Genomic DNA, 72,089 nt, shown 5'->3' with positions numbered 1-72,089 from the left:
GTTGGCCAATATAAACCAAATTTAGAAAATTCATCCCTGTATAAGCATCTCTGTGGGGAAAAGAAACAATAACCAAAAGTAGTCCAATATATATAAATGTGTGTTTTCCTAAGTAGTCACATATCAATCTTGTTCCCTGATAACTTCCATCCTTACTTTTCAGGTGTGAAAAATAATGACATGTGGCCACAATGAAGTTTAAGTATTTAAATGTAATCATAAACTTGACAAAATACTAGCTTCTTATGAGCAATGGAATTTGGGAGTAAATCTAATCTTCTCCATGCAGAACATTATCTCTGTATCTTATTAATGAAAATAGACAATTTTCAAATATTTTCAAGCCATAAATGCAACCCAGTGTGAAAAGTCTAAAGCTCAGACCTTGAGTTCTTAACTGATGTAAAGTGTAATCATGAAATCAATATTTTGTGAACAAAACTTCTAGTGAGTTTTGTGCGCCTGGGGACAACATTTTTATGGCTCAATGATGCTACTTAATAAGTGAAAATCATTGAGGCGTAACCTAAGAAGGAAGTTAGTGAAACAAAACTGTGTTCAGCTGTGTTTACAAGATATTGAGCAATGCAAATTATTTTGTCTAACCACTGTGCTTTTTTGTTAAAGCTTGCCAATTCCTATATAACGGCCCATTAGGGTACTCTAAGTTGTAGTTGTGTGCGCTTTTTATTCCCTTGAGTTTATTGATACCCAATTCCACATTGTAAGTCACTGTACATCAGCATTGCATAAGGTTAAGCACAGTTTTTAGAATCAAAAGAGATTTGGGGTCGAGAAAATTGTGGCACATCCTTTTCTTTCTTTCTTTTTTTCAAGGAGTAGAAAGAGGCTGAAAGAACTAGCTCCGTGTGCGGTCATATAAGCATCCACAGAGCACTGGGGCAGGAGTATTCACATTTAATCTTTCCCATACCTTTCACATGAGGTTTCTATAATTCACCATAACCATGACCTCCCCACCTGCCACAAAGCTCCACGGCAATAAGTCATTTTGGTGATGGCCAATATTCTTGCATGGTGACTTCCCTGATTCTAGAAAACACAGCAGAACAATCAACAGGAAGACATTTTCTTTTTCCGTGTAAGAGTGAAAGTCGTGAGGTTAAAAAAATGAAAGAATAAATACAGATATGAATATACGGGAAATTCTGGTCAGACAAAATGCCACTTACTCAGGGGAAAGATCAAATAATTGAAGAATTGGTTGCCTCTCTCTAAGTAGATAAATGGCTATGTTGACCTGATACAAGTGAAATGTACTGCTGATTCTCTCATCTTTTCATTTTGGGGTTTCTTTCTTTTCTCTTGTTATCCCACTATTCCTATTCTATGAATTGAGGGATCTGGGCTTCCCTAGTGGGTAAGAAGGACACACGTGATATAACTCACCAAAAGCAAGATCTGTTTCAAGTCCTTCAGCAAATTGTGTGTCTGTCATTGTCTCATTGAATCTAGGCTCAGTTCACTTCTTTTCAAATGCAGCTAGTTAATCTAAGTGTGATAGACACAGTGAGTGCCACCCAGATCCCCCCCTCAAGAAAGGAGGCGTATACACCCTGCAGGAGTATTGTCAGCAGAGAGCTTCCAACAGTCAGCTCTATTATGATCAGTTTCAGCTGCAGAGAACAGCTTCATCAGAGGTTGCAACTCCCTGGGAAGTTCATACTGGAAGAATGAGAAGGCTGGGATATAAATGCACAGTCATTTCAGCTCAAAATATAACAACTCTAATGGATAATACTTGCTCCAGACCCCTCCTGCAGGTTTACCAAGTCTTTGTAGGGCCTACATCAGACAAACTTCTTCTGTCCAATCCTGCTTCTTCACATTTTTTCCCCACAAGTCTTGATATCTAATAAATACTATGTACCCCAAACTTCATCTTAGTGTATGCTAAGCCCTCCAACATTTAATGTCAACAAATTCCTATTAAAGTATTGCTAGCAAGTAACAGCTTAATACAGAATGCTCTGGGTGCATTGTAGGCAAAGAAGAAACCCTTTAAAACACAAAGCCTTTACCTGCAAACAGTCAGTTTGTAATGCTAGAATTCTCATAACTTAATAGTGCAGAAGTTTTTGCACCTGTTTGGAGGGCAGGAAAGTCTTCCTAGGTTCATTTTAAGGGACCTCTTTAGTAGGTGACTCAATCTTTATCAACCATTTTACCAATGCAGATAGAAAGAGAAAACATCAAATTCTCTCTGAAAGACAAGTGATTTCACTGCTGATAGTATTTATAATTATTTTAAAACCAACACTGTCTCAGATACTGTATTAAATTATGTACATTTATTATAACTAATCCACTTATGGGGCAATCTCTATTTAACTTTATAGCTAAGAAAACTGAAGCTCAGAAAAGATGAATGAATGAATGAATGAATAGATAGATAATAGATAGGTAGATAAATAGTGAAGCAAAGCAAAGCCATCGGCCAAAATATATCTGAAGCCTGTGTTTCTGTCTTCCTGGGGGAAAAAAAGGATGAGATCTGGGAAGAGGAGATACTGCTGATGCCTCCACTAGTATACCCAGGAGTTGGGAGCAGAGATTCAATAGAAAGAAAGAGAAGGAAAATGTAGAGGCCTGAGAGAATTTCTCAACTATTCTTTTTCCCTTTGGAATTGCCCTAACCAGTGTCAAATATTTCAAAAAATTATTTTTGCATTAAGTTTGACATAAAATAATAAAAATGAAATGTTTTAACTTGAACTCCCTATTTATAAACTAAAACTTTTAAGAATGTAGTAAAGATGAATAAGTATAACCTTATCAACACCTTTGCTAATAACTGACTAAAAATGTAAATAGCTCAGCATTATCGCATATTTATTGAGTCTCTAGGAAATACCATGTGAAGCACAAAGACACATTACCTTGATTGCTTTTATTATTTACTCACAGTCAAGGTTTTCAGGTATCTAATGATAAACTCCTAAAGGCAGTAGACAGAAGGATGGTTACCTTGGCAACTGAGTCTAACCAACCACAGAAATATTTTAGTATGACAGCAGCACTGTCAATGAGAAACAGAACCAGTTTGACAGAGGAGTAAAGTTGGCACACTGAACCTGAACAGGACAGGAACACATATAAGATAGACACAAACAAATGCTGCAGTAGAATGTGCTCTAAAATTCTACTTGCAAGAAAAATCATTGCAGTTCAAAAACGTATACTAGTTTCCAGGGCATGTTTAATATTCCATTGTGCACTGAGCGTTCACAAGGTTGAAGCTATAGTTGACCTGCCATAATCTTTAACAAAATTATTGGAAGGTTACACTCAATCAAGTCTAGGCACACAGATGATATTTTGAAGTGGGCTTTCAGGGCGCTAGAAAACTCTTAGTAAAGTGCTCCATGAGTGCCTTTGAAATAAATGGATGCAGAGATGGTGCTGAAAGGTAGAAGCTTAATTCGTTGATCTCATCTGTTAAGTAGTGTGGAGAACTAGGACAGTGAGAAGACTGCAGTCTTCCTCATGCCTCTTCAAACATATCACAGGGACATTTCCTCCTCTCTTGATTTGTGAGGCAGAGTTTAAGTTGATGGCCTTCCGGGAAAGTTCATTGGAATGTCTTTTTTTTATAGGCCAGACTAATCCCTACGGATTGGCTTTGGATCCACAAAATAAGATAACTCAGTTTGCAGATAATATGCTGAACAGTCAACTGAGAATCCTACACTATTATTTCAGTACGTACAGGTAGCTGGATTGCAAACACCACACTAAAATTAACATATTTGCTCAAAAATAGTCCATTTGTTGAGGCTGAATAAATATGGGCATAATACAACTCTAAAAAAGAATCGTACTTTGTATTTCTTGTATCACTGAGCCCTATTAGAGATAGTGATAATTTCAGTGTGGCTTCCTCTGGCCTGATTTTTCAAGGCGGGTTAGGTACCCCATTTTTTTGTCTGCCTAAATAACCTTATAAAACTATTTATTGAATTATTTTGTATGTTTTGTATACTGGCTTGCCTCTTCTTTGTACTGAAAGCTCTTTGAGAACAGTAATCCTATTTATATAAATGCATATCCCCAGGATGTTATCCAGCATCTAGCTCAGAGTATATGTAAAGTAAATGTTTTTTGACTGCATCAGTAAAATAGTAGAGAACACGTGTGAATTACAGTTATTATAGCTAGTGGGACTCCTGTTGACTTCTAATCTCCTCTCTCATGTGGCTGCCTCACACAGAAACTTGGTAACTTGGGCTTTCTTGATCTACAAGAAAATAAACTGTGAGTGAGAGGGCAACTGCTATTTCCCCCCCCCCCCCCCCTTTTTTTGGTTAGACTCACATTCACTCTGAATTATCGGTTGTCTAGTGTTGGTTTGAAGCAATCTTGACTCACATTCACTCTGAATTATCAGTTGTCTAGTGCTGGTTTGAAGCAATCTTACCTGTTGGAATTTTCCCTTCCCAGACTCCCCAGACATAAACCTCAGATCTACGATCTTAAATTTATCACATGGACTGATGACTCCCTATACTCCTTGTCTTGACTGGTTGCTGCTTTGAGAAGCAGCTGACTGAGCCCCACTCAGGCTGTTGAATCTTGGTCCCTGACCTGTGCCTGCCTCCAGGTCTGCTTAATGTAAATTATTAACATTGATGACCAAGGATTTTGTTATTTAAATTTTGTGCAGTTTCTTTATGCCAAGAGATGCTCAGAAATTACATACATTGGCATCATGAAAAGTCAATCACATAAAAGTGAGATCATGTCGAATTTGTCTTTCTGTGACAGGCTTACTTCACTCATCAGATTGTCCTCCAGGATCATCCATGTTGTCACAAATGAATAAGCTATAATCAACATGAGAGTATAGATATCTCTTTGAGATAGTGATTTCATTTTCTGTGGATACATACTCTACTATATTCTGAATGTTACTAAACCCCCAAATTCCTGTGTTGAAATCCTAACCCCTAAAGTTGATGATATTATTAGGTGGAGCCTTTGGGTGGTGATTAGGTTATGAGGGAAGAGCCCTCATGAATGGGATTAGTGCCATTATGAAAGAGACCTCACAGAGATCCTTAACCCCTTCCATTTTATATGAGGATAAAATGAGAAGTCTGCAATCCAGAAGAGGGCCCTCCATACTGGCACCTTGATCTCACACTTCTAGCTTCCAGAATTGTGAGAAATAAATTGCTGTTTCTAAGCCATCCAGTCTGTGACATTTTGTTTTAGAACCTCAACAGACTAAGACATGCACAGAAGTGGCATTTCTGGGTCATATGGTAGTTCTATTTTTATTTTTCTGAGGAACCTCCATACTTTTTTTTATAATGGCTGCATAAATATATATTTCCACCAACAGCATATAAGGGTTCCCTGTTTTCCACATCCTCACCAACACTTGCTATCTTTCATCTTTTTGATAACGGCCATTCTAACAGGTATGAGGTGATACCTCATTGGGGTTTGGATTTGCATTTCCCTGTTGATTAGTGATTCTGCTTCCCTGTTGATATACGTGTTGGCTATTTGTATGTCTTCTTTTAAGAAATGTCTACTCAGGTCCTTAGCCCATTCTTAGAAGCAGAGAGCAGAATAGTGGTTACCAGGCGTTTGAGGGGTGGGAAAAATGCGGAAATGTTGGTCAAAGGGTACAAAGTTTCAGATATGCAGGATGAATGAGTTCTGGAGATCTAATGCGCAGCATCATGACTATAGTTAATGATATTGTACTGTACACTTGAAATTTGCAGAATAATAGAGTAAATCTTTATTGCTCTTGGAAAAAAAATGTTAACTCTATGAAATGAGGATGTGTTAATTATCTTGATTGTGGTGATTATTTCACAGTAATAATATATCAAAACATTATATCATGTACACGATTTTTATTTGTTAGTTAATACCTCACTAAAGCCGGGGGCGGGGCGGGAAGTCTACTAATCATCTTATTGTCTGTTTGAAAAAAATATGTATATACAGGCACACTACTCCATCTTGATCATTTTTCTTTTTATCAGAGAGGAATATCTACTTGGAATGTACCATTTGATCTTTGTATTAACAGTACCATTGCACTCAAGATAAATATTCTATCCCTTTTTTAGATGAGCAAACTGAGATTCTGGAAGTTGTGAGTGAACTAGCACTTTATAGAGCCTGGACAAAAATCCAGGTTTATTTTCTCCTTGCAACTCCTACAGATAACGTCCCATATCAGGAAAAAAAAAAAACCCCAAAACCCCACCTTACATCTTTATTAATTCCACTTAGGTCATGAAAAAATTATGTATTATTCATACTGTTCTTAAATAAGAGGGTGTTAGGATGATTTGAGAGGATTTATATATACTAGCAACAACATAGTAGGTGCAATATAAGAAAAAAAAGGCTTTTGTGTATAATTTGTCAAGCTATTATGTTGTAAAAAAGTAGAAAAGTCTTTCAGAAATGTTTATTGAAAAAAAATCTGGCAAATATAACTTTGCCTTGCTGTATATGACATGGTTTGTATGCGTTAAAGGTCTCCTACTTGAAGACACCTCATAATTCATTTTAGGTTACTCTTATTAGAAGCTTATCTCTATATTTTTATCCATTGTATCATTTCTCCCAGAAATCTGTGCAGTATTTTTTCTAGGAAAATATCTTCCAATTTGATGAGCTAGGAAGCTACATTATAATAGGCTTCTTGATAGACAGGCATAATAAAAATTTATTTAAACTTATGTCATGAAGACAAAACAAATGTCATATTTTTAAAAAAATTACAAGATGACCTTTTGAAGCAAGGCTAACAATCTCATACCAAGATGCATAAGTGATATAGCTAATATTACTTCTCATTTGTCATGATGCACAACCACACAAACGACATCTGTATTTGAAAAGGTCAGGATGGATGATGTGATTGCTTACTAAGATTAACACCCGATAAAATTTAAACTAGGCATTTTACAATTGCATTATTGAAAAATTTTAATGGCCATGGGGACAATTGAGAATTGCATCTGAAATTTTCCCATTCTAAAATTATCATAGCCATATGTAATTGTCTATGGTAAGAATGTTAGATCTCAGAATTTTTTTTCTGGGATCATATCTTGGGCCTGCAGAAAAAGCTTGGGAAGTGTGGCTGTATTCCAACAGAACTTTATTTATGAAACTGATAGTGGCTGAATGGGCTGTAGCTTGACTCTTGATAGGATAACAACATCTATAGTTTTGATAGACAAAAATTATTCTGAAATCTTAATATACAAGTTACCGAATAATCTATTGTGAACAGTATTAGTCATGGGATTTTCCTTGAAGGAAAGGCACTCCCCTCATTTCACCAGCTTCCTATTTACCCAAGCCTTTACTGAAAAAAAATAGTATTTCCATGCAATATTATTAGGCTATTAGTAATTTTGTGGTTTAAAATTATGCTAGATTAAAAAAAAATGTAATAGGCTTTTTTGGAGCAAGAGTTATGGTAATTTTTAATATAACAAAGTGCACCATGAATCTTCAAAAGGGGCAGGAGAGTTTTTTCTAAATTTATTTTATGTGTGAGTCTCCTTCTTTAGTATTCCTTTTTTGTTTTTAACAAAACATTTCTCAATGAATAGTTTTTTGTGGGACACAGTTTGTAAGAAAATTAACTTTAGTTTGTGAGGGAGTAGGTAGTGATTTGTTCAGTTATTTAAAATGTTATTTTCGGTTTTTTGTTGATGTTGTTGTTTCTTTGTAGATTTGGTAAGTATCCATCTTAAGAAAGCTGAGTTACCTCACAATATATGTCATATAAATCTTTGCCTTTAAAGAAGGTTTGGAATTAAGATAAAATAGAAGAAATGTAAAATGACAATGTTGTCATCCTACTACTCATGAAAACTTCACAAAGAGAAGTATAACCATTCTAACCTGTCAAAGATTTCCACGCAATTAGCATTTCTACATTATAATGCTCTTGGCCATTTAAGTACTACAACTTTCAGACATTTTTTCCACTGCAGTCTGTAAGTGAAAACAAGTTTATTAATATTAAAAGTAATGTGAATTCATGAAAGCATACCCAGAATAGTTAAATAAATTTTCCTTTTGTTAACTCGATTCCCAGACTTCTACTTGCTTTAATACATAATTTCAAACAGACCTACCTCATATAACTCCTTTCTTAATAATTTTTTGTTATAATGACTCTTTTAAAAGTATTCCACTTTTGGAAAACAACTTAAAAAAATAGGTGAGGAATAATAAGAGGTACAAACTTTCAGTTGCACAATAAATGAGTCATGGGTATATAATGTACAGTGTGGGGAATATAGTCAATAATTGTGTAATATTTTAGGATGGTGACAGATCATAACTAGCTTATTGTGGTGATCATTTTGAATGTACAGAAATATTGAATCACTATGTTGTGTAACAGGAACTAACATAGTGTTGTAGGTCAAATATACTTCAAAAACAAAAACAAATAAACTCATAGAAAAAGAGATCAGATTTGTGGTTACCAGAGGCGGGGGAGGGGGGGTGTGGGGGAGGGGGCGTGGACAGGGAATTGGATAAAGGCAGTCAAAAGGTATACACTACCAGTTATAAGATAAATAAGAACTAAGGATGTAATGTACAAGATGAAAAATATAGTTAACACTGCTGTAATGTTATATATGAAACTTGTTAAGAGAATAATTCCTAAGAGTGCTCATCCCAAGGGAAAAATTTTTTTCTATTTCTTTAATTTTGTCTCTATATGAGATGATGGATATTCACTAAACTTACTGTGATAATCATTTCATGATGTATGTAAGTCCACTCATTATGCTGTACACCTTAAACTTATGCAGTGATATATGTCAATTATATCAATAAAACTGGAAGAAAAAAATATATATAATCACATCTTATACAAAAGACATTAATGTGTAAAATACAACACCTGGACATTAAAAATTCAAGTAAAGATGCAGTCACAATTTTTTCAACACAACCCTCTTCATTCACAGAACATCATATGAAATAAATGTGAATGTACACCATATTTGGATAAATCCACCACAGTTTGCCTTGCCTACTTTATCAAGGATGACAAAAAATAAACTGCACTCTCTTATGATTCTTCTATATTCATCATCCACCAACCACTGCCCAATGTCAGCTTGTCTGTTCTTCTTTGGTGATTACAACAGAGCATCATTGTATTGTATATTATGTATAAACTCTATGTTTATGTTTAAATTGTTCTTTACGAATATAAATTCTTTTTTTGTCTTTTTGTTTGTTTCTCCTAGTTTTATTGAAATATACTTGACATATAGCACTGAATAAGTTTAAGGTGTACAGCATAGTGATTTAACTTACATACATCAAGAACTGATTATCACAGTAAGTTTAGTGAACATCCATTATCTCATGTAGATAACAAAATTAAAGAAATAGAAAAAATTTTTTTTTCTTATAATGAGAACTCTTAGGATTTACTCTCTTAACTTTCATATATAACATAAGCAGTGTTATTTATATTTATCATGTTGTACACTACATCCCTAATACTTATTTATCTTATAACTGGAAGTTTTTGCCTTTTGACCACCTTCAGCAAATTCTCCCTTCCCTCATCCCTGCCTCTAGTAACCATAAATCTGTCTTTCTCTACGAGTTCGTTTGTTTGCTTATTTTTGAAGTATAATTGACCTACAACACTGTTAGTTCCTGTTACACAACATAGTGATTTTATATTTCTATACAGTGAATATAAATTCTTTATCTGTTCAATTGATATGCTTTTCCTTTTGTGAAAATTGTTTGAATTTCCTTGGTTAGGATGAAATGTATCATTTTCACTTAAAATTGATAATATTTTTCTATTAGTGGTTTTTTTATTTGCAGAAGAAAGGATTAAAATCATTAAATTGAGGGATATATGTGATAGATATCATTTCTATTAATGTCTGTCGAATATTCCCAGTTAATTTTAAGTTCTTGGAATACAGAAATCATGTTCCATTTTTCTAATATCTTCCATAGGACATAATATTATGCTGGGTATCAGGTAGATTGATGGAGTGATTAAACTTCCTCAGGGTGCAACTGATGAGGCTTTCCTATGGCTCATATTCCTTAGGAATTTTTATTTAGAAAAAGCAATCTTCATAAAAAGCAATTTTTATAATAAAGGGTTGGTGTATATTATAATATTAGAACTAACATGGGAAAAGCATAAGATATATGTCCAGGGAACATGAGTTTAAGTTTCTGCCATTGTGGTTACTAATAGTATCATTATAACAACTTAGTTAACTAGCCTGAGCCTCATTTTCCTCATTTTTTGAAAATTTGTTTTAATTTTTATTGGAATATAGTTGATTTACAATATTGTGTTAGTTTCTGCTGTACAGCAGAGTGAGTCAGTTATATATATACATATACATATATCCATTCTTTTTTAGATTCTATTCCCATATAGGTCATTACAGAGTATTGAATAGAGTTCCCTGTGCTATACAGTAGGTTCTTATTAGTTATCTATTTTATATATAGTAGTGTGTATATGTCAATCCCAGTCTCCCAATTTATTTCTCACTCCCTTTCCCCCTGGTAACCATGAGTTTGTTTTCTACATCTGTGACTCTATTTCTGTTTTGTAAATAGGTTCACTTGTACCATTTTTTTTTTACATTCCACATATAAGCAGTATCATATGATATTTGTCTTTCTCTGTCTGACTTCACTCAGTATGACAATCTCTAGGTTCATCCATGTCGCTGCAAATGGCATTATTTTGTTCTTTTTTTATGGCTGAGTAATATTCCATTGTATGTATGTACCATATCTTCTTTATCCAGTCCTCTATCAATGGACATTTAGGTTGCTTCCATGTCCTAGCTATTGTAAATAGTGCTACAATGAACATTGGGCTACATATATCTTTTCAAATTATGGTTTTCTCCAGATATATGCCCAGGAATGGGATTGCTGGTTCATATGGTAGCCCTATCTTTAGTTTTTTAAGGGACCTCCATACTATTTTCCACAGTGGCTGTACAAATTTATATTCCCACCAACAGTATAGAAGGGTTCCCTTTTCTCCACACCCTCTCCAACATTAATTGTTTGTAGATTTTTTGATGATGGCCATTCTGACCAGTGTGAGGTGATAACTCATTGTAGTTTTTATTTGCATTTCTCTGATAATTAGTGATGTTGAGAACCTTTTCGTGTTTCTCTTGACCATCTGTATGTCTTCTTGGGAGAAATGTTAATTTAGATCTTCTGCCCATTTTTTGATTGGGTTGTTTGTCTTTTTTGATATTGAGCTGTGTGAGCTGTTTATATATTTTGGAGATTAACCCCTTGTCTGTGGCTTAGTTTGCAAATATTTTCTCCCACTCTGTGGTTTATCTTTTCATTTTGTTTATGGTTTCCTTTGCTGTGCAAAAGCTTTTAAGTTTAATTAGGTCTCATTTGTTTACTTTTGTTTTTATTTTCATTACTCTAGGAGGTGGATCAAAAAAGATCTTGCTGCAATTTATGTCAGAGAGTGTTCTGCCTATGTTTTCCTCTAAGAGTTTTATTGATACAGTATTCAGTCTTACATTCAGGTGTTTAATCCATTTTGAGTTTATTTTTGTGTATGGTATTAGAGAATGTTCTAATTTCATTATTTTACATGTATCTGTCCAGTTTTCCCAGCATCACTTATTGAAGAGACTGTCTTTTCTCCATTGTATGTTCTTGCCTCCTTTGTCATAAATTAGGTGACTATATGTGGGTGGGTTTATCTCCGGGCTTTCTATCCTGTTCCATTGATCTAAATTTCTGTTTTTGTGTCAGTACCATGTTGTCTCGATTACTGTAGCTTTGTACTATAGTCTGAAGTCAGGGGGTCAGATTCCTCTAGCTCCATTTTTCTTTCTCAAGATTGCTTTGGCTATTCCTCATCTTTAAATGATAATAACAGAACCAGCTTTTCAATATCACTGTGAAGATTAAGTGAGATAATGAAAGTGCACAGGAGGAGGGAAAATTTAGCATGTCGCCATGTTCCAAATAGACACCACAAGCACAAATTAACAAATAAACACATGAAAAACTAACAAGTAAAAAAATAGCAAATAAAATGTCAAAGGGTATAGAAAAGGAAACATTATCTTTAACTAAGGTTGCTTCCCAAAAAGGAGGTGGTGTAAGAAATGGGCATTGCCCTGTGGACTGTTCTAAGTAGAAGTCAATGAAACACATTTCAAGTGTAGGTGAATATGTGAATAAAGGTATAAGAGTTGTGGGTAGAGAGAAAGACACATTAGGGAAAAGAAATTAGGTATGTTTGCCAAATGTCTGGAACTTCCTTTGAAGAAAGTTGTAAAGACAAACTGACATAGATCTGTGCTGACATTAGTACTATGATAATTATTTTAGATTTCATTTGATAAAGAAGGAAATGGATGGTACATGCTTCTAAGCAATGGAATCTCCAGGACATAATGATTAACTAAATATGCATTAAAGGAAGGTGAAGTTGGAGTAAAGTTAATTTCAAGTTTGCCTGGGATATAGGTGATGCTAATAACAGGAAGAGAGAGAACAGTAATAGAGCCAGATTTCAACCCAAGAACTAGTAAAACAAAGATTAACAAAGAACATTATAAATATATCTGGGAAATCAAATAATTTAAAAGCACATATAAATTGAGTGAAGTCATATATATGACTTGCTTGTGTCTGGAATAACTGAGACCCTTTCACTATGAGGACATTTTGTGATTTCAAGTTTATTTACACAATATGATAGAAATTTTAAAAAGCCAAATAAAGCCTCAGTTAGATGTTGATCTCAGGAGCTGTGATGAATGGCCATCTATTCTCTCTTTCTTATTCTATTTTGCTAATTACAGTAATTAGCAATAAAGTACCTTTAAATTTTTTGCCTCTGAAAGAAGTTTAAGAAACAAAAAAATTGTACGGCTGAATTCTTATACCATTCAGTTCAAATTCTTTATTTTATAGAGGCCCAGATGACTTACTGAAGGATTCAGAACATGCTTTCCAAATCATGATTTAAAACCATCTTATTTTCTTGTAGAAAACATCACAGTTCATGATGATAAAGTACAGAATATCTTTAGCATTAAGAGAATTCAGAAATCCTAACTACCCTCCCACTGATCCCTTAGGCAGATTTTTTATGCTTTACCTGGGATTTGTAAAGTTTATGCATTTACTAAAAAATCTAGGTTAAAATGGATCAGTATCTCTTAAGAAAGTGAAAATCCAAGAAAGAAAGATGACAAGAATCTAAATGATAAACAAGAACAACAGAATATGCAATTACTTTATTGAAATAATTTTTAAGATTATATTTGCAAAATGCACTGTTAAGCCAACTAAAATTTTTCAATCTATAAACTTTAACAGCTACGTAGTCTTATGAAATGCATCACAGCATCAAAAATATTTTCAAGCTGTATTTTTTGCATATACATGTGCAAAAATGAAAAATATGAAAAAGATTTACCAAATATAAAAATCAATAGCAAAAAAAAATGGGCACTTAGATATGGGCAAACGACTTGAATAGGCATTTCTCTAAAGGAGACCAACAGGTGTGTGTGTGTGGGGGGGTGTGTTTCCACTTGCACATGTGTGGAAATTCACATGCTAATTCAATAATGTATATGGAGATGCAAAGGATATGCAATATTCAAGCCAATTTTGAAAAATAACAATGATAGGAAAAAACTATTTGATTTTAAGATGTACAGTAAAGAAATTGATATGTGTAATCAAAAGAACAGAAGAATATAAAGTCAAGAAATAGACTGACACATAGGTAGTCATTTGATCTTCAACAAAGGCACCAATGTGATTTAATGGTTAAAGCTTAGTATTTTCAATAAATCATGTTGGACAACTGGATATATATCTATGGAAAGAAACTAACCTTGACCCTTGCCTAATATCACATTAAAAAAATACTCAGAAGAAATTAAGTCTTAAAGGTAAAAACTAGAATAATAAAACATCTACAGGAAAACAGGAAAAAAATCTTAGTAACCTTGGGATTGGTAAAGATTTCTTAGATCACACACACACACACACACAAACATGTGCACACGCCCCATAAAAGAAAAGCTGATAAATTGGATCAAATTGTGATTTAAATTGTCTACTCCTCAAAAAACACAATAGAGAAGGGAAAAAGTAAGCCACAGACTGGGAGGATACATTAACAGTTACTATATCAAACAAAAAGTTTTAAACATAACATATGAAGAATTCTAATAATTCAATAATAAAATCAACTAACCCTGAGATGTGTAAAAAATGTTGAAAGACATTTCATAAAAGATTTATGAATATCCAATAAACTCATTCAAAGAAGCTTACATAATTAGTAATCAGAGAATGACTTTGAGATACCTCAAAACACCCACTGGATTGGATAAATTTAAGAAGGCTGACAATACCAAATATCAGTGAGGATGTGGAACCAATTGGTGTTTAGAGTGTAAAATGGTACAAACACTCTGGAAATGAAGTTTGGCAGATTTAGCAAAGTTGAAACACACTTATATGAGACACCAATTCCACTTCTACATATTTTCCAAAAATAAATTAAAACACTTTTCAAACAAATATTTTTACATGAATTTCTCTGAAACTTTATTTAAAATAACCATAAGCTGGGGATAGAAATGTCCATCATGAGCAATGTATTGAAGAAACTACAGATACTCTCATCACTGATGAACATCAAAAACATCAATCTGGATAAAATGTGGTTAGGTAGTTGCCTGGAAACAAGAAAATGGTTGAGACTGCAGCCCCATAGCCTGTGGACCCTTCTACCACCCAGCAGGCAGCACCAGCCCTGGGACTGGCTGCACCCTGGCATCACCCACCAGCAGGCCAACACAAGATTCAGGACACTTCAGATCCTGAGGTCAGCTGTGTCAGGAATAAGCCCCACCCACCAGTGGTCCGACACCAGCTCTGGGACACCTGGGCCCTGCAGCTAGACCTCATGACCTGGCTCTGCCCGTCAGTGGGCTGGTACTAGACCTAAGACTGGGCTTCACCTGCTGGTGGGAAAGCACCAGCCCTGGGGTGCCCTGGACACTGACTGACTAACAGTAAGCCAGTACTATACCCAGGGTACCCTGGGGTTCCAGCTACCTTGTGACTCAGCCCTGCCAACCTATGGCCTGTAGCCTCTACACAAGAGCCTGGCAACCAACCAGACCATGGGCCAACCAAACCTACCACATCACCCACGGTAGTCAGCCCTCCACAATAAAAGGACCCATAGAGACCACATAAGGGCATGCCTGGAGCGTATAGCTCTGATGACTAACAGGGAGTGTGCTGCTGGGACACACAGGGCATGTCCTACCAAAGGCCACTTCTCTAAGGTCAGGAAATGTAACCAGCCTACTAGATGCATAGAACTAAAAACAGCAAGTTAGTCAGAATGAGGCAACAAAGGAACATGTTCCAAATGAAGCTACACAATAAAACCCCAGAGAAACTAAGTTAAGTGGAGATAGGCAATCTACCCAAGAAAATGTTCAAGGTAACAATCTTAAAGATGATCAAAGAAATCGGGAGAAGAATGAATATACAGAATAAGAAATCAGAAGTTTTTAACAAAAAGTTAGAAAATATAAAGAACTACAAATAGTGATAAAGACTACAATAACTAAAATGAAAAATACACTAGAAGGACTCAATGGTAGGCTAAATGATACAGAGGAATGGATCAGTAAGCTGGAAGACAGAGTAGTGGAAATCACTGATGCTGAACAGAAAAAAAGAAAAAAGAGAATTTTAAAAACTGAGGACAATTTAAGAGACCTTTGAGAAAATATCAAGCATACTACCACTCACATTATAGGGTTCCCAGAAGGAGAAGAGAGAAAGGGGCTGAGAACACTTTTGAAGACATAATAGCTGAAAACTTCCCTAACCTGTGTAGAGAAACAGACATCCAAGATCATGAAGCACAGAGAATCCCAAATAGGATCAACCCAAAGAGTAACACAACAAGACACGTTATAGTTAAAATGGCAAAAAGTAAAGGTAAAGAGAGAATATTAAAAGCAACAAAGGAAAAGCAACATGTTCCATACAAGAGAACTCCCATAAGGAAATCAGATGACTGCTCAGCAGAGACGCTGCAGACAATATTCATCAAGAAAAAAAGAGAGAAGGCCCAAATCAATAAAAGAAATAAAAAAGAAGTTACAATTGGCACCACAGAAATACAAAGGATCACAAGAGATTACTGTGAACAACTATATGCCAATAAAATGCACAACCTAGAAGAAACGGACAAATTCCTAGAAATGTACCATCCCCTGAGAATGAACCAGGAAGAAATAGAAAATATGAACAGACCAATTACTAGTAATGAAATGGGATTGGTAATAAAAAAGCTCCCCCCCCCCAAAAAAGTCCAGGACCAAAAGTCTTCACAGGTGAATTCTACCAAATATTTAGAGAAGAGATAACACATATCATTCGTAAACTATGCCAAAAAAATGCAGGGGAAGGAAGGCTTCTGAAACCATGAGGCCTGATATCAAAACCAGACAAAGATATCACACAAAAAAAGAAAGTTACAGGTCAATATTACTGATGAAAATAGATGCAAAAATCCTCACCAAAATATTAGCAAACCAAATCCAACAATACATTAAAAGGATCATACACCATGATCAAGTGGGATTTATCCCAGGGATTAATAATAATTCAATATCCACAAATCAATCAGTGTGATACACCATGGTAACAAATTGAATGGTAAAGTTATATGATTATCTCAACAGATGCAAAAAAAAGCTTTTGACAAAATTCAACATCCATTTATGATAAAATCTCTCCAGAAAGTGAGTATAGAGCAAACATACCTCAACATAGTAAAGTCTATATATGATAAGCCCACAGCTAACATCATACTTAACAGTGAAAAGCTAAAAGGATTTCCTCTAAGATCAGGAACAAGACAAAGATGCCCACTCTTACCACATTTTTTCAGCATAGTCCTAGCCACAGTAATCAGGAAAAAGAAATAAAAGGAATCAAAATTGGAAAGGAAGCAGTAAAACTCTCACTGTTTGCAGATGACATGATACAATACATAGAAAATCCTATGGATGCCACCGAAAAACTTTCATTGGTAAAGTTGCAGTATACAAAATTACTATACATACATCTATTCCATTTCTATACACTTAACAACAAGCTATCAGAAAGATAAATTAAGGAAACAATCCCATTTAAAATCTCATCAAAAAGAATAAAATACCTAGGAATAAACCTACCTAAGGAGATAAAAGACATGTTCTTGGAAAACAATAAAACACTGATGAAAGAACTGAAGATGACACAAACAGATGGAAATCCATGTTCATGGATTAGAAGAATTAATATCATTAAAATGACCATACAACCCAAGTAAATCTACAGATATAATGCAATCCTTATCAAAACACAAATGCTTTTTTTTTTTTTTACAGAACTAGAACAAATAATTTAAAAATTTGTATGGAAACACAAAAGACCCTGAATAGCCAGAAAAAAGTACAGAACTGGAGGAATCATGCTCCCTGACTTCAGACTGCACTACAAAGCTGCAGTAATCAGAACAGCATGGTACTAGTACAAAAACAGACACAGGTCAACAGAACAGAGTAGGGAGTCCTGAAATAAACCCACACACTTATGGTCATTTGATCTATGACCAAGGAGGTAAGACTATACAATGGAGAAAGGACAGTCTCTTCAATAAGTGGTGATGGAAAAACTGGACAACTACATGTAAAAAAAAAAAAAAAATGAAATTAGGGTCTTCCGTGGTGGTGCAGTGGTTAAGAATACACCTGCCAATACAGAGGACATAGGTTAGATCCCTGGTCTGGAAAGATCCCACATGCCGCAGAGTACCTAAGCCCATGAACCACAACTACTGAGCCTGTGCTCTAGAGCCTGAGAGCCACAACTACTGAAGCCCACATGTCTAGAGCCTGTGCTCCGTAACAAGAGAAGCCACTGCAATGAGAAGCCCATGAACCACAATGAAAAGTAGCCTCTGCTTGCCGCAACCAGAGAAAAAAAAAGTCAGCACACAGCAACAAAGACCCAATGCAGCCAAAAATAATATAAATTAAATAAATATTTTTTAAAAAAAATTAGAACATTCTCTAACACCATATACAAAAGTAAACTCAAAATGGATCAAAGGCCTACATGTAAGACCAGATACCATAAAACTCCTAGAGGAAAACATAGGAAGAACACTCTTTGACATAAATCACAGCAGTATTTTTTTGGATCTGTCTCCTAAAGGAAAGGAAATAAAAGCAAAAATAAACAAATAAGACCTAGTTAAACATAAAAGATTTTTGCACAGCAAAAGAAATCATCAGCAAAATTAAAAGACACCCTACTGAGTGGGAGAAAATATTTGCAAATGACATGACCAATAAAGGATTAATATCCAATATATATAAATAGCTCATACAACTCAACATCAAAAAAAATCAAACAACCCAATTAAAAAATGGGTAGAAGAAATGAATAAAAATTTTATCAAAGTGGAAACACAGATGGCCAACAGGCATGCAAAAAGATGCTCAACGTCACTAATCATCAGGGAAAAGCAAATCAAAACCACAATGAGATATCACCTCACACCTGTCAAAATGGCTGTCACCAAAATGAACACAAATAACAAATGATGGCAAAGATAAGGAGAATCTTATGTTGATGGGAATGTAAATTGTTGTAGCCACTGTGGAAAACAGTATAGTTTTCTCAAAAAACTAAAAATAGAACTATCATGTGACCCAGCAATTCCACTCCTGGGTATATATCCGGAAAAAGAAACATGCTAATTCAAAAACATATATGCACTCCAATGTTCATAGCAGCATTGTTTTCAATTGCCAAGATATGGATGCAACCTGTGTCCATTAACAGATGAATGGACTTGGAGGACATTATGTTAAGTGAAATAAGTCAGAGAAAGACAAATATTGTATGATATTACTTATATGTGGAATCTAGGAAATACAACAAACTAGTGAATATAACAAAAAAAGAAGCAGACTCACAGATATAGAGAACAAACTAGTAGTTACCAGTGGAGAGAGGGGGGAAGGGGCAATATAAGGATGGGGGAGAAGGAGGTACAGAATACTGGGTATGAGATAGGCTACAAGGATGTATTGTACAACATGGGGAATATAGACAATATTTTGTAACTGCTGTAAATGGAGTGTAACCTTTAAAACTGTATAAAAAATAAAAAATGATTTTTCCTAAAAAATAAAAATAAATAAATAAATATGTACATACATACAAAAAAAAAAGATGGGGGCGAGAGTGTCTGGCATGATAAAATCTTTAGAACAAGGAGATGAAAGTGGAAGTCATTGAAAAGACTTCTGGAAAAATTATTTTAAATGAAGGGGCTTTCCTGTCATTTCCTTTCACTTATTTCTATCTGAAATGCCGATGAGATGGTGTTAGTAAGCAACTATTATGCAACCACGAGGTAATAAGATGGAGGCTATAAACCACCTTCCCAAGATGACTAAGTAGAAGTTTTGACAGTATTGTTTCACTGACCACATTCTCAAACCACCATATCAGCTCCAGATCAAATATCTTTTTAGTTCTTGTTAGATGGGAAAAACTTAAAACTGATTTAGATACACTCATTAGTTAGATATTCTGTTACACTCAGGTTTATTCCCAACTAATGTAGAAAGAAAGTGTTGTCTCATTTATCTTATTTAGTAAGCACAACTGTGATCAGTTGTTCCCACTACTTCCTCACCTAGTTTGTCCCTTAAGATACTTGAGCCCACTACAAGTCATGCATCAAGTCCCTCTGGTAAATCAGGAAAAGATTTCACAGAGTATGTCCTCCTGCATGTTCAAGGCATACCTAGACTTATTCCTGTGGTATCCCCTTGAGAAAAGATTCATAAAATCATATAAACATTTTTATAATTTATAACAGGAATAGTCATCTGTCTCTTTTTTAGAGTCTGAAATGATGTATTTTGTTCTCATCTGTTCTCCTGTTAAAACTTATTTCTGGCTATAATTCAGCTAAACCAACATAGCATAGCTATTTTTAGGTATAGATGAATTTGCTTTCATGTGATGTTTTTCTTTTTTCTACAATGAACACAGGTCCAAAGAAAGTAATTTTCCAGAAGTTTCATGAAGATTTTCCCCTTAGCTTAAGGAATAAATGGCAGCCATTCAGAGAAGCAGAGGAACTAAAATATTGCACATTTCCCAACAAAAGAAATCATAATATAAAATTAGATATAATTAGACACATTGTCTCTTGCCTGTTAATTATCCATGTTCAAATCCAGTTAAAAATACCTTACCCACTTTATTCTTTGTTCCTATTTTCATCCAGAGAATAATTAATATCCTAATATGCCATAAAGAAAGACTGCTGTACTATATTTTTTTTTGAAGGAATGAAAGCTAAAAGCAGGGGGTGAAATGATTGTTTACCTTGGTCCGAGGTAAAATTGCTTTAATTTTTCCAGCTATGTTGCTGCAGTAATTTAAAAGCCTGAGCACGTCTCCCAGTATCATTAAAACAAAACTGGAATTAAGACCCAGCTCACTCAATCCATATAATAAAGCAGTCAAGGAAATGCTGATGGTGTTTGAACTATTGATAGTGGGTTGAATTTTATGAACTAATGGAGTATATATCATCAACGATCACGCTGATAATGAATTGATGATGTTATGCTTAAACAAAGAAAAGGGCTTGCCTAAAAGATTTCCTATTTGAGAAATCATTTTTCTTTTACTTCATGCCTAAAACACGGATATAGGTAAGAAAAAAATTACCCATGAAAAGAGATATTGTTACATCTGAAACTCAAATGTGAACTGTGTCAGCCAGATAGAACACTTGGGTTCTACAGAAGTATAGTTAGAACGTTCCATTTTGTGGTGGTGATGTGTTTATGTGAAGTACTTAGCACTAGAGAGAGATCTCCATCCCTGAAAGAGTGTCTCTGTTTTGAAAATTATTGTTTAGTACCTCTCCTTTAAGTGGTGGTGGTGGTGGTGGTGGTGGTGTGTGTGTGTGTGTGTGTGTGTGTGTGTGTGTGTGTTGGGGAGTAGAAGTGGTTATTGAGGGCTAGACAGTCAAATGATGATGATTATTAAGGGTATCAACAGAGTTGGTATTGAAACCGAAGGAATCAGTGGAGCCAAAATTCAAAGAAGACACTGTGATCAGTAAAATAAATACATACCTTACCTACAACCCAGCAATTCCAATTCTACGTAGATAACTATGGACACTCTGGCATAGGAGGCATGTACAAGAATTTTTGTAATATAAAGAAAAAGGGAATCAACCTAAATGTCACCAATATTAGGCTGAACAAATTATTATTTATTCATTCAGTGCATCATATGCACAGTAAAAATGAATCAATAAGCCATATGCGTCAGATATGACGAACCCTAAAAATGTAATACGAAGAAAAGGAAGCAAGTTACTTTTGAAACTTTAGTTCAAAAGCAGATAATACTAAGTAATATAATTCGGAAGGACAATTAACATGAATTTAAGAAGAGCAATTTAAGGGAGCAATTTTGAAGGGTATGGTGAATGATGGCTAGAAAAAGTTTTCCAAAATACAGTAAATATTCAATTTTTAAACTTGGTTTGGTAGAAACAGGAATGTTTGTTATGTACAAAATGTAAACCACTTTTATTGCCTCTCTTTTCTTGAGCATTGTCTCATGGAATTTTCAAAATTTATCATATATTACTATTATCCTACTTTATGTAAAGGCAAGCTTAAGCACATATTAACCTGGCCAAAGTTGCACAGAGTGGATTATCCAAAATAACACAGCTAGCAAGTTTCAGAACTGGGATCCAAATCTTGGTAATTTGACTGTAGAGCAAATGCTCTTAACCACATGATTATAGACCCTCTGTGCCCAGGGCATTATCTAAGCACATGCATAATTTTAATGTAGCTATAATCATATTATAGCCTGCATTTTATATGTAATATTGCATTTAGGGAAACAGTCTGTGTCATTATTACCTTCTGAAAATATACATATTAATGGTTGCATAGTATTTTATCCTGTCTGTGCCATACTTTATATAAAAAACTTAAATTTTAATTTCCAATGTCTTGATATAATAGTGTTTCAGAAACACCCTTGAAAGTATCCATTATTTTCCTAAAGTAAATTTTTAGAAATCCAATAATGGTAAAACATAAAAGCACAATTTTTAAACATTCTGTCTAATTACTCTCTAAAGGGTCTTTATCAACTCATTCTCTTCCTAGCTGTTTATGAGAAAACAAGCATTTTGAAAATTTGACACATTCTGATTATATAATAGTGCTGTTTTAATTTGTATACATTTAATAAGTAATGGAATTTTATATTCTTTCCGGTAAACAATTTTTATTTCTTTTGATGATCTTCCTATAGCTATGTTAGCATTTGTTTTAGTGTTTGGTGAGATAATTTTCTGTAAAAAAAAAGAAAAAGGGATTCTCTGTCATATTTGTTTAAATGTTTTATTAGTCTACAGATACCTTCTAGTTTATTTTTAACCTAAAACTTTTTTAGATTCTTCATAAGTCTATGTGGCGTTAAAATTTTTTAAATATGTTCAGGAGATAATTTTCACCACAAAATGCCATATGTAGGCACCTTTTTTCCTTCTCTTCATATTTTTAAAATAATAAGTTCTCATTATACCTAAAAGTGTATGTTATTGTCAGATGTAAGATAAGGATGTCACTTTTTTCAAAATTATTTCTTAAATTTCCAGCAATGTTTGTATATTTACTCTTTTTAATTAATTTGGGTATTTCAAAACTTATGCATGTATATTATATATACAATGGTCAATTTCTGGGCTGTCATTCTTTTCCATTATTTTCTCTATCATTTCTTGCCCTATTGATTTCTAAATCACTGACTTATCTATCAACTTTTGTACTAATCTCTACTCCTACAAATGTAGTAGCATCATCAGTTTCTTGGATGATTACAATGACATCCTCACTGGTTTATCTACTTCATCACTGCCCTCCATCATCAATTCACCATGTAGCAGTCAGAGTAAATCTCAAATAAGTCAATCACATCATTTCTCATTGTAAATACTCTAGCAGCTTTCATTTCATTTTTAAATTTAAACTAATCATGGATTACACATCTCCATAGCACCTGACCTCCTCACCCTGGCCGTAGTTTTTGACTTAATTATCCATTTCTCTCATTCTTCTCTAGTCATTCCTGCCTTCTTAGTATACTAGTGACAAACCAAGTATACTTCTCTCCATACAAAATGTTAAAATTTAATAACATTTTCAGTACTTCCATGCTTATTTCAATAGTGTTTTGGAGGAGAATAAACCTGTCACTGCTAGCTCTCTTAGTACATTTTAATCAGAAAACACTTTACAAGATTTATAGATCTTAAAATGATGTTGGCATCAATTAAAAATAATATTACTGTCACTTTCTAATTTCTAAATGCAATAAATGTAAAATAACTTTGTATTGCTCAAGCAGGCTTACCAACAGACTTAGATAAAAACTATTTCTTTTTAACATGAAAGGAGTACCATGTTACTTATTGATGAAAACATCTAAATTGTAGCCCCTGGGTTAAAATCTAATCACAAACATGCTACTTTCTCCGAGATTTGGGAGTGACTACAAGCCCATTTGAAAATTAGGGGCAGGTGAAGCTCAGGAATTTGTGTCAGCACAAGAGTCTCGGGGAAATTAGTTACATCCCACTCCCAACCCTCAATTTTGTTGTGACAAAAACTGTAGTGAAAACACATCCAGTAGTCATATTCTATCTGTTAAAGGCACAGTGTGGATAAGCAGAGGTCATTGTCTAGCCCAATGACTTTCCTGTGTTCTTAGTTTATTTTTCTTATGACTCTTTAAAACAACCTAAGGACACAGGAAGAGGAAATTATTATCAGGCTTTGTTTACAGATGAAAAGATTAACAAATAAATTTTCTATGCATCAAGTACCTTTATACTGGGGATAAATTTCCCCAAGCAAAAAACTCAGCTTTCAAGAAACATTGTCTGTTTTTTTTCTCTTGGTTGACTGAAATTTATTTGTAATTCAAGCCTTTAGTCCACTAGAAGAAAATAACTTAATCTAAGTAAATTGAGTTATTTTCTGTGTACACAAGGATCCACTTTCATGACATCTGGTCTTCTACGGATCAAATCTAATTTCCTGATGGGAGTTGCGTATAAATCGGGCATTTTGTTTAATATCATTATCCATGGTGATATGACTTGGGCACCCAGATTCCCATTAGTTCTCACAATTCACAAGGTCCAGGAAGATAACAGCTATAATCTTTTGACCTCCAACTGCATGAGCATTTTAGATCCTACATTTTTCAGTTATTTTCATGGCCCAGAGAAGACATAAGAAATGATTTCATGCCCTCCTGCACATCTCTGGGGCTATGGAAAAACTCTCTTAAAATTACCAGCTCCTGGGGAAAGAATAGTCTCTTCAGTAAATGGAGATGGGAAAACTGGACAGCCACATGCAAAAGAATGGTCAACCACTATCTGACACCATACACAATAATTAACTCAAAATGGATTAAAGATGTGAACTTAGGACCTGAAATCGTAAGACTCCTAAAGAAAATATAGGCAGTAAACTCCTTGACATAGGTTTTGGTGATGATTTTTTGAATCTGACAAAAAGTAACAGAAGCAAAAATAAATAACTGGGACTATATCATACTTAAAAAGCTTCTGCAAAGCAAAGGAATCCATCAACAAAATAAAGCAAACTACTGAGTGGGAAAAAATATTTGCAAGTCTTATATCCAAAAAGCAGCTAATATCCAAAATACATAAAGAACTCAAACAACCCAATAACAAATAAACAATCTATTTAAAAATTGGCAAAGGATCTAAAAAGATATTTTTTCCAAAGAAGACATACAGATGGCCAACAGGTATATGAAAAGATGATCAGCATCATTAATCATCAGGAAAATGCAAATCAAAACCACAGTGAGACATCACTTCACACCTATTAGAATGGCTATTATCTAAAAGACAGGAAATAACAAGTGTTGGTGAGGATGTGAAAGAAAAATCCTTTTACACAGTTGGTGGGAATGTAAATTAGTACAGCCGCTATGGAAAACAGTATGGAGGTTCCTAAAAATATTAAAAATAGAACTACCATATTATGAAGCAATTCCATTTCTGGGTATTTATCTGAAGGAAATGAAAACACTAACTTGAAAAGATATATGCACCTCCATGTTTTTTGCAGCATTATATACAATAATCAAGATATGGAAACAACCCAGGTGTTCATCAGTGGATGAGTGGTTAAACTGTGAGATATATATTTATATGTATGGAATATTATTCCGCCATAAAAAGGATGAAATCTTGCCATTTACGACAACATGGATGGACTTCCAGAGTATTATGCTAAGTAAAATAAGTCAGAGAAAGACAAGTACTGTATGATCTCAGTTATATGTGGATTCTGCAAAACAACAACAACAACAAAAGCTCCTGTATACAGAATACAGGTTCGTTGTTGCCAGAGGCAGGGGAGGGACTGGGGAAAATGGGTAAAGGGAGTTAAAAGGTAAAGAAAAACAACAACAGCAAAAGTAAATGTGGTGCAGTATTAATGAGCAACAAAAAAGAAAAGAAAAATTTGAAATGAGAATCTCTGATTATTTCCTGGAAGGTAGGTAGAAGAGGAGAAATAGGGAGAGAAGAAAAAGAGTAAAATATTCCTTGTCTTATTTAAAGATTATGATATAGATTCTGATTAAACTCTAGAGGTGCTTATATAAATATAGTTCTAAATATTTGTATTAAAATTTTAAGGGTAGAGAAATTTCTGAAAAACCAATAAAATGATGGCAAAATATTTTTAAAAGATATACATCCCAAAAAAGTGGAGAATGGTAAAGAAGACAATAAGTAGATGGACAAGTGGTAAGTGATGCAACAGACTCAAGAAAGCTGAATCTTAGAGCATAAGTTGGAAAGCTGGAAAGGATACCATAGAAAAGGAACATTCAGTGTAAGAAATGAGCTTTTGGAAATTAAAAACATGACAGTAGAAATGAAGAGATGGAAACTAAAGTGAAGGAAATCTCCCAGAAAAATAAAACAAGAGATACAAGAATAGAAAGTAGAAGAGAAATAGAAGGTAGAAGATCAATCCAGGAGATCCAATGGTCAAATAATTGGTCAAGAAAGAGAAAATGGAGAAGAGGAAATTATTTACAGAACAATTTAATTTGATACAGTTTTCCAAAATTTTTGCCATGATGTGCAGTACTGCTGTGAACACTTGTATATTGTTAAGAACACACCACCATCATTTAGCCTGTGCATATTCTCTCATTTTATGCATTTTGATTTGCTCGTGTATGCATTTATGGATGCATTTATTTATATAATGAATTCCCATAAACCCACTACCCAACTAGCCAATAACCAGCTATGGTATTCTTGCCTTTCAATAAACAAACCAACAAATAAATACGACCTCCCATATTTTAAACCCTTATATTGTCCTTTCTACTCTTCTGTTCCCAGAGAGTTAAGAGCTTTGCTCTTTGAAAATCCACTTGGGAAACCGGTCACAAACTCCATACTCATCAATTCTCATAACTTCCTAGAGAATCTGTTCTTCAGCTCATCCATCTCTACCCCAGGAAGCAGTCCTTGTAGTATGGCAGGTCAGAAGCCTTTTTTCTCAGGAAAATATACAGGTGATTAACTACTTTCTTGCCATCAGACTTCATTTTTTTCTGCCCTTTCTCTAAGTGGGGGAGAAAACTGGCTACTACTAAGGAAGCATTCTTCTATGCTTAGTATTAGTTTATAATGCACATTTATGTCTACAGTTATTATGGGTTGTGGCTTTTGTAATACAAAAGTAATTTTCCTTGAGAGATTATACTTCTCTGGTGATTTTAAAATCCCATTCTGAAACTCAAAAGCCAATACTTGATAAGTTTTGTTCTTCGTATTTTTATGTGGTATCTTTTACTACATAGACCAATTAGTCATTCTGAATGAAGGGAAAAGGGCAAAAGTCAGGAAAAAATTCTTGAGAATTAAAAAGGCATGCATCGATATATAAAAATAGTCTCATTTTAAAATGAAACTACTCAAGAAAATAAAATCAAAGATGGAAGCTCCTGTTTTCCAATTTCTAGTATATTGCATTGAATAAAACTGGCTTCATTGGAATATGGATGATCAGAATGTTAACTGAATCCTAGCCCTACTGGCCATCTTTTGAATTATCTCCCTATCTATCTATCTATCTATCTAATCTCTATCCAGTATCATCTATCTATGGACATGCAAATAAATAAGAAATATAGACACATAAAACTAACACTTGTGATTCACAACTCAGTTGAAGAAGTAGAACATTACAAATAACTTTCAAAACTGAAATACCCTTTGAAGCCTCCTCATTTCCCTCTAGTATCAAATACATTTCTCAATTTTATGCTTATCACTCTTTTGCTTTTCACAATAGTTTTAATGCAAGTGGATGTGTTTTTAAATATGAAACTGTTATACTTTGTATTCTTAAAAATTTATATTAATAAGATTATACTAAATGTATTATTGCCATTTTCTTCTTTCACTCAACATTGTTATTTAATATTTATCTATGTTATTTCACACAGATCTACTTGATTTTTTTAATGTTATCAGTATTCCATTGGTTGGATATTCCACAATTTTTACATCCATTCCAATATGTTCTGCATGATACCGTTTTTTGAACTTTTTTGAGATACGCTTTTTGCCTCGATGCAAAGTAAATTTTCATAATTTTGTTCATGGGCAAGAATATACTTGGGTTGAGATGATTGCATTTAACATCACAGATCAAAGATTCTAATATAAAATACAACCCACCCTTCTTTCCTCTTCAATCTCATGCTCTGAAAGCAACTCTGTGCATTTTCTTCCTTGGTAGATGTGACTACGGGGAGATATCAGTCCTGCTGCCATGAGTATTCCAACCTCTTTGGTAGTATTGCTTTTCTCCTTGCAACCAACATATTGGACTTGTAGTTTATATGTCAGTCTCTTGTGAATCTTACCTGGAGAGAACAAATCAATTTTCTGAAATGGCAAACTAGAGGATCAAAACCCTTTAGCCTCAAGCAATTTTGTTTCCCTAGAAGACTTTTCATCTTTCTTCTTACTGTGCCACACAGTTGCTCAGAGAATTCCTTCTCTGAAAACTATAGGAACCCACAGTAGCTCTATTGCATATTCTCTGAAAAAATGTGTAATCAACAAAGTGGCGTATATGACCAAAACAAATAAATAAAAGTCCTCGTGATATAATACAATATTGGTCAGTCTTTATTCTTGTAAGATATTGGTTGCAATATAGATTTTTTTTTTTGATGTATTTCTTTTTTTTTTTTTTTTTAAACATCTTTATTGAAGTATAATTGCCTTACAATAGTGTGTTAGCTTCTGCTTTATAACAAAGTGAATCAGTTATACATATACAATATGTTCCCATTTCTCTTCCCTCTTGCATCTCCCTCCCTCCCACCCTCCCCATCCCACCCCTCTAGGTGGTCACAAAGCACCGAGCTGATCTCCCTGTGCTGTGCGGCTGCTTCCCACTAGTTATCTATTTTACATTTGGTAGTGTATATATGTCCATGACACTCTCTTACCCTGTCACATCTCACCCCACCCCCTCCCCATATCCTCAAGTCCATTCTCTAGTAGGTCTGTGTCTTTATTCCCGTCTTGCCACTAGGTTCTTCATGGCCTTTTTTTTTTTTTTCCCTTAGATTCCGTATATATGTGTTAGCATACTGTATTTGTTTTTCTCTTTCTGACTTACTTCACTCTGTATGACAGACTCTAACTCCATCCACCTCATTACAAATACCTCCATTTCATTTCTTTTTATGGCTGAGTAATATTCCATTGTATATATGTGCCACATCTTCTTTATCCATTCTTCTGTCGATGGACATTTAGGTTGTTTCCATGTCCTGGCTATTGTAAATAGAGCTGCAATGAACATTTTGGTACATGACTTTTTTGACCTATGGTTTTCTCAGGGTATATGCCCAGTAGTGGGATTGCTGGGTCATATGGTAGTTCTATTTGTAGTTTTTTAAGGAACCTCCATACTGTTCTCCATAGTGGCTGTATCAATTTACATTCCCACCAACAGTGCAAGAGTGTTCCCTTTCCTCCACACCCTCTCCAGCATTTATTGTTTCTAGATTTTTTGATGATGGCCATTCTGACCGGTGTGAGATGATATCTCATTGTAGTTTTGATTTGCATTTCTCTAATGATTAATGATGTTGAGCATTCTTTCATGTGTCTGTAGGCCATCTGTATATCTTCTTTGGAGAAATGTCTATTTAGATCTTCTGCCCATTTTTGGATTGGGTTGTTCGTTTTTTTGTTATTGAGCTGCATGAGCTGCTTGTAAATCTTGGAGATTAATCCTTTGTCAGTTGCTTCATTTGCAAATATTTTCTCCCATTCTGAGGGTTGTCTTTTGGTCTTGTTTATGGTTTCCTTTGCTGTGCAAAAGCTTTTAAGTTTCATTAGGTCCCATTTGTTTATTTGTGTTCTTATTTCCATTTCTCTGGGAGCTGGGTCAAAAAGAATCTTGCTGTGATGTATGTCATAGAGTGTTCTGCCTATGTTTTCCTCTAAGAGTTTGATAGTGTCTGCCCTTACACTTAGGTCTTTAATCCATTTTGAGTTTATTTTTGAGCATGGTGTCAGGGAGTGTTCTAATTTCATACTTTTACATGTTCCTGTCCAATTTTCCCAGCACCACTTATTGAAGAGGCTGTCTTTTCTCCACTGTATATGCTTGCCTCCTTTATCAAAGATAAGTTGACCATATGTGTGTGGGTTTATCTCTGGGCTTTCTATCCTGTTCCATTGATCTATATTTCTGTTTTTGTGCCAGTACCAAACTTTCTTGATTACTGAAGCTTTGTAATATAGTCTGAAGTCAGGGAGCCTGATTCCCCCAGCTCCATTTTTCGTTCTCAAGATGGCTTTGGCTATTCGGGGTCTTTTGTGTTTCCATACAAATTGTGAAATTTTTTGTTCTAGTTCTGTGAAAAATGCCAGTGGTAGTTTGATAGGGATTGCATTGAATCTGTAGATTGCTTTGGGAAGTAGAGTCATTTTCACAATGTTGATTCTTCCAATCCAGGAACATGGTATATCTCTCCATCTATTTGTATCATCTTTAATTTCTTTCATCAGTGTCTTATAATTTTCTGCATACAGGTCTTTTGTCTCCTTAGGTAGGTTTATTCCTAGATATTTTATTCTTTTTGTTGCAATGGTAAATGGGAGTGTTTTCTTAATTTCACTTTCAGATTTTTCGTCATTAGTGTATAGAAATGCAAGAGATTTCTGTGCATTAATTTTGTATCCTGCTACTTTACCAAATTCATTGATTAGCTCTAGGAGTTTTCTGGTAGCATCTTTAGGATTCTCTATGTATAGTATCATGTCATCTGCAAATAGTGACAGCTTTACTTCTTCTTTTCCGATTTGGATTCCTTTTATTTCTTTGTCTTCTCTGATTGCTGTGGCTAGGACTTCCAGAACTATGTTGAATAATAGTGGTGAGAGTGGGCAACCTTGTCTTGTTCCTGATCTTAGTGGAAATGGTTTCAGTTTTTCACCATTGAGGACAATGTTGGCTGTGGGTTTGTCATATATGGCCTTTATTATGTTGAGGAAAGTTCCCTCTATGCCTACTTTCTGCAGGGCTTTTATCATAAATGGGTGTTGAATTTTGTCGAAAGCTTTCTCTGCATCTATTGAGATGATCATATGGTTTTTCTCCTTCAATTTGTTAATATGGTGTATCACACTGATTGATTTGCGTATATTGAAGAATCCTTGCATTCCTGGGATAAACCCCACTTGATCATGGTGTATGATCCTTTTAATGTGCTGTTGGATTCTGTTTGCTAGTATTTTGTTGAGGATTTTTACATCTATGTTCATCAGTGATATTGGCCTGTAGTTTTCTTTCTTTGTGACATCTTTGTCTGGTTTTGGTATCAGGGTGATGGTGGCCTCGTAGAATGAGTTGGGGAGTGTTCCTCCCTCTGCAATATTTTGGAAGAGTTTGAGAAGGATAGGTGTTAGCTCTTCTCTAAATGTTTGATAGAATTCACCTGTGAAGCCATCTGGTCCTGGGCTTTTGTTTGTTGGACGGTTTTTTTTTTTTTTTTTTTTAATGAGGATCTTGAATCAGATGCGTATGTTTGATTGATTGATTGATTGATTGATTTTGGCTGTGTTGGGTCTTCGTTTCTGTGCGAGGGCTTTCTCCAGTTGTGGCAAGCGGGGGCCACTCTTCATCGCGATGCGCGGGCCTCTCTCGTTGCGGAGCACAGGCTCCAGACGCACAGGCTCAGCAGTTGTGGCTCACGGGCCCAGCCGCTCTGCGGCATGTGGGATCTTCCCAGGCCAGGGCTCGAACCCGTGTCCCCTGCATTAGCAGGCAGATTCTCAACCACTGCGCCACCAGGGAAGCCCTGTTGGAAGGTTTTTAATCACAGTTTCAATTTCAGTGCTTGTGATTGGTCTGTTCATATTTTCTATTTCTTCCTGGTTCAGTCTTGGCAGTTTGTGCATTTCTAAGAATCTGTCCATTTCTTCCAGGTTGTCCATTTTATTGGCATAGAGTTGCTTGTAGTAATCTCTCATGATCGTTTGTATTTCTGCAGTGTCAGTGGTTACTTCTCCTTTTTCATTTCTAATTCTATTGATCTGGGTCTTCTCCCTTTTTTTCTTGATGAGTCTGGCTAATGGTTTATCAATTTTGTTTATCTTCTCAAAGAACCAGCTTTTAGTTTCATTGATTTTTGCTATTGTTTCCTTCATTTCTTTTTCATTTATTTCTGACCTGATCTTTATAATTTCTTTCCTTCTGCTGGCTTTGGGGTTTTTTTGTTCTTCTTTCTCTAATTGCTTTAGGTGCAAGGTTAGGTTGTTTATTCGAGATGTTTCCTGTTTCTTGAGGTAGGCTTGTATTGCTATAAACTTCCCTCTTAGCACTGCTTTTGCTGCGTCCCATAGGTTTTGGGTCGTCGTGTCTCCGTTGTCATTTGTTTCTAGGTATTTTTTGATTTCCCCTTTGATTTCTTCAGTGATCACTTCGTTATTAAGTAATGTATTGTGTAGCCTCCATGTGTTTGTATTTTTTACAGATCTTTTCCTGTAATTGATATCTAGTCTCATAGCGTTGTGGTCGGAAAAGATACTTGATACGATTTCAATTTTCTTAAATTTACCAAGGCTTGATTTGTGACCCAAGATATGATCTATCCTGGAGAATGTTCCATGAGCACTTGAGAAAAATGTGTATTCTGTTGTTTTTGGGTGGAATGTCCTATAAATATCAATTAAGTCCATCTTGTTTAATGTATCATTTAAAGCTTGTGTTTCCTTATTTATTTTCATTTTGGATGATCTGTCCATTGGTGAAAGTGGGGTGTTAAAGTCCCCTACTATGATTGTGTTGCTCTCAATTTCCCCTTTTATGGCTGTTAGTATTTGCCTTATGTATTGAGGTGCTCCTATGTTGGGTGCATAAATATTTACAATTGTTATACCTTCCTCTTGGATCGATCCCTTGATCATTATATAGTGTCCTTCTTTGTCTCTTGTAATAGTCTTTATTTTAAAGTCTATTTTGTCTGATATGAGAATTGCTACTCCAGCTTTCTTTTGATTTCCATTTGCATGGAATATCTTTTTCCATCCCCTCACTTTCAATCTGTATGTGTCTCTAGGTCTGAAGTGGGTCTCTTGTAGACAGCATATATATGGGTCTTATTTTTGTATCCATTCAGCCAGCCTGTGTCTTTTGGTGGGAGCATTTAATCCATTTACATTCAAGGTAATTATCGATATGTATGTTCCTATTCCCATTTTCTTAAATGGTTTGGGTTTGTTATTGTAGGTGTTTTCCTTCTCTTGTGTTTCTTGCCTAGAGAAGTTCCTTTAGCATTTGTTGTAAAGCTGGTTTGGTGGTGCTGAACTCTGTCAGCTTTTGCTTGTCTGTAAAGGTTTTAATTTCTCCATCGAATCTGAATGAGATCCTTGCTGGGTAGAGTAATCTTGGTTGTAGGTTTTTCTCCTTCATCACTTTAAGTATATCCTGCCACTCCCTTCTGGCTTGCAGAGTTTCTGCTGAGAGATCAGATGTTAACCTTATGGGGATTCCCTTGTGTGTTATTTGTTTTTTTTCCCTTGCTGCCTTTAATATGTTTTCCTTATATTTAATTTTTGACAGTTTGATTAATATGTGTCTTGGCGTGTTCCTCCTTGGGTTTATCCTGTATGGGACTCTCTGTGCTTCCAGGACTTGATTAACTATTTCCTTTCCCATATTAGGGAAGTTTTCAACTATAATCTCTTCAAAAATTTTCTCAGTCCCTTTCTTTTTCTCTTCTTCCTCTGGTACCCCTATAATTCGTATGTTGGAGCGTTTAATGTTGTCCCAGAGGTCCCTGAGACTGTCCTCAGTTCTTTTCATTCTTTTTTCTTTATCCTGCTCTGCAGTAGTTATTTCCACCATTTTATCTTCCAGGTCACTTATCCTTTCTTCTGCCTCAGTTATTCTACTATTGATCCCATCTAGAGTATTTTTAATTTCATTTATTGTGTTCTTCATCATTGCTTGGTTCCTCTTTAGTTCTTCTACATCCTTGTTAAATGTTTCTTGCATTTTGTCTATTCTATTTCCAAGATTTTGGATCATCCTTACTATCATTATTCTGAATTCTTTTTCAGGTAGACTACCTATTTCCTCTTCATTTGTTAAGTCCAGTGTGTTTTGAGCCTGCTCCTTCATCTGCTGTGTGTTTTTCTGTCGTCTCATTTTGCCTATCCTACTGTGTTTGGGGTCTCCTTTTCACAGGCTGCAGGTTCGTAGTTCCCGTTGTTTTTGGTATCTGTCCCCAGTGGCTAAGGTTGGTTCAGTGGGTTGTGTAGGCTTCCTGGTGGAGGGAACTAGTGCCTGAGTTCTGGTGGATGAGGCTAGATCTTGTCTTTCTGGTGGGCACGTCCACGTCTGCTGGTGTATTTTGGGGTGTCTGTGGCCTTATTATGATTTTAGGCAGCCTCTCTGCTAATGGATGGGGTTGTGTTCCTGTCTAGCTAGTTGTTTGGCATAGGGTGTCCAGCACTGTAGCTTGCTGGTCGTTGGGTGAAGCTGGGTCTTGATGTTGAGATGGAGATCTCTGGGAGATTTTTGCCATTTGGTATTACGTGGAGCTGGGAGGTCTCTTGTGGACCAGTGTTCTGAAGTTGGCTCTCCCACCTCAGAGGCACGGCCCTGATGCCTGGCTGGAGCACCAAGAGCCTTTCGTCCACACGGCTCAGAGTAAAAGGGAGAAAAAATAGAAAGAAAGAAAGAAAGAGGCTATAATATAGTGAAGTAAAATAAAGCTATTGTAAAGCAAAGCTATACAGACGAAATCTCACCCAGAAGCATATACATATACACTCACAAAAAAAGGAAAAGGGGAAAGATTAATATCTCCTGCTCCCAGAGTCCACCTCCTGAATTTGGGATGATTCGTTGTCTATTCAGGTATTCAACAGATGCAGGTACATCAAGTTGTTTGTGGAGCTTTAATCCGCTGCTTCTGAGGCTGCTGGGAGAGATTTCCCCTTCTCTTCCCTGTTCGCACAGCTCCTGGGGTTCAGCTTTGGATTTGGACCCGCCTCTGCGTGTAGGTCGCCTGAGGGCGTCTGTTCCCCGCCCAGACAGGACGGGGTTAAAGGAGCAGCTGCTTCGGGGGCTCTGGCTCACCCAGGCCGCGGGGAGGGAGGGGTACAGAGGAGGCGGGGCGAGCGTGCAGCGTCAGAGGCCGGCGTGACGTTGCACCAGCCTGAGGCGCGCAGTGCGTTCTCCCGGTGATGTTGTCCCCGGATCCCGGGGCCCTGGCAGTGGCGGGCTGCACAGGCCACTGGGAGGGGCGGTGTGGAGAGTGACCTGTGCTCACACACAGGCTTTTTGGAGGCGGCAGCAGCAGCCGCAGCGTCTCACGCCCGTCTCTGGGGTCCGCGCTGATCGCCGTGGCTTGCGCCCTTCTCTGGAGTTCGTTTAGGCGGCGCTCTGTATCCCCTCTCCTTGCGCGCAGCGAAACTAAGAGGCAAGAAAAAGTCTCTTGCCTCTTCGGCAGCTGCAGACCTTTTCCTGGTCTCCCTCCCGGCTAGCTGTGGTGCGCCAACCCCTTCAGGCTGTGCTCACGCTGCCAGCCCCAGTCCTCTCCCTGCGATCCGACTGAAGCCGAGCCTCAGCTCCCAGCCCCGCCCGCCCCGGCGGTGAGCAGACAAGCCTCTCGGGCTGCTGATACTCGGCGCCGAGCCTCTGTGCGGGAGTCTCTCCGTTTTTCCCTCTGCGCCCCTGTTGCTGTGGGATCCGCGCTGATAGCCGCGGCTCGCGCCCTTCTCTGGAGTTCGTTTAGGCGGCGCTCTGAATCCCCTCTCCTTGCCCGCCGCGAAACAAAGAGGCAAGAAAAAGTCTCTTGCCTCTTCGGCAGCTGCAGACTTTTTCCCAGACTCACTTCTGGCTACCTGTGGTGCACTAAACCCTTCAGGCTGTGTTCACGCTGCCAGCCCCAGTCCTCTCCCTGCTATCCGTCTGAAGCCAAGCCTCAGCTCCCAGCCCCGCCCGCCCCGGCGGGTGAGCAGACAAGCCTCTCGGGCTGCTGAGTGCTACTCGGCGCCGAGCCTCTGTGCGGGAATCTCTCCGTTTTTTCCTCTGTGCCCCTGTTGCTGTGGGGTCCGCGCTGATAGCTGCGGCTCGCGCCAGTCTCTGGAGTTCGTTTAGGCGGTGCTCTGAATCCCCTCTCCTCGCGCACCAGGAAACTCAGAGGGAAGAAAAAGTCTCTTGCCTCTTTGGCAGCTGCAGACTTTTTCCCCGGACTCCCTCCCGGCTAGCTGTGGTGCGCTAACCCCTTCAGGCTGTGTTCACGCCGCCAGCCCCAGTCCTCTCCCTGCGATCCCACCGAAGCCCGAGCCTCAGCTCCCAGCCCCGCCCGCCCCGGCGGGGAAGCAGACAAGCCTCTCGGGCTGGTGAGTGCTGCTCGGCGCCGAGCCTCTGTGCGGGAACCTCTCCGCTTTGCCCTCCGCACCTCTGTGGCTGCGCTTTCCTCCGTGGCTCCAAAGCTTCCCCCCCTCCGCCCCCCGCAGTCTCCGCCCGCGAAGGGGCTCCTAGTGCGTGGAAACCTTTCCTCCTTCACGGCTCCCTCCCACTGGTGCAGGTGCCGTCCCTATTCTTTTGTCTCTGTTATTTCTTTTTTCTTTTGCCCTACCCAAGTACGGGGGGAGTTTCTTGCCTTTTTGGAGGTCGGACGTTTTCTGCCAGCGTTCAGTGGGTGTTCTGTAGGAGCAGTTCCACGTGTAGATGTATTTCTACTGTATCTGTGGGAAGGAAGGTGATCTCTGCGTCTTACTCTTCCGCCATCTTCTCCCTCCTCGCAATATAGATTAACACATAATGGAAAAAATTTCTCTTATTATTTTATTTTTCATTTTTGACTTTCCTTTTATTGTTCCTTATTTTCATCATTCATTTTTTTTTTTTTTTTTTTACTTTAATTGGCTTTCCTTGTTGATAGTTGAGAAAAGTTGCTAAGGTTTAAGATAGGGTTATGAAGGAAAAGCAGTAGAAAATAATCATATGCTATTTTAAAAATTATAATGTATCATGATAACTCATGAGATAAAGAATGGTAGAAATCTGTTGAAACCTGAGAAATAATTAATGTCATTTAAAGATAATTGGTGGGAGCCAAGATAATTTCTAATTAATTATTGACAGTTAAATAGAGGCAGATAAAGTAAAAAGTATGAACTAACTCTGGAGTAAGATTGCCTTTCTAAAGAAGCATATTTTGACTTCCAAAGCCTAAAATCTGTCAGAATTTTTTATCTTTGAGCAAACCAACAATTGAATTTTCTTGTAGATTTAAGGAAAATTATTACTTAAATATGATGCTAATTCTTGATGAATCTACTGTGTGAATTTATTTGATGAATCAAATTCCTTGCTCTACTCTAATTGTCTTATGTTTGCCTAAGGATTATATTTGAATGTTATCATGGTAATCTGTTTATTCTGATATTCATAAACCGTCTGTTTATTCATACATATTAATGCTATGAATCAAATAAACTGCGTCATTGCTATAGGCAAAATTGTATGAAAAAGGAAATCTGAAAGGGAGCTTTCTCAGATCACATTAGTATTGTTCTGTGTCTGTCTTATCCTTCATTTGTCTACAGGTAAATATTAAAAATGTAACTTTCAAGGTAATTCCTCTCCTCACAGAATTATTTTCCCAACAATTCTGAAGTCATATGTTATAGAAATTAATATTTTCTAATTTTCCCTTTTTTGCTAATTTCTCCACATTTGCATATTTCCTTTGTGAAATACTACATACAACGTGTGATTATCATTGAGTATGCCCAGACTAAATTTTTGGTGATTACTCAAAGTCATTTCATATTTATTAAGTATTAATTGTATAGTCTTGTAGATGAAAAGTCAATACTGTTTTAATTGTTACCAGTGACCGAATCTATAATGTGTTGTATTCATTATTGCATGTTCACTTAAACATAAAGTTAATAAATCATATGCAGGTGATGTTTAAATTTGGAAGACTAATTTATCCTGAGATCTAAGCATGTAGTAAACAATGTTAACTGAGATGAAGTAAGCAAAATGATTATAAACTTAAGTACTTAAACATATAATCATTCTCCAGAACTAATATTGTCCGATTCACTATTGATATGACAATGCATGTCAGACTCATATCATCTACATGTATATATATATATATATATATCTATGTATGTATGTATGTGTGTGTGTGTGTGTATATATATATATATATATAAAGAGATATATAGATAGATATCCTCATTATTTGCTGATCTCATATTCATACATTTTTCTACTTGGGAAATTTATTTGTGATACTTGGCAGTACTTCTGCAGTCACTCATGGACATGCACAGAGTGGTAAAAAAATTAAGTCACCTAAGGTACATGCTCCCAGCTGAGGTCAAACAAGACGATGCTCTGTCTTAGTTTTATAGCTTTCATATTATAAACAAATGTGGTTTTTTTTCCATAGTCTGCTTAGTGCCGCATTTTTCACATTTTTGTGCTTTTGGTTGGTTGATGATTCTACTGTTTAAAGTGGCCCACAAGCATAGTGCGAAAGTGCTCTCCAGTGTTCTAAGCACAAGAAGCTGTGATGTGCTTATGGAGAAATATGTGTGTTAGGTCAACTTAGTTCAGGTATGAGGTATAGAGCCAGTTGGCTGTGAGTTCATTGTTAATCACCTATATATACTTATATTTATATTCCTATTTATGTATTTATTTATATTATATAAAGTGTCTTTAAACAGAAACACACATAGAACAAGGCTACTTATAAATCAGTTGAGGAAGATGTGGTGACCAGAGGCTCACAGGACTCTAACCTTGTGAGACTCTAAACTTTATCTTAGGGCAATGGTTCAGATTTCATTAATTGAGATTTTACAGAGCCTATAGATTATAATTACTATTAATAAGGAGAATTGACTGTAAATACATGATAGATGGTTGATAGACAATTATATAGGTGTATGTATGCATATATAAAATAGTGAAAATATAGGTGTCTTAATAACTTTTCTACAATGAGCTCTGATATATTTCCCACAGACACTTTTTTTTGACTGTGTATGTCGTGCAAACACATGAACGTTACACAAAAATATTTTGTAAACTTATCTATATTCCTGAGTTTCTGTTTTAGCACAGATAAGTTATAATTTCTGTTTTAGCATAGATCTGTGGTTTTCCAAGTGCATTCCCTGAACCAGAAGCATCAGGAACATCTGGGAAGTCGTTAGAAAAATCTCGAGCCTCACCTCAGATTTAGTAATTCTGAGTCTCTGGAGGTGGGGCCCAGCAATGTTGTCTTTAACAAGGCTCTAGGTGATTCTGACACACACCAAAGTCTGTGAAATGCAGGTCTAGATGATTGCAGTGGCCACACAGAGATTTGGCAACATTCTATTATCACAATTCAAAAGAAGAATCTTAATTTGAATGAAATAGTAGATTTATATCAATTTAATATTTGGCTTCTCTACTTGACTACATTATAAATAAAAATGATGACACCTCCTTTCAATTTCAATTTCTTTCTTTCATTGCAGCTATGATTCTTAGGAGATAATCCTTTATAAACAGTCGTAGACACCTTCAGTCAATCATACATAACAACATACCACATGTTCAATAATGCAACATGCACATGTACAAACACACACCTAAGCGCACACACATTAAGTCTTTATTCAGGCTATTTGATGGCAGGTCTTACCAATGACAAGTAATTTCAAAAATAATTTATTTGTGCCTATGTTACAATAAAAATACGAAAGATACTTTCAAACTACTTATCTCAAGGACAAACATAAACACATTAATCTGGCATTCTTCATTTTCTGAGGATCTTTGTATATGATATAAATTGTAGTTCATTTCTATTCTACAAACATTATTAATATGGGATTTTGAACAAGGAAATTAGATTAACTGTAAACACCCAGAAAAGAACTTCAGATGCTCAAAGATAGTAACTATGCAGTATCTTCAGGTATAGAAAACAAACCTACATCTGAGAGATATTAATAAGAATATAATGTCTTGACATTTTCCTAAAAGAACACTGATTTCAGAATGAAACACAACAGAATCTGCTTAGGCTCATCTGTCTTAGATATCCACATCTGCCAGTAACTTATTTTTTAACTTTTCTTCCCACAATTTCCATCATGCCAATGGCAAGTTATATGGTGAAGCCAAACCTTAGCAACTTCTAGGACTAAAATCAGTAAGTCAAGGATCTCTTGTCACTTTATCTGGCTTTTAAAAATATCTTGGGCAAGATCATCAGCCTTGACTCTTGACATCTCTGAATGACTTCTCGAAATGTATTCACACAGACCTAAAGGTAGAAAGAAGGCCTGAAGTAAACGGGAGATAGATACAGTACTGTATTTAAACCAGTAAAGTCTAAGGTTGCAGCAAGCATAATGATAACCTTGTCCTTTTTTTTTTTTTTTTTTTCTTTTTGCAAGGTAACTTGCCTTTCTCTCATGGAGTGATTTTATAGGCTTGGAAATAAACACTAATTTGCAGGTAGTAAATATTTCTCAAAGGGTTTAATGCAGCCCAAAATTAAGAACTGGAGAAAGCATCAGAACAAGAAGCTGTATTTTGACCAAATTCTAATATTTCCAGTTTGAAAAAGAATAATTGAAAATGTGCTGCTAACAAATGTAATGAGAGTTTCACTGTATTGAGATGTCTCAGCTTTTTAACTGGTTTTGTTATTTTTTAATGAATTTATTTATTTATTTATTTATTTATTGGCTGTGTTGGGTCTTTGTTGCTGCACACAGTTTCTCTAGTTGCGGTGAGTGGGGGCTACTCTTCGTTGTGGTGCGTGGGCTTCTCTTTGCAGTGGCTTCTCTTGTTACGAAGCACAGGCTCTAGGCGTGCGGGCTCAGTAGTTGTGGCTCACGGGCTCTAGAGCGCAGGCTCAGTAGTTGTGGCACATGGGCTTAGTTGCTCCATGGCATGTGGGATCTTCCCGGACCAGGGCTCGAACCCGTGTCCTCTGCATTTGCAGGCGGATTCTTAACCACTGTGTCACCAGGGAAGTCCTTAACTGTTAAGTGAAGCCCTTTGAGCCACTTTATGGAACAATCTTCTATGATTTTACTGTTTTTGATTCTTTATCATCAGGATTTGTCCAGAGCTTGAGATCTGCCTAGAACATTTCTGGGCCTGTATCCCAGACAATCATAATTCATACATATATGTAATTCATGGAATTTCCCAAGAGCTGTTCTGCCAAGTAAATCTATTCTGAACCTTGTTATGTATATAAAGGCTGGACTCATGGTGTGAGTAGAGAACAAAATTATTATCTTCAGATGATGAGCACAAACATATTTTATTTAAAGAAAACTCCCAGTTGGCGCAGAACTGAGAACAGATGGAACCAGCAAAATTGCCTACTTGCTTAGGCTCAATGCATTAACTATTTCAGACCACTAGGAAAGCTCTAAGTAAATTGCTGTTCTGAAAAACTCCGATGGTGGGATAATACAGCTGTGCTAATTAGAATGGTTCAATAAATACATGGGCCGGAAATCTAGGAGTCTGTTGGTAAGTGTCAGTCGTTTAATACAACATGAAGTGATACTGCTTTCTAGGGTATTACTTACTAACATAATCAGATTTTTCACATTTTAAGGGCAATGTGAGAGCAAGTAAGAATTGAGAAGGGAACGAAGTATGATAATATCTTTGAAAATAAAAATATTTTATTGGGCTTCCCTGGTGGCGCAGTGGTTGAGAATCTGCCTGCCAATGCAGGGGACACGGGTTCGAGCCCTGGTCTGGGAAGATCCCACATGCCGCGGAGCAACTAGGCCCGAGAGCCACAGCTACTGAGCCTGCGCGTCTGGAGCCTGTGCTCCGCAACAAGAGAGGCCGCAATAGTGAGAGGCCCGCGCACTGCGATGAAGAGTAGCCCCTGCTCTCCACAACTAGAGAAAGCCCTCGCACAGAAACGAAGACCCAACACAGCCAAAAATAAATAAATAAATAAATAATAAAAATAAAGGAATTCCTAAAAAAAAAAAAAAAAAAAAATATATATATATATATATATATATATATATATATATATATATATATATATATTTTATTTAAATTCCTTTCTAGAGCTCCTAATAGAGAGTACCTTTATGAGATGACTAAGCAGATAAGAAGTCTTAATTTACTTCTTCTAGTTTTTTTGATGCTATAAAATTCCCCACATGTTTGCATACATTTTTTTTTTTCTTGTCTGAGAACATGAATTGCTCTGGTCCATTGCCTGTTTTTGTTTTTTGGGTATTTTGGAATAAGATACACATAACAAAAGTCACCATTTGTTATATTTAGTGCATTCACAATGTTGTGCAACAATTACCACTGTTGAGTTTGAAAACATTTTAATCATCCCAAAAGGAAATCTCAGGCCCATTATGAAGTCACTCTCCATTCCCGCCTCCTACTAGCGCCTCAAATCCACTGTCTCCATGGATAGTCTAATCTGAATGTATCATAGAGATGAAATCATTTAATATGTGACCTATTGTGTCTGACTTCTTTCGCTTAGCATATTTTCAAGGTTCATCCAAGTAGTAGCATGTACGCGTACTTCATTTGTATTGCCAAATAAGATTTCACAGTATATATCGTTTCATCAGTTGATGAACATTTGGGTTGTTTCCACTTTTGGCCATTGGGAATAGTGCTTCTCTGAACACTTGTGTATAAGTTTTTGTTTGAGTTCCTGTTTACCATTCTTTTAGGTATTTACCCAGGAGTAGACTCAAATGGTTATATGGTAATTCTATGTTTAACTTTTGAGGAACTGCTAAACTATTCTCCAGAGTGCTTGTACCATTTTACATTGCATCAGCAACATACAATTTCTCCATAATTTGGTCAACACTTTTTCTTTTACAATAGCCGTTTGTAATGGGTGTAAATTGATATCCCATTGTGGCTTGATTTGCATTTTCCTAATGACTAATGATGTTGAGTATCTTTTCATGTGCTTCCTTGTGACTTGTAAATCCTCTTGGGAGAAATGTTCAGTTATATCCTTCATCCATTTATTAAAAATTGGGTTGCTTTCCTTTTTGTTGTTGAGTCGTAATAGCTCTTTTTCTATTCTGGATACTAATTCCTTATCATATATATGATTCACAAATATATTCTCCCATACCATGGGTTGTCTTTTCACTTTGTTTATAGTGTTCTCTGGTGCATGAAATTTTTAATTTTAATAGAGCCAGATATATTTCTTTTTCTTTTTTACCTGTGTTTTTTATGTCGTGTATAATTAACCATTACCAATTCCAAGCTTGTGAATATTTACCCCTAATATCTTCTTCTAAAAGGTTTAGGGTTTTAACTATTATATTCAGGACTCTGATCCATTTTGAGTTAATTCTTGTATATGGTTTGAAGTAAGGATCCAGCCTCATTCCCTTGCATGTTCCCAGCGCAATTTGTTAAAAAGACAGTTCTTTCCCCATTGAATGGTTTTCACACCCTTGCCAGAAATTACTTGATCATAAATGTATGGGTTTATTTCTGTACAGTCACTTCTCTTCTATTGACCTATATGTATATCCTTCTGTAATATCAAACTGTTATAATTATGGTAGCTTTATAGGTACTTTCAAAATTGGAAAGTGTGGGTCCCCTAACATCCTTTTTCAAGATTGTTTTGGCTATTTGGGGACCTTTGCAATTCCATACAAATTTTAGTATAGGCGTTTCCATTTCTGCAAAAGAAAAGAGCAGGGGCTGTTGGGATTTTGATGGAGAGTGCATTGAAAACATAGATAGCTTTGAGTGGTAGCACCATTTTAACAGTGTTATATCTGCCAATTCATAAATACAGATGTCTTTCCATTTGTTTATTTTCATTTCTTCCAAGGATATTTTGTAGTTTTCAGTGTACATATTTTGTAGCTCCATAGATAAATTTATTCTAAGTATTTTATTCTGTTTGATGCTAATTATAAATGGAACTGTTTTCTTTCATTGTGTATAGAAATACAAATAAATTTTTCATGTTGTATTGTACTCAGCATCTTTGATGAATTCTATTAGCTGTAATAGTTTTTTCATTGATTCTTTAGGAATTTCTATAAATAAGGTCATGTTTTCTGCAAATAGAAAAAAATTTACTTTTTCCTTTCCAACTTGGATGCTGTTTGTTTCTTTTCCTTGCCTAATTTCTTTCACTAGAACTTCCAGTAGAACATTGAATAACAGTGTGAAAATGTGATGCTTTTCTTGGTCCTGATCTTAGAGGTACAACTTTCAGTCTTTTACCATTTAGTAGTATGTTAGCTGTGGGTTATTCATAAATGTTCTTTATCATGTTGAGAAAATTCCTGTATATTCCAACTTCCCTCTTTTTTATTATGAAAGGATGTTGGATTTTGTCCAAAGCTTTTTTCTATGTCAATTAAGAGAATTGTGTCAGTTTTCCCTTCATTCCGTTAATGTAGTATATTATATTTATTGATTTTCCTATCTTGAACCACCCTTGCATTCTTGAGATAAATCCCATTTGGCCATGAGGAAAAATTCTTTGAATACTTTGCATTTCGTTTGCTACTATTTTGTTGAGAATTTTCACATCTATCTTCCTATGTGGTCTATGGTTTTCTTTTCTTGTGGAATCTTTGTCTAGCTTGGTATCAGGATAATTTTGACCTTATAGAATGATTTAGGGAATGTTTCCTCCCTTTCTGTTTGTTGGAAGAAATTTGAGAAGCATGGATGTTAAATCTTTTAAAAATCTCTGATAGTGAATCTTCACTAGTGAAGTAATCTAGTCCTAGTTATTTCTTTGTTGGGAGGTTTTGATGAATATATCTGTCTCTTTATAAGTCTGCTAAGATTTACTATTTATTCTTGAGTTAGTTTTAGTAATTTGTATGTCTCTAGTAATTTTTCCATTTACGTAGTTTTTTCTAATTTGTTAACATGCAATTGTTTATGGTATTCTTTTAATATTGTTTTTATTTTTGTAGGGTTAGTAGTAATATCTTCACTTTCATTTCAGATTTCAGTTACATTCAGTTACTTCTATCTTCCCTCTTTTTGTAATAGTCAGTCTACTCTAATGTTTGTCAATTTTGTTGCTCTTCCCAAAGAACTAACTTTGGTTTCATTCCTTCTATTGTTTTTCTATTTTATTTCATTTATCTTCATTCTAATCTTTATTATATTCTTCCTTCTGCTTGCTTTGGGTTTGGTTTGTTATTTTTCTAGTTCTTTAAGATATAAAGTTAGGTTATTGATTTGCCATCTTTCTTCTCTCATAATGTAGGCATTCATAGTTATAAATCTCCGTCTGAGCACTCCTCAGAAGTGTTAAAGAGTAGTAGAGGGAAAGTGCTCTATGGCCTTACGATTAAACATCAGTCTTTAAGTGGGCCTCTTCCTAAGAGCTGTGACCTTCACGAGTTTCCCTTACCTTTTTTTTTTTTTCCCTCTTCTTCTTACCTTAGCTGAGACAGGAAGGTTAGAGCTGGGTGATTTTGACACCTGTCACCTCTGTGAATTTGACTCCATATTATGTTGTCCGTGATCCTCACGGACTAGCTTATAGCTCTCTTGAAAGTGACTCTTGGCTTACTCCTTGTTTCAGTCTGGGTGCCCTGAATCTCAGCTGATGCATGTTCGGCAGACAGAAAAACATCCAGAGAAGAGCAATGTCCAATAAATTTAAGAAAAGAGAATTTTGGAAAATAGAAAATATGAGCATTGACAAATGTAATGGGACTACAAAGAAAATCATGTTCGAGAGGCTTGGCCAAACACACACACACACACACACACACACACACACACACAAAAGGAATGTTTTTGAGGCCCTTTGAGACAGTATAGTACTGGATACACAGATGGTATCATTGCTGTTTAATTTGATTTAATAAATGTGTCTGTTTATTTTTTAATGTTTTTAGACTTGAAATAATTTGTTTTCTCCCCTTAGAATATGTGTATATCTACAATATTCACTAATTTATCTTTTATTTCTTCAAAAGTAAAAGCAGTAAAAGAAACATGTCTCAAAAAAGAAATTTAAATGAGTAGACAAATATTCTATCATAATTCAGAGTAAATGACTATTATTGCTTTCATTAAAACAAGTTTCATAAAAATATCTTGTGAAAGATGGTATCTTTGCATGGAAAAGTGACTATCTAATTTTTTTTCAAAAGCAGCATCAGTTCAATTGAGAACATGCTATGAAAACCTGTATAAACACAGTCAGAATTCATTTATAGAAAATTTTATTCAAACATCAACATCTAAAAACATTAAATTACACTTCCCTTTAGAGTTGGCACATTTCTAAACCTTTACAGGTGCCCATAAATGTAATCTTATATGTATATTTTTCAATGTCACATATTGAAAATTTAGTGGTAAAAGGAATTTTAGAAAACACCGTGATCTATGATGTCTTAATTTGTACAGCACTCATTTAACATTTATGTTCATGTAATGACTGGGTTCAAACTCACATAACAATGAAATCCCTCAATTCTAGGACATAAAAAGAAGTGAAGTTCTGTAGCTATTCTCATAAGGATGCTAGGGTGACAGTTAAGATAGGTTATAACTGACACTAATTGGTGCTCTGGATTGCTACGGCATTATCTTCTTTATAATAATGTGTGCAGAATAGCTTGATACTTTCAAAGTATCAAAAACATGTCTTTTATGAAATAAATGCACTGACATCTATAACTGAATAACAAACAGCAACAAATAGAGGTGACATTTTGAAAAATTCATTATTGTTTTACAAAAATATTCAGAGGTAATATAGAAATGCTGTAGATTCCATATTTTTTTTCTTTCTAAAGTAAATTTTGATTATATTAATTAAAAGATAAACATAAATATTAAAAACTATGCTATCTGAAGTATAACTATTCAGTCACAACTATTATCTATGATGTGTGTAGTTCCTTCAAGTTTTCTTTTTGTAGACAATTGAAATATTAAATATGATTTTAATGCTGATTTTTTCTTCTCTTATCTTCAACTAATAAATATTTTCCCAGTGTATTCCAATAATATTACCTAATAACATTTTCAATGGCCACATACAATTTTAAGTGATTCATCACCATTTACTTAGCCTTTCCCCTATGTTTGGAAATGTAAGTTATTTCAGAATTGTACAGTTATAAAAAAAAACACTACCTTTAGTATCTTTGTGCTTATCAGTGTTTCCAATTCATAATTATTTCTAGAATAAACAGCTGTAAAATTTCTGGGATAGACACATAAACATTTTAAGTGTGTTGATACAAGGGTATATATTGCCAAACTGCTTTATAAAAAAATAAACTCACTTGACACTCTCAATAAAAGATCTTATGAATACTTACCAGCCTAGATAATTTTTTTCTAATTTTGTTTTAAACTGTATTTCTCTTATTACTAAGGAGGCAGACAATTTTTACACATTTGCCTCATACTTGTATGCCAAAGGGATTATCAGTTCCTTATCTTTACTTACTTTTTAATTAGGGTCACAATGTTGCATCTTATTGCTGTATACATTTCTTATTTAGTAAAATATAAATATATGTCATAATGACAATAAATGTATTCCCTATTTTTGATCTGTGGCTTCTGGTTACTATTTTACATAGCCAATTTTCAAAATTTTGTAAAGTTAAAATCTATCCATCTTCTGCTTTATAATATCTCCTATTATTTTAATAAAAATTAATCTCTCCAAAATAACTATATATTTATCCATTTAGAATGTTTTGGTTTGTGTTGTAAGATAGGACTCTATCATTTTTCCAAGTGGTTTATCAATTGTCTCTACACTGTTTAATATAAATTCCATCCCTCCTTGATTTATGCTTTCTCTTTTATCATATAATAAGCTGATATGTAATAGGTCCTGTTTCCTGGCTGTCAACTCTGTTTTATTGCTGTTTCTCTATTTTATGTTGTTTCATACTATTAAAATCAGGCATAAAATGGCTAGTGCCCTCTCATTGCCCTTCTATATTAGAATTCTTTTTGCTAGCCTTGTCTGCTTATTTTTCTTGATAAGCTTCAAAATCATTTGGTCAAAACTCCAAAATAAGTTCTACTGTTTTTTTTGTAGAATTGAATTAAATCCATTAGTGAATAGGAGTTAAAATTTGTCTAAAAGTGGCTTCAACCCAAATTAAGGAAGCTATTCTGAATTCATCACTGAGTTTATGAGGATTAGTAGTCAAAACTAATTTGTTCAATATTTCTTCACCATTGTCCTCCAAGATTTATAAATATTACTGTTAATCCATGTAATTCAGCATTTCTTATTTATTAAATGTTACCATTCAGTCCCTGTGAATATTCCAATATGTAGGAATTATGAGACTTTCACTAGTCATCCCCTATGATTTCACTAGTCATGATGCTGGACATGAGGAACAATTAAGCACTGGGATGTAGTACTGAATGTTGCAAAAACATTAATGAGCAAAAAGCAAGGTTCACAGTACAAGGCTTACTCTTCCTGTCATAAGAGTGTCATATATTTTCCCACATTTTGGCAATCATGGGAGGAGAGTGGACTGTGAAAATTTGCAAGGGGAGGAAAGACTGTATCTTCTTTCTCTATAAACACTGTTAAGAGTGTCAGTTTCTAAGTTAGCTGGGAGAAGTTCTTCCCCTAGTTGCATTAGTATATTATATTTCAGGATCCTTCTCCACAAAAGTGAGATTTGAATTCTACATAATACTCAGGTCCTTCAAAAGTAGCCTTGGTATTGGAAACATTATCTTCATAATATTTATTTGTATTTTTCCCATGAGAGATATAATTCATGCATTCTCCTTTATGCCAGAAAAATTAAAAAGGGAAGTTGCAATAGTTTTCCACTTTATTTATTCAATTATTGTTCCACTTGATTTTGCATAAGATATGAGGAGTCTTGAATGAATTAAAGTAATTTAGGAGGAAAATTTGATAAAAATCAGGATCAGGAAAAATACAAAAGGAGGAAATGATCAAAAGTGAGGAGCAGTATGAAATTTATATATATATATATATATATATATATATATATATATATATATATATATATATATATATATATATATATATATATATATATACCAAAGTTCTACAGAATTAAGGTTGAACTGCAAATCCGGCTCAAATAAAATAGATACACTTTCAGCTATGTGACTCACTTTGTTCATCAGGCCCACACATACTGATTTCTCAGAGGAAAAGGATCATTTCCCAGGCTTTTGTTAAGGAAGAAATTTCGGACATGAATCTCATCGTGCAGGCAAAATTGACGATGTGAGAAGTGTTGGCGCCTATATCCGTTTAATAAATGGAATAACCAAAGCTGTACAGATTGTTACCGCAATCTTCAATATTGGTCAATGTGATGGTGTTAAAGTATAGGTCTGTTATCACGACTTTGGGTGGGGAGCAAAACGGAATGGCCAAAGCACCCAGCTTTCTAATCATTTGCCTTGATTCAAGATAATAACAAGAAGACATAGAGTAGATGAACTGTGAATCGCAAGCTGCCTTACAAATATATCAATTCTTTCAACCTGACCTTTAACAAAAGTTAAAAATCAAACACTTTGAAATCACGATCTTTGGCCTGGTCTATGTTGTTCATTAAAGAAAATTTATATACTTTACAATTATATGAATAAATAACATGGTCTGTTATCCTCTTGTGAAAGTAGATAGTAGCTGCTGAGTGAGTGTCTAGTCATTATACCACTGAAGAGGGCTGAGATTTTTTTTCTCAAAACAGAGAGCTTGTTCCTCCACTGGTTCCAATTATAGTTGACCTTGTGTATTGGAACTACATTTTGCTTACATTTTGATTGATTAACTTGTTTCTAATATTGACAACATTTTTCTGTTTTAAATATTGCTTCATTGAACAGATATCTTATCCCAATATTAAATTACCAGTGGGCATTTTGTTTTCCTCTTATTCATTTTCTGAAAATGTTACCTGAACTGATTGTGACCTACCCCAAAATCTCATCTATAACCACTCTTCAGCATCTTACTACAAAGGTCTTTGCTTAAATATCACTTCCTGAGACACAAGTTCATGGACCCCTTTGCCCAGTGTATCTGTCCATGCGCTCTCTGTCCCACAACTGGCTTTTATATTCGTCAGAGCACTTACTGTAGTATTTCTCCCCCTCAGTAGAATGCAAAACCTATGAGGCCAAGAACTTTTAGAACCTAAAACAGACTATAACACACTGAATATTTGTAGGATCGATGAATTAGAGAAAGCTGAATGAATACATGAATAAAATTGTTAATGTAAATAACATGTGCTGACTTCTTAATTATAATAATGAATGGTAATTGCAAGTAAACATACTTTAGCACACTAAAATGTTTACCTCTTTCTTCTCTAATAATTGTATAATATGAGTATTGGATTTTATCAAACATTTAAGAATAAGATTGATGCATTAATTATTTTATCTGACCTTTCAAAATCATACACTTTACTACTATATATCCCAATGTTCCTTGTGTATTTGGGTAAACCCTACCTAGAGGATCACCTTTAAATATACTCTTCATTTCTATATGCTATTATTACATCAAGGATTTTCACACCTACACTTCACAGTTTTAATTAGTTTATATTAAACATAAATAGATTCATTTAGTTGTATGCCTTTCAAAAATATTAAAATTTTCCTTTCTTGACCATTTTTTCTTTTATTTTGGGTGTGAGCTATAAAATGGTCCATGCAAAGAATGATCTGTTATATTTAGGCATTAAAGATGTTATCCCTTAAATTAGCCAATTTGATTGACATCACAGTTAATATTAGATGAAATATATAAAATATTTTCTGAAATATCTGTTTCAGATGGATATTTAAATTTTTAGGGAACAATTATTTTAACTCTAATGGAAATTAACTTTTTAACCGACGAAGTAAATATTGTGTGTATGCTTTTTGTAGAGGGTGTGTGTGTGTGTGTGTTTGTCTATTACATTACTTACCTTTCAATGTATCCAAGAAAATTTGGGATATCCATAACTAAAGGAAAATTAAAATAATAGATATTGAGATGTAACTAGCACAACTATATATAATCTATATATAAGATTATACATAGATCCCTCAACCTGGGATGCATATTTCTTTGTACTAGATGCAGTGTTAGTTCTTCATATATTTGTGGTAACATGAAGAGAGCCTTAAGGACAAATGACATTTAAGTTATGCACTGGAAGAAACCAGCCACTCTGCTTTTGTACTGGAGGGTGACATGGCCCTTAGGTCTTAGTATATTTTGATATGTTCCACAGGATCTATTTTATTTTTCTAGCATGCCAATCTCTTGTACTGTGTTAATGCCAATAAGTTACACCAAATATTATGACAAAATGTCTAGTATACTCAACTGGGGTAATACAAATTTCCTCGTTTTTTCATGCCTGAGGTAATGTTCAGTTAAAAAAAATTTCTTCTCACTGAGATTCAATAGCTAATCAGATATATATATATCTTGTACTTGTTGATGGGCTGTAGAGGAAAAGAAAATTAAAACCCTTTCTTTGAACTTTGCAATTTGGAAATAATCTTTTATTACACACTGATTTGACATATCAGTTAAAAGTGCAAATCTTAAATGGTAGTTATCCCTCTCCCATCTACTGAAGCTTTTAATACACATACAGAAGCACAGAGAATTAAAACGATGCAGGAAATACTGGAAACTTGCCTGCTTGCTGCTACTTTTATGTGCTGCATTGGAAAAGGAAGTTAACCTCTTTGCTTCCATCTCATTTTTCACTTATGTGATGTGATAGAGGGAGTTAGCTGCTATTTGTAAAGAGCTTCAAAGCTGAAAACTAGTGTGTAACCAGAGAAAGTGCTTCAATTAGATTTCAGATGATGTAAACACAGCCCAGTGTAAAGCATCTCCTCAAACACCTGCTCTCTCTTTTCAAATTAATATGTTTTTCTACAGGACATGAGTTCATTTGAATTACTTTTTTAAATATATGCTTCATACACCTATTTTTAGAGTCCTGTTCTATTAAAGAAATTGATTCACATCTCATGTAACTATGTTTTGAAATGACTGAACTTTCCTCTCTCTTATAATTTGCTTCCCCACTCAAAGAATAAGTAAGAAAAAGTATGGACTAAATGAAACAACTGACAAAGCTAAGAAAGAGCTAAAGGATGCATGTATTGGTTAACCCTAACTACGTTGCCTCCTACATGTGAGATTTAATAAGTAAATGTAAGTTACATAGCATAATCTTTGAACTGTGAAATAATCACTAAATGTAAATACAAATACATTATAAAGTTTACTGATTAAAATTCTCCAGAAAATTCAGTATTTCACTTTCTTCTTTATGAAGTACGTTATCTCCTTGGCATTTTCAAGTTTCCAGTTTTAAAGTGGGAAAGCAAGTTCAAGTTTGTGGGATGTTTGTGGTAGTCTAAGGCAACTTGATCTTGCCCATTGTGAGGCTTGTGAGCAAATGGGAAAAGATTTCTTTTGCATTTTGGAAAAGAGTACATATTTACTAGTACTTATTGAATTCATAACAGCTTCTATTTTTTAATGGAAAAAGTAGCTCAATTCGTTATCTACCTAGTAGTGCTTAAATGCATGTCAATACTTGTAGCTGTTATACAAGCAAAACTCATAGTTGTAGTTCATCCTATAATATTTACTAAAAATATAACTTCTTTTTTTTTTAAAAAAAATTATACCTGAACCATTATGTCAAAATATCCTACCAACAAATTTTCTGGAATTTAGCCCCCACTTAATGGGTTTTTCATTTATGTCTGAGTTTCTCAGAAGAAGGCCTTCTGATTCTTACGTTGACAATATTGACTTTTCAATTCAGAATCCTTGAGATGCTGTCATCTTGCTGCCCAGAGCTGTCCCTCATTAGTGACTACTGCTATCCCTCACACTCTTCTCAATTGTTTCGAGGGTAGTGAGAGTGTGTTTGTGGTGAGATGGTGCACTCATCTCCTCATCACCTAAAAATTGGTGTAGACCTAACTTCTACAAAAGAAGTTTGGATACACAATTAATAAGACCTTACTAAGGATTTGAGGATAAACCAAAGCACGTCACACCACACACACACACACACACACACACATTTTTTACAAAGTAACCTAAATTTGCCACATAAACCCACACTACTTTAAGAGACCTTAATCTTATTTCCCTATGTTGCTCATTACATCTTACACCAAGGCTTGGAAATTTGGATAAATTGACCTCAGGTTCTAGATAGAGGCAATATTTTTATTTTAAGCAGATTTTTAAGGCTTGCTTCCAGAAGTTCTTATTTTTTGCCCCTTCTGTTTTTTCCAAGATGATTGTCACCAGGACCGCACATTCCATGAAGGCAAATGTCCACCCTCCCATTATGCATGCTTGCTTTATGGTCCTGCCAAAATATCATAACACATTCCAAAGTTGATAATTTCCTAAGGTCTGGATTATTTATTATCTATAGCAACTGTTGTATAGCAGTTTGAAGATTATGATATAGTGTATTATGTTTGCAAAATGAAAATCACAAATAAAAATTGCATCATTTGTACATTATAGAAATCTGTGAATAGTTGAAAAACATAAAATTATACAAAATAGTCCCAACTACAAGATTACTGCTATTTTTCATTTTGGAACACTGATTTATCTATAGCAATCAAATAATTGATAATCTACTAATGGTTACTAGATATATATAACACTGTTTTAACCATTTAGAAAATCTTGATAACATAGCTATATATTTAACATAAATAATAAAACTATATGGGTATTTTTTAAAAGTTTAATAGGAGTTTTAAGGTATTGCTGTTAATGATTTCATTCAAAACATCTAGAAGGATGTGAGTGTGTGTGTGTGTGTGCATGTAGCACACATGTGAGTGTTTTGAAAAGCTAAACAAGTGTGTACCAGAAAAAGAAAGCTTCATACACTGTAACTTCTTAAGGAAATGTTTGTATTTCTTTGTGTAATTTGTACCAGCTTATTGTACATAACAATAGATGTCAGAAAGATAATTCTACTAACATTCTTTTCTAAAAATCTTTACATGATACTTGCTTTTAGAGAAAATCTGAAGGTTGCTGCAGCTCATAGAGAAATACAATAATTTCGAACAAAATATGAAATTACTGGTATAAGTGATCAGCTTCTAGTTCACAGTGTAACTGAAAACCATTTTTTCTCTTAATTCTTACAATGTTTTTGCAAAACTATTGTGTGCAAGGCAGTCATTGTGTTTGAAATATCTAAAAACACAGTCTCTGCTTTGAAAGATATTTCAGTATGGTGGTGGGTTTGGTGAGAGAACAATCCTGGGATTAGGTAGGAACATGAATATAATGTATGCAGAATACGTAAAATGTTCCAAAATATTAGAAGGATTTTGCATGAAGATGTTATTACCTTCTGTAGGGGGACTTCAAGAAGGATTAAGGGAATATTTGGATTGTGAGGTTGGGACACTATTTGAAAGGAGTTACATTTAAGTGAGGTGAATTAGATTTAAAATGTGGAGTTGAGAATGGAGTTTAATTTGTATCTTTTACACTAGAGATAGTTATAACAAAAATAATTACAGCTACAACTCATAAAGTTGAATTAAGTGCTATGGGCTAAGATAAGTAGTTGGGAGGCATTATTTTATATAGTTGCAACTAATTCCTTATAGGAAGGCACTGCTTACTATCATCCCCATTTTATAGGTGAGGAATCTGAATCGTAAAGATCCTGGATAATGTTCACAACTTGTAAGAGGTGGACTTGAGTTCAAGAAGCAAAAAACGTCTTTGGAAATTTAAAGACCATGCTCTAAATTAAAACTGTATAGTTTTCCCAGATAATCAGGATCAGAACATGCCTTTGGTCATTGAAACAGCATAGGCCTCCTTGGCTCTAAACAGCAGATTCAGAGAAAGGATATGGAAAGGTAAAAGTTTATAAGCAGGATATACTGGATCTGAGTGTCATAATATTTTTAGCCCTGATGAGCTCAAATATGTACCCCCAATAAAAATGATAGTTATAAAATAGATTATGTGAAATAATAGATTTTCATCCAATAACATTAACTAGCTTGCTATAATTATGTATAATGCTTTAAGGTTTTATCTATTGATACTACAATACTATAACAATTAACAAGACATTTAAAATTATTATATCTCAAATGTTTACTTTTATATTTTATATGCTTTATAATACACATGGAATATTAGTTCAGGTATATATAAGGAGTGAGTACTCTAAATTATTTTAGACAGACATAATATAATCAAACTAATTTGCAGACCACTGATTAAAGAGGCTGCCATCACAAAGGGCCACATCTAAAAATTAAAATAAAAATATGACCATAATACTTAATTTTTAAAACTTTCCACTCTCTTTCAGCAGAGTAATATTTTAGTATTTGGCTTCACTTTTAACTCCATGAGTAGATTTTTTCAGTAGTCTACTAGGAGACTTATTTCTCATATATAGATTTGCAGTAATTTTCAGTAATTCTTCCCATGACAGATTAAAGAAAAATGCATTTCTGCCAAACGCATGCAAAACATTTTTACTCTCTTCTCCTTTTCATTTTTCCACTTATCTTTCAAACTGACTGATTCTTGAGTTCCATGTATACTGTAGCATTATTTTAAATGTTTATTGTGAAATGTGATGCAAAATAAATTATTCTTCCATTGAATGGCCTTGGAACCCTTGTTGAAAATCAAATGACTGTAATAATTTAGATTTATTTCTGGACTCTCAGTTCTGTTCAGTTGTTGTATATATCTATATATATGCCAATACCACACTGTTTTGATTATGATTACATACTTCTGCAGTAAGTTTTGAAATCAGGAAATATGAATCCTCTTTGTTCTTTTTTTTCAATGTTGCTTTAGTTATTCAGGGTCCCTTGCATTTCCATATGAATTTTAGTAGCAGCTTGTCAATTTCTGAAAAAGAAGCAAGTAAGATTTTGATAAGGATTTTGTTGAATCTATGGATCAATTTAGGGAATATTGCCATCTTAGCAGTATTAAATATTTCAATTCATAAATGTGGGAGGTGTTTCCACATAGTTTGATCTTTAATTTATTTCAACAATATTTTATAGTTTTCACAGTACAAATTTTACATTTCTTCTGTTATGTTTGTCCCTACGTATTTAATTTTTTTGGTATTATCGCAAATTGAATTGTTTTTTTAAAATTTCATATTCTGATTATTTATAGCTTTGTATAGATATAAAATTATTAATTTTTGTACACTGATCTTGTACCCTGCAACTTTATGGAGCTCACTTTTTTCTAATATTTTTTAGTGGATTCCTCAGGATTTTCTGTATGCAACATAATCTTATCTGCCAATAGAAATTGTCTTACTTCTTCCTATACAATCTTTATGCCTTTTATTTGCTTTTCTTGCCAAATTCCTCTGGCTGGAAACTCCAGTATAATGATTAATAGAAGTGGTTAACATAAGTGATAAAAACAGAAATCCTTGTCTTCTTTTTGATTGCAAAGGGAAAATATTTGGTCTTTCACCATTAAGTATACTGTTAGCTGTGTATTTTCATAAGTGGCCTTTATCATGTTAATGCCCTCTAACAATTGCATAAATATACTTTCTATTCCTAATTTTTTCAGCGTTTTCATCATGAAAGGGTGTTAGTTTTTTTCAAATGTTTTTCTGCATCTATTGAGATGATCATGTGGTTTTTGTACTTTTATCTACTGATGCTATATATAACATTCATTAGTTTCATCTGTTAAAATAATCTTGCATTCTTGGGATAAATCCCACTTCCTCAGGGTGTATAATCCTTTTAATATGTTGCTGGTTTTGGTATTTTGCTAAGGATTTTTGTGTCTATGTTTATGAGATATTGGTAAATAGTTTTTTTCCCTGTGAGGTAAAAAAAAAAAAAAAAAAAAAAGTTATTTTCCTTGTTATTGATATAAAGATAATACTGGCCTCAGAGAATGAATTGATAAGGGTTTCCTCTTCTTTTTTTCTGGGAAGAGTATGTTAAAAAATTGTATAAATTCTTAATTAAATATTTTGTAGAATTCACCAGTGAAGCCATTTGGTCCTTTTCTTTTGGAACTTTACTTTGCGGGATGCTTTTTCATTACTAATTCAGCCTCTTTCCTTGTTAAAGCTCCATTCAGATTTTCACTTCCCTTTTGAGTCAGTTTCAGTGGTTTATGTCTTTGTAGAAATTTTTCCATTTTATTTAAATTTTTTATTTTTTGACATCCAGTTGTTCATAGTATTCCCTTGTGATTTTTCAATTTCTGTAAGGTTGATAGTGATACCCTCTCTTTCATTCCCCTTTTAGTAATTTGAGCCTTTTCTCTTTTCTCTAGGTTAATCTAGCTGAAAGTTTGTTAATTTGTTGATCTTGTCAAAGATCAAATTTTTTTGTTTCATTGATTTTCTCAAATGTTTTTCTACTCTAATTAATTTTTGCTCCAGTATTCATTATTCCCACTTTCTGCTTGCTTTATATTTAGTTTACTCTTCTATCTTCAGTGTATTAAGGTGGAAGGTTAGGTGATTGATTTGGGATCTTCTTTGTAATATAGGTATTTATACTTACAAATTCCTTTCTAGGCACTGCTTTAGCTACACACAATATGTTTATTATTTTTATTTTCATTCATCTCAAAGTATTTTCTAATGTGTTTTGTGATTTCTTCCTTGATTTATCTGTTATTGGGAAGTATCTTGATTGCTTTCCACATATTAGCAAATTTCCTAAAGTTCTTTCTGTTACTGATCTCTAGTTTCACTCCATGGTGGTCAGAGAACATACTTTATATGATATCAATCTTTTTAATATTTAATATTTTTATGGCCTAGTATACAGTCTATCCTGCAAAATGTTTCATATACACTTGAAAATAATGTATATTAGGCTATTGCTTTGTTGAGTGTTATACAAAGATCTGTTAGGTTTAGTTGGCTTATAATTCTATTCAAGCATTTCATTTATTTCTGTGTAGTTATTCTATCCATTTGAAAGTGGGGTACTGAAATCTTGAGCCATTATTATTGAATTATATATGTCTCAGCTAGATTCTGTCAATTTTTGCTTCACGTATTTTAAGTCTCTGTTGTAGGTGCTTGCTTATAATTATTATTTATAATGGTTGTTTATAATGTTTCTAACTATAAATATTATTGTATGTTTGTATTAAATATTCCTCATGTATTAACCTAATTATTATTATTAAATGTTCTTCTTTATCTCTAGTAACATTTATTTGTTTAAAAGTCATTTTGTCTCATGTTAGTAATGCCACTCCACCTCACTTATGGTTGCTGTTTCCATGGTATATCTTTATTCATCTTTTTATTTTCAACCTACTTGTACCCTTGAATAGCAAGCATGTCTCTCTTAGATGGTATATTGGACCTAGCATTGTGTATGTTTTCTTTTTAATCCAATCTGACTCTCTTTTCTTTGGATTGTTTAATCCATTCACATTTAATACTATTATTAAAATAGCTGAATTTGCATCTGCTGCTTTTTTTTTTTAATTATATCTTATTTATTTTTGTTCCTTTGTTCCTCTTTTATGTTGTTTTCCTTTTGCATTAATGGAGTATCTTTTAGTGTAATATTTTAATTCCTTAATGATATACACTACATTTAAAACTTTTTTTTTAGTAATTGCTCTAAGGCTAACAATATACAACTTAATTTATCAGAACCTACTTCATATTTACATCACCTTTATTCCAATGAGATATAGAAACATTATTCATAAAGTTCTGTTATCTTGTCCACATTTTTGTGCTATTATGGTTATGCGTATGATATCTATTTATATTACACACCCAACAATATATAGTTATAATTATTACTTTCTATAATTTTATGTATCTTAAAGAAGGTGAAAAAAGAAAGGATAGAAAGTATATACTTCAGATTTTGTTATATTAACCTTTATACTTAGAATTCTGGGTTTTCTTAATTTTCTATTTCAGTTTTAAGGTCCAGGCTTCGGGTAGCACACAACTTAAATGTCAACTGTGATCTCCCCTTGGTATCTTTCTCATGATTTATTCTGTGGTGAAGAACAGCAACATGTGTCTTTTTTTACTCCATGTGAATAAAAATATTAGTGAGAATATATAATTTAGAGCACACTACGTATTTTATAACATGTTGATTTATCCTTCGACCAGAGACAACATATGTTTTATCAACGTTCATATAAGCAATGAATTTGTGTTACTCTTCAATAATTCATTTGAGGAAATTCTATGCATGGGATGAACACTGCATGCCATGTATAGAGCTTGGGTCACCACATCAGAATTCATTTTACAAATTTCTAATTGGGTTGGATGGGACTTAGATTTATTGTTTCTAATCTTTAGTCCCGCTTGGACTTCTGATAATGCAACTACCTCTCTCAAACTAATGGGAAACAGGAAAATGCAGCTGGCAAAAGAAAAAGACAAATTTAATACTCCCAAACACAAACCTGAAAAAGATTATATAATACTGGCATGTTTACATGAAGATAACATGTTACTAAAAAACATTAGGAATTTTAGCAAATCAAAGAAACCTGAAATTGTTGAATAGCAGGTGGTTTGGCCATTATACTAGTGAGATCCATTTCCTTCACTAACTGTTCTAAATACATTTCTTCTGCAAAGAGGAAACAGTAGGATGCTGATTGTTTCTCATCCTTTCTGGCCTTGTATCACACTTTCAAAGGAAAACTGCCCTTTTAACTATAATTTATAATGCATTATGTAATTTACTGCTACAGTGAACATGCAGAAAGTATTTGTTTAATTTGCAATTTGGGGACTGCTGAGCTTGGGCCAATTAGTGTGGCAAAGCAGAAATCTTTTACTTTTGCTGAAACTCCACATTCCACACTCAATACTTGAGCAAACTTTTTTTTTTTAACATCTTTATTGGAGTATAATTGCTTTACAATGGTGTGTTAGTTTCTGCTTTATAACAAAGTGAATCAGTTATACATATACATATGTTCCCATATCTCTTCCCTCTTGTGTCTCCCTCCCTCCCACCCTCCCTATCCCACCCCTCTGGTGGTCACAAAGCACAGAGCTGATCTCCCTGTGCTATGCGGCTGAGCAAACATTTTTGATATGTCAGCTTAACCATATGTCATTTCCTTTGTAAGTTGAATTCTATCAATCACAATTTTGATTCCCACTTATGAAAACAAGCTCTTTATAATGACTCATATATATCTCAACTTGGCTGCAGGTATTCCATATAATAAGTCATTTCCTTTTTTACAGATGATAAGCAATTTAATAACATTGATCAAGGGTTTTGGTCTTCCTACATTCTAAGCTAATAAATGATGATGGGAGTGCTATATGTTTGTGTATGCGTGTATGTGAGTGTGTGTGTGTGTGTGAGTGTTTATGTATCTCTCTCTATATATGTATATATGCACATATATATGAAAATACTTTTATTAATATTTTCATATAATTTGTGAGTGATCATTAATCCTATTTTAAGTGGACCTACTCTTTAATATATGTCGCCAAATACCTAAGGGATGTTTCTTAGGATTTATCTTACTTCCACCTGATTAATTTGTGAAGCCACAGAATTTCGATCACCAGTAATTTAAAAAGGAATGAAAAAACATTATTTGAGCACCTACTAATAACCCAAACCCCAAGTATCAATATCTAGCCAGGCAATACTGGAAACCTCAAGATCCCAAATCATTAGCAGCAAATCAAGATTGACATTAAGGATTATTGTTTCCCAGTTATCCCCCAGGAAGTCAGGCCCCCTGCATATATTTCCAGAAGTTGTGTACTACCCAGCATTAGGGAACTCTAGTCATATCAGCTTGTGAACATCAACCATCTTCAGTTTAACTCCATTTGTGACTCTTTGCCCTCAGGAGAGCCAGCGGACCAGCTTCAGGCAGGGTTAATTCCATTTCTCTGATGGGATCTGTTTTATGTAGAATAGAGACATTCACTCACCTCTTCTTTCCTGCTTCCATCTCCTCTTCTGATACTTTGCTGCCCTATCTCCATATTCAGTATTTCCCAATTGGTAGGGATATCAGAGATTTCTTATCCATGAAGCAAGGGATGTTTAGTCTGTTTTCAGCAGTTTTCTTGGAGATATTTGGCTAATTTAAGACTGGGTCCTGTCCCCACTTGGCTAGTGAAGATAAGTCTCTCCTGTTCCTGGTAATTTTTTTGCTTTTTAACTAGTGTTATCTGCCTTGCTCTCAGTTCTCTGAACGTTCATTTTTTCACTCAGATTGAGCAAAATATAGATACACGTAATTTAAATATACCTTCTAAAAACCATGGGGGATAGATATTATTATCCCAATTTTATAAATATGGAAACCAAATTTTATAATTCACCCAAAGTCAGGCTACTGATAAATGGTAGAATTCTAGTCCCATTCTATCTTATTTCAGTATCTTAAACTCCTTCTGCTAGTTAACAATTTCTTAAGATTGCATTTAGTGTTCTTAATTCTCCCTTTCCATCTCCCTGACTCTTACACTTTTGATCTTGTTGGCAAGCTTTCATAGTAATATCTGGATGTAATATATTTTTATTTGAGGGCTATGTATTCTCATCAGTTTTCTTCTAAATTGTGTATACATACCACATTTTGTTTGTGAAGAGGGCTGGATTATAAACCTCAGGAATCAGTGACATCTAAAACATTATTTTTTAATTAAAAAGATTTAGGAAGATACCACAATAGGTGAGCACAAAGTAAGAGTAATTTTATGATACTGATTTTCATCAGGAGACCTCATTCCAGGAACCAAATCTGACTGATGCATTGACACATTCTGCTTGCAGATCAGTGTTGTCGTGCTGGATGAAAAGCCCACTTTAAGCCCCAAGTCCCTGAATGCGAGATTGCAGCCTGTCTCTTAGAGTTTAAAGAGTTTTCAGGTAAGGACATTTGGCATTTCGTAGAAATGAGAAATTTCAAATCCTTACAAATAAAATGTACCTCAGATGACAATGTCACTTACATGAAGATTGGGAAGCACCTCTGCTTTGAGAGTTAATTTTACTGTTTGCTAGAAGAGATTGCCCAGGAAAATCAGAATCTTTGGAGCAATAGTTGAGTTCAAATCTCAATTAGAGTGTACATTTTCACTCCCATGTTCATTGTAGCATTATTCACAATGACCAAGATATGGAAAGAGCCTAAATGTCCTTTGATGGATAAATGGACATCTATCTATCTGTCTACCCCTATCTATTTATCTATCTAGATATAAATATGTAATGGACTATCATTCAGCTATATAAAACAAGGAAATCCTACCATTTGTGACAACATGGTTGAACCTGGAGGGTATTATGCTAAGTGAAATAAGCCAGACAGAGAAAGACAAATACTGTATGGTCTCACACTTATGTGGGAATCTATTAAGAAAAAAAAAAGAAGAGGAAGCAAATTTCATAGAAATAGAGAATAGAATGGTGGGAAGGGAAAAAAGGAGGGAGGAGGAATTTGAAGGTCTCAAAAAGTACAAGCTTTCAGTAATAAGAAGAATAAGTTCTGGGGATCTAATGTACAGCATGGTGACTATAGTTAATGATACAGTATTATATACTTGAAAGATGCTGAGACTAGACCTTAAGCATTCTCACCGCACAAAAAAATGTAAAAGTTAACTATGTGAGGTGGTGAATGTGTTAATTATCTTAATTTTGGTTATTATTACACAACATACTTGTATATCAAATCAACACACTGTACACTTTAAATATATTCAATTATATTTGTCAATTTTTCCTCAATAAAGTTGGAAAAAAAGGGGAAAATAAAAGAAGAGAAGAAACAGACGTATGCCGGTAAAACTGAAAACAAAAGAAAATAGCCCACACAGCTTATGTCAATTAATTTGAATATCAATGTGAAATAAATGTTTTGGGGAAAATAAATATTACTGCTATTGACCCAAGAAATCTTAAAAAAAAAAAAATCATCAAGTTAATTGAAAAGTCAATTAAAGGTCTCTCTGTAATATCCAAGGAACATGTAGTTAATGTACTCTTTGTCTCTTAGTACAGAAAAAAATTGGAAAACCCCAAATTCATTTTATGACACTATATTTTGTTGATAATACAATGATTAATGTTAGCCCCCAGAAGAAGTGTACTGGGGGGCCCACAACTGGTGTATTATTACATTAAGAATATGCAGATTCTGATCTGCTGAAGAAGGTGGCACAAGCCACCCACACGTGGTCAGCGGGTAGCTCCCTCAGCGTCCAAGCTCCCCCTTTGGGGAAGTGAAACCCACAGGATCATTTGATTCAAGTCACATTTTTCAATACACTGACACAAAAGAAATAGTCACAAGATCCCAGAAGCAAAGAGGCTCAATGAGTTGAGTCTTCCCTCCAAGGTCAGAAATGAGCAGAAGATAAGGAGCAGAATAGAAAGCAAAGATGGTTGGGGTGAGGGTTACTAACTGTTCCCAGGCTTAACACTGAGTGGTTACTATTTTTAAAAGTGCCCAGGAAAAAGGAAAGCAAGAATTTATGATAGGCATCCTAAATTCAAGTTCTTATCTAAATGTCCAGACTCTGGGTGTGAGCAAGGTTATCATACTGTAAAATGCCTAGGTGGCTACTCAGAAAAACAAAAGTTGTTTTTCTCCACAGCTGTTTTTCTCATCACAAAAAGTTTGTTCCAATTTCATTTACTAAACTGAATTAAAAAATCATAAATAAAATGTTAGCAAATAACATTCAACAGTTCTTTAATTCATACTTTGTCCTATTTTAGAAGGCATTATCCCCCCAAAAGTTACAAGGATGTTACAATTATCACATTGTCAAATGTGGTTATTTGAATAGGGAGTGACTATGGGAAAGTCTGGAGGTAGGAGGATATAATTAGGTATTCATGAGTAGCACTGAATGACCCTGATCTTGGTGACTATCTATGAACAAGAAATATCTGTCAGTGTCATTTTATCAACAAACACCCCTGTGGGTAGGAATAGGCTTTACCTTTGTTTCAGCCATCTACCCCTGCTGAGAAACTATCCCAAAATTTAACAGGAAACTAACTTTCTATTTCTCATGATTCTGCCATTTGTGCGTCGCTCAGCTGGGTAGTTTATCTGCTACATGGAGTGTGTTAGGTGTAGAACTTCCAGGATGGCTGTATTAGTTCTCTAGGGCTGCCATAACAAAATCCCACAGAATAAGTAGTTTAAACAACCTAAATTTATTTTCTCACCGTTCTGGAGACTAGAAGTACAGGATCAAAATGCCAGCAGGTTTGGTTTCACCTGAGACCTCTCTCTTTGGCTTGCAGACAAGAGGCCTTCTCAGTGTGTCCTCAGGTGGCTTTTTCTTTGTGTTTATGCATTTCTCGTTCTTCCTCTTTTTATAAAAATCCAGGCCTATTGGATTATGATCCTATTCTTATGACCTCGTTTAACTGTAATTACCTCCTTTAAAGGCTGTATTTCTAAATATAGTCACCCTGGAGGGTTAGATCTTCAACATGAATCCAGGGGTGGGGGTGAGGGGTGGCACACAATTCAGTCCAAAACGGTGGCTTTATTACTGACATGTTCTAATTCCTCAGTTGGGATGGTTGGAACATCTGGAGGCTGGTTGGTTATTCTTCTCTCTCCAAAAGGCTTCTCACTATGGCTAGCTTGGGATTTCCTACAGCATGGTGGTCTCAAGATAGTCAGACATCCTATATGGTGCTGGCTTTCAAGAAAATAGAAGCTTTGAGGTCTCTTTCTTGAAGATTAGGCCAGAAACTGATAGAGCATTATTTCTGTAACATTGTATTAATCAAGGTAATTAACAATTCAGCCCAGATTCAGAGTGGGAGGAGTGGAGATATGGACTCTTCCTTCTTCATGGGTGCAAGGGCACACATACATAAGGAAGAAAGGAATTACTTTTTTAAAGTTTTTATTTATTTTTGACAAATAAATATTGTATATATTTAAGTTATACAATGTGATGTTTTGATATATGTATACATTGCAAAATGATAACAACAAGCAAATGAATTAACATAGCATTCTGTAGTTACCCGCCCTTTTGTTTTTGGTGTGGTATTAACATGAGATCTACTCTTTTAGCAAATTTCAAGTATATAATACAGTATTATTAACTATAATCACCATGCTGTACATTAGGTCTCCAGAACTTATTCATCTTACAACGGAAAGTTTGTGCTCTTTGATTAATATCTCCCCTTTTCCTCCACCCCCAGGAAGGAATCGATGAGTTCTTTCTTTGAATGCTTTCTATCACACACCTAAAATGAATTAGTGTTCCCAATGTCAAGCAACCTACGAAGATTAATCCTGGATAGGGAATAAATTTCATGAAAGAGACGTTATACAAACTCAAGAGAGAAGCTTCTTTTTTTTTCTGGGCAATAGAATAAATGTCCAGATTCCAAGCCCTCTGGAGGCCTGAAGGAGTTCTAGAGTTGTTAGAAAGATTGGCTGAAATTGATTAAGAGACCCAAGGCTTGGCTAGAGGTTTTACTTTACTCTTGTGCCATAATTTCCATTCATTGTCCCTACCCTTTCATTAAACTCTGACTAAAATTACAGCCTGGTATTTGTTCTGCTCTCTGGAGAGAGGAAAGGGTCTATGTTCATAATTGAGATGAAATGATACAAAGGAAAAAGCAGTGCCCTTTGCCCAAAGACTAGGGAGGAAGTATTAGGGGTGATCAGTAACAGGAAATAGCCCAACCAAGACATTGCAATAAGGTTAATGTTATATATAATACAGACAGTAACAAGGTTACATCAATTAACAGTTCCTAATCTCATGAGAAGCTGTAACCTAGGAAATAATGTTGGTGAATGCTTGTGCCACTGTGATTGGATGCAGAAAGACATCATACTAATCCCTGTTCTGATTTAAATCACTCATGTCTTCTAGTGTATCTGGTCCCATTCATGCATCTGGTTTCATTTAAATCACTCACATCTTAAAGTGCATATAGGATAAAAAGTAAACATCATAGCATAATATAAAAAGTCCTCTGTGATCTTGAGTCCATGGATGGACATAATAGTGATGAAAAATTCTTCACAAAATAGAGTATGTGTCTTTTCTGATTAAGACATTTTCCCTCAGCTTATTAGTGGAATTCAGTATCCAAAAAAAATTAAAAACCACTGTCTTACTACCTTATTTCTCACTGTTATTTCTGTTACACTTTACCTTCAGTCACATTATTTGCTATTCCCTGAAACTGTTTTGTTCTTCCATATTATCATGCCTTCGTTTGTTGTCTTTCTTAATCCTGGACTCCCCTATCCTTTCTGTGTTCCCTCAGAAATCAAGTACTAAGATTCAGTGCAAGCCTAACTCTTCAATGAAACATTTCCCAATAATTCTTTTTTTTTTTTTTTTTTTTTTTTTTTTTTTTTTAAGGATTTTCTTATTTATTTATTTATTTATTTATTTATTTATTTTTGGCTGTGTTGGGTCTTCGGTTCGTGCGAGGGCTTTCTCCAGTTGCGGCAAGCGGGGGCCACTCTTCATCGCGGTGCGGGGACCGCTCTTCATCGCGGTGCGCGGGCCTTTCTCTATCGCGGCCCCTCCCGTCGCGGGGCACAGGCTCCAGACGCGCAGGCTCAGCAATTGTGGCTCACGGGCCCAGCTGCTCCGTGGCATGTGGGATCTTCCCAGACCAGGGCTCGAACCCGTGTCCCCTGCATTAGCAGGCAGATTCTCAACCACTGCGCCACCAGGGAAGCCCCCCAATAATTCTTAGCTCCTGACAGTTCACCCCTACTATATTGTGAACTCCTTGATGGTAAAGACCACACCTTATATACATCTCCAAGGAAAAATAACAGGAAACATTTTTAAATGATTAAAAGAATGATATAATATCACACTCAGATTTAAAATGTAGAGTGCACTGGCTTTCAATCCCATGAAACTTCGATTTTGAAGAAACTTGACAAAACAACAAATTAATCTCCATATGTTCTTCTTGGAATGCATATGCATACTGAATCCCAGGGTAAAACCTCAGAATTACATCGGTTCTTCCAATAAATGTGAAAAGTAATTCTAATGATAATATTTTGTGGCATGTATTTTGGTCAAATAAAAGAAACCATAGCAAATATGCTGCAAAAATGCTTTGGTTCAAAATGTCATTTTAGATCATCTTTTCCCAGGCAAAGATAAACATGATTCTAACAGTGTTTGGCCAGTAAATGTGTTTTCATTGATGTAGGTTGGCATTTTCCTTTTGTAAACTAAAAATTAATAATTTGAGGGATTGAAAAGACATGTAAGATATGGTAACTGAGAAAAGAGACATGTATAACATCGTTTAAAAGAGTAGAACTTTCATAATATGTTTCTTCATGGTATGCAGCTATAAAAGTGATTTTTTAATGTTCATAGTGTAACAAGTTAGTTTTTTCCCTCTTGATGTTAAAGAAAAATAATAAAATATTAGATTCTCCTTTGGAGCGTTATTTCTGATACAAGAAATCAAGTAGACATCAATGCATTTCTCTATATAGTCAGATTGCTTTATTGCAATCATCAGAAATTAACTTTGCTTAAGCATAATAGACAATTTTGGGAAGAATATCAGGTCTTACAGAATTACATTATAGGCTAGATAATCAGGTCTAGAAAATGAACAGACTTCACCACCACTCTCTAGGTTATTGCCACTGACAGCCTTTGACACTGATGTGAATAATTTCTCAACTTTGCTATACCTTTGACTCAGTTCTGAAGAAGTCAAATCTCTAGTTGACCCTGCCTGATGGGGAGCAGGGACTGAAAACATCTTGCCTCTTTCTCACTTGTTGTAGGAGGTGGGACCTAGGTAAGGAAGATTTCCCAAAACATAAAAAGAGTGTTGAGAAATTAGTAGCCTTCACATGTATAACCATCTTGTATACATTTTTAATACATCAGGAGATAGAACATATTACACATTTTGGCTCTTTTAAAACTCAATATTTGGCAGTCTCCATGTTAATCTAATATAAAAAGTAAAGATTGTGAGAGGACTCATTCTTTTCTATTTGAAGTTAATTTTCATAATACACATCTATGTATCATGGGAATAAAAGATAAAAATATGTTACTATAGGGTATGGAATCTTCCCTTATATTAATCAGACTATACAGGATAAACTTGACAATTTTAGAGTTGACATAAAAAATAATCACCAGAGGTAAGATTTTTGTCTTAGTGCCACCAAACTGAGTCATTTACAGACTAGGTGGGGATTCCAGAGAAGATTATGTCATTTGTTTGATGAGAGATTAAAACCCTGCATACTGTGATCCTGTGCTGACTCTTATTTTTAATGCTGTAATAACAAAGTAAATGCCAATGGTTATAATTCAGAAGATAAAGACATTTCTTATGGAACTGCTGAAGGCAAATCAAATCACCAGAATAGTGTCAAGTGGTGTCAACAGCATGGAGATTATTAAAGAGCATGAAAATACTAACAAAGTATCCTCACCGAAGTTCCAGTAGCATAATTCTTGAAATGGTGAACAACCATCACAAGTAATATGTATCACCATTGCTATTAAAAAGCCATTAGCCTAGATGGGGAAGAACTATTCAAACTTAGAAGTAATAGAAGAAATTACAAACAAAGGTATAGGCATATTAAAATATATAACACTTGAAACTAATATATATCAAAGTAAACATCACATCACAATTAAAGGCAAATAATATGGTACTTAAAATATTTTCAATAAATATGACAAAGGATTAATATTCTTAATGTATCAAAAATGCTTTCAAATTGATAGCCTTTTAAGATCTCAATATATAGATGGGTAAAGAGCATAATTAGAATCAAGAAAGAAGATGCTGAAATAGCTTGTACAAATATAAATATATGTACACATTCCTCAACATTTTTGTAATAAAATAAATATAATTAAAAGCATCATATTTCACTTGGAAAACATCCATTTTTTAAATGCTAATATGCATTGTTCAAAAAGTACAATAATAAAAAGGCACTTTTATTCACTCTCATAGGACCTGAGGATATGATAAGTTTTTTGAAAGCAATATGGCTTTAGGTATCAAAGCAATAAATTCATAAACTTGAACTCAGTAATTTAAATTATATGGATTTAATTTGTCATGATATAAAAATACTGTTTATCTCTGTATTATCTCTTGTATTTAGAAAACAAAAACTAAATGCTTAACAAGAAATAAGTGAAACAAACTATATTCAGATAAAATAGTTCAACCATTAAAATAGTTATGAGGCAGTTTTAGCTCCAGAGAAATAGTCACTCCCATCATTACAACAACAATTTAAAAATGTCTCTTTGACTCGTCAGAGAACTGAGATTTCAGGGCACATTATTTTCATGAAATTTAGAGAGACAGATGAATCCAGAAAGTCACAGCAGAGATCTGATTACCTGGAGCAAAAGTCATTGGAACCATAAAATGGTAGGAGCACTGAACGGTAATTTTGATTAATTGCTTTAGATTGAATATAGACTAACATGAGAGGAAGAAACTCCTGGAGGTCACAGTCTTGGTGGAATGTGGGCAGCAAAATGTTCATGAGCTTTACCTCCAGGAACTCCACTAGGTTCTCATGGTTGAATATCTAAGAAAGCGCACCTTTTGATTCAATCAACTAGAAAGAAAGAAAAATCGTTCTGAAATATTACCACCGCATTCTCTATAACAAAGGCCTTCTCTCCAGGATAAAGACTTTACCAGAGTCTTGTTCCAGAGTCATGGAGGAAGGGTGTTCATCTCACTGCAGCCCCTTCTATCCTTCCTATCTTACCCAAGTACAGGACTGGGGTGGGAAACTCTACAAGAATAAACACTTGTAAAGGTCACAGGTCACAGACATGAACACACTAAAAGACAGATTTACCTAGAATGCTTCCAACTCCCACACCTTACCACCACACCAAGAGGGCTCCAGTGTAATAGTGGATTATCAGAGATAGTAGATAGCTAGTATCTCTGAGGAAGGGTATATAAGGAAGACCAAAGTCAAGACAGGAGACAAAAGCAAAAACACTACAGGATTTTGAAATCCCTAGGGGGTACAGCTACTGCAAACATTAAACATGGCACAACTCTTAGCCAGACTTTTTAAAAAGCACAATGGAAGAGACAAAGCAGATATTAGAGCCAGATCCAGGTATGACACAGATATTTTTACACACAGGAATTTTAAAACACTATAATTACTATGGTAAGGGTTCTAATGGAACTAATAGACAATATGCAGGAACAGATTGTAATGTTATTAGAAAGATGGACATTCTAAGAAAGAATCAAAAGAAAATGCTAGAAATAAAAACACCTTACTAGAAATGAAAGCAATCTTTGATAAGCTCATTGGTAGACTGGACATGACTGAAGAAACAATCAGTAAGCTTGAGATAAATCAACAGAAACTTCCCAGACATAAATGCAAAGAAAAAAAAAAAAGAGTGACAAAACAGAACAGAATATCCAAGAACAATTTCAAAAAGTGCAAAAATGCATAACTGGAATACTAGAAAGTGAAGAGAGAACAAATGAAAGAAATACTTAAAGTAGTATTAACCAATGACTATGCAAAATTAATGGCAGACACCAAACCACAGACCTAGGAAGCTCAGAAAACACTAAACAAGATAAATGCTAAAATATAAACAAATGTTTATCTTACTTACATTGTAAAAAATTAAAGACAAAGAAAAAAATCTTGAAAGAAGCAATAGGTTAAGAATAAGGATAGGAATTAAAGTGGATTTTTCATCAGAAACCATAATAGCAAGAAGAGTTGTGTGAAATACTTAGGTGCTGAAAGATAAAGCCCTAACAAATGAGAATTCTATATCCAATAATATTACTCTTCAAAAGTGAAAAAGAAATACTTTCTCAGACAGACCAAAACTGAAGAAATTATTCACCAGAAGATCTGTCCTGCAAGGAATGTTAAAAGAACATGTTTGAAGAAGAGAAAAATGAAACTCAAACCTAGAAACACACACTCAAAACCCAAATGAAGACAAAATAAACTTTTTTTACTTTTCTTATTCTTAATTAGTCTAAAAGTTAACTGTTTAAAGTTATAATAGTAATATTTCATGCAGTGATTATAGCATATGATAAGTAAAAGGAATGATAGTAACATCAAAGGGAGAGAAGGGAGGAACTGAAACTTCATGTAAAATGGTATAGTATTATTTCAAGGTGGACATACTTACTTACAAATGTGCAACTGGAAATTTTAGGGCAATCACTAAAACATTTTTTAAAGTATAATTGCTGTGCTAAGAGAGGAAGTAAAATGGAATAAAATGCTCAATAAAAATGCTCAGTTATAAACAGAGAAAGGAGAAAAAGAGAAAACAAAGAACAAATGCAATGATTAAAAACCAGTTACCAAAAAAAAAAAAAAACAGTTACCAATGTGATATATATTAATCCTGCTATATCGATAATCACTTTTTTATGATAACTCTATGGAATCAGTTTATTCTGTAAGACTAAAACAAAATGTGTGTATATTTCAAGGAGGTAACATTCCGTAACGATTTGGAACACAGTCTTTAGAATCAGACAGAACTAAGCAGCTCTGTGTCCTTGTGGAAGTTTCCTAAACTATGTCTTCATTACTTCATCCTTAAAATGAGTTTATAATACTTCAAATTGATTTAAATGAGGTTATGCATATAAAGATCTTACCCCAAAGTCTGGTATGTGGTAAATGTTAAATAAATGGTAAGTATTATTATCAAACTTTTTATATTCCTATGGGAAGAAAGTCTCACTCAAGGTAAATTTCACATCACTAATGGAAAATAAGGGCAGACACATTCTATATGGATGTTGCAGAGAAGAATTCATGCATAGGTTAAATTGTTTCTAAGTCTTCTCAGTTGAAATGTACAGTGATGTTATGACTTTGGTCTCCTAGTCAGTGTTTTCACTTGTGAACTTCAGGAGGAAATAGAAAAGGCATTATATCAATAATCATTTTAAATGTGAATGAGCTAAACACACCAAATAAAAGAAAGAAACTGCTAGAATGGATAAGTAAATAAGACGACCCAGGTATATGTTACATACAATAATGGATCAATATATGGATGGATATATATATATAGAGAGAGAGAGAGAGAGAGAGAGAGATGACAGATA

The sequence above is a fragment of the Balaenoptera acutorostrata genome, chromosome 16 (genome assembly GCF_949987535.1).
Source record: "Balaenoptera acutorostrata chromosome 16, mBalAcu1.1, whole genome shotgun sequence".
In the NCBI taxonomy this organism is placed as follows: domain Eukaryota; kingdom Metazoa; phylum Chordata; class Mammalia; order Artiodactyla; family Balaenopteridae; genus Balaenoptera; species Balaenoptera acutorostrata.
This window is presented reverse-complemented; position numbering follows the sequence as displayed.